Source organism: Typopeltis vanoorti, chromosome 7, assembly GCF_054136105.1.
Source record: "Typopeltis vanoorti isolate ZY-2024b chromosome 7, IOZ_Tvanoo_1.0, whole genome shotgun sequence".
Classification (NCBI taxonomy): Eukaryota; Metazoa; Arthropoda; class Arachnida; order Uropygi; family Thelyphonidae; genus Typopeltis; species Typopeltis vanoorti.
The window spans coordinates 105,471,148-105,543,236 of NC_143555.1; the positions used below are offsets into that span (position 1 = coordinate 105,471,148).

The 72,089-nt window shown below is 33.6% G+C and overlaps 1 protein-coding gene across 2 annotated transcripts; it reads left to right on the forward strand.

Annotated features, from left to right (window-relative positions):
• Window positions 1-16,106: 16,106 nt before the first annotated feature.
• On the forward strand, window positions 16,107-60,332 carry LOC150104940 (uncharacterized). Of its 2 annotated transcripts, none has more exons than XM_090396059.1 (4): window positions 16,107-16,226; window positions 31,499-31,673; window positions 43,282-43,389; window positions 57,736-60,332. In XM_090396059.1, the coding sequence occupies exons 2-4, from the start codon at window positions 31,499-31,501 to the stop codon at window positions 58,179-58,181; spliced, it is 729 nt and encodes a 242-aa protein (XP_090252185.1). In that variant the 5' UTR covers window positions 16,107-16,226; the 3' UTR covers window positions 58,182-60,332. The 2 variants fall into 2 exon arrangements, with proteins under 2 accessions (XP_090252185.1, XP_090252183.1); XM_090396057.1 differs by having other exon boundaries at window positions 16,109-16,226; window positions 31,494-31,673.
• Window positions 60,333-72,089: the final 11,757 nt, after the last annotated feature.

The following is a 72,089-nucleotide window of genomic DNA, read 5'->3' on the forward strand; positions in this document are numbered from 1 at the left end:
TAATAAACATAATCATAAACATAACATAAACAATAAACATAATCTTCGTAGATTATGTTTATTGTGAGTTGCTTTTTTTTTTTAGATCCTCTTCCTGATTCCGTCAAGTTCTTATCATTTTCTCAGTTGGGGTAGCCCGAAATGCCTCTCTGCAATCCTGTTTCCATTTTCTTTAGCATACGTACGCAATCGCACGTAGCGATTGCTACGTGCGAGGATAGAAAAATTTTCTTCAAATTGAAAGAGTCAATTGAAAAATGGTTGCTTGATAGCGAAGATGTCGGGCTAGCACTTTGGGCTCGCGTGCTTAACCAAAAACATTGCCCTGAAGATATTGATGCTCAGCTAACATTCGTAGAGGCGGAAATTAGAAATTTGTCAATCAGACTGCAACTAAATGAAAGAGAAATGATTCGTGGATTTCGTGAATACATTCTCGATAAGGCATACCTAGGAAAACTGTTGCGTTTGGTACATGCTCCGAATACTATTCCCAATCCATCAAGTGAATGTGAACGCGGATTTTCGCAATGAATTTAATTATCATCCAAACAAAAGCTTCGCTGAAGACTAAAACAGTTTCGGCACTTTTATTCATCAAACTCTTTGGACCACCTTTAAGACTTTTCGATCCTTCAACGTATGTTGATCTATGGTTACTTAGAGGACGACATTCGGCCTTAGATACTAAGAGCAAAGAAAGGAGTCGAGACGATTTGTTCGAACTAGAATTGGACAAAACTTTGGAAAACACTATGAACTTCTCTTAAATTATATAAAGTTTTTACAAATTTACTTTTGCTTTTATATTTGGTCTTTGGTTGTATATTTTAATTTGTTTGTTTAATTTTACATTTGATTATGTCTAAAATAAAAAAATACTGAAAATAAATTATATTTAATTCATTTATGCGACTTCGTGACAGCAACAGCTGCTTTATATTTCATTTAAATTAAGATTTGAATATCATTTTCTTTAATAAAAAGCTTAACAAGATGTGAGTTCCGGTACCTTTTTTTTCTAGAAAAAAAAAGCACTGATAATAAGCATTATTTTATAATACTAGTGTTGTCACATACTGAATACTGTGTTGTGCCTGGTGCAGTTTCTGTTACAACAGGTGGTTGCACGTTGGATAATGTAGTGTTTCTAGGTGTAATTTTCAGCGTACCTAGCAACTCTAGTTCCTTCCTGTCTTTTCGTTTTCCGAGAGAAATGAACACTCCATTTAACTAGAAATAATAATACATGAGTACAGTATCAGAACTGAACACTGGATCATATATGATAAGGGACTGTATAAACTCTAGTAGTCTTCATTGTGCTATATTTTAAATATTCATGGTCAGTTGTTTACAGAAGAGTTAAACAGTCTGTACCATGCGGCAAATATCCTAGCATGAAGTATTATTGTTACCAGAAAGTCAGTAACCATAAGATTTTTTTCGTCAAATATATATTGTCGCCTATACAGTAATTATAAATAAAATAAAATCAGGGACATTAACTACATATGTTAATATGTTAATGAACGACTGTTTTAATAATAAGATTATATTAAAGAGAGATAATCCGTGTTTTACAATGATAACTAACAACTCCAGCGCCAAATGTTATCAAATCAGTTTTTGAAAAAGGGTTGCTGTTATTTGCATGTAGCAGTGTTGTTATCAGTGGCGGCTCGTCGCTTGAAATCGTGGGGGTGTGCAACTTTCGAAACATACATACACACTGTAAGTACAGTGTATACGTGTTTGGATAAAACATCAAAATTATGGTAAAAATTAAAAAAAAATGAAACATGAAAAAATATTGTTTATTATCGATAAAATTATATAGTTTGATATAATTCAAAATTACTTAAAAATAAAATATATTCTTCTTGTTTTGTTTCATGAAAAAATATTGTTTATTATCGATAAAATTATACAGTTTGGTATAATTCAAAATTACTTAAAAATAAAATGCGACGGACAGTGCCGCATTACGCTAATAGCTCGCATCTCATCATGACGTGGTCCGCGCGGTTAGCCTAGTGCTTTTGCGCTTCGCAACCATATGCCTGGGGAAGGAGTGTCCTAGGTTCGATTCCCGTCAACGACATGAAGAGCTTAAGGATCTTCCTTAGCCAAGTTAGCCGGTCTTGGGCGTGGAGAGCAGGTTTTTTTTCCGCCAGTTTATCTGGTGTTTTTCATCCCGCAAGCAGGCAAACCGATCTAAGGACACACGAATTGCAGTCAGGAATACTGACCCAGCCATACGTCTGATTCGTCAGCCTATGCCGATTCCGGAGCCCGGATAAAATTTCGGGGGACTAGATGGTACTGTGAACTACCGTAAAAAAGGGGGAACGCAGTATATCACACGAAATTTATTTATTTTACTATGACGTGCACATGCTTGCGCGCCTAGCAATATGACACTGTGGTAAACACAGTGCTGCTAGCGTCCTTCGCCCTCCTAAGTACTACGAGATGGATTTTTATTATTTTTTATACAAAATAAGAGAATTGTATAGGTTTGTTGATGATAAAATTAAATATTACAAGCAAATATAAATAAATTAATAAATATATTTATGTATCGAGAAAAATTGGGGGGGGGGGGTGCTGCAGTTCCGCAGTGCCTATGCACGAGCCGCCCCTGGCTGTTACCATACCTCTTGTATGCTGTTATCGGGCTAGTGTAGTTAAAAATAAATCTAGCGGCCAGCCTTATAATTAGCAATACTCTATTTAAGTTAATTATATAGTCTATACAAAATTTAGTAGAATATTGCTGATTACTCTAACCGGGAAGGTAACTTTACCTCTAACTGGTCAGCCGTAACTTTATAATACAATGAACAGAATGCACCAGGTGAAAATCGAATATAAAAATCGATAAAACGTTGATTTTTATGTTTTGCTAACATGTAAGCGAATGTTAGCAAAGACAATATTTACGGAGGTAATCCCGCCCAATATTGATATTTTTTAGGTGGAGACTCGTTCATTGTATACTACGTGCGGTATACTATGATTCTGGACAATATTTTATTATTTATTTTGTATTTTTTCCCTCTGCTTAATCGTTGCTACCTTGCATATGTATTTAATCACTGTACATTAGTTTGACTTGAGAGTCGATAAAAACTGGGAGAAGATTACACATTCTCACGATATTAGTAAGACATGTGGGGTTGCTTCTAATGTGTAAAGCGAGGTCTAATTTTGAACTGATTTTTTGCTTCATTTATATACTTATTTATAAATAAAAACATGCAATTTGGATTATTCGGATACCTATTATTCGGATTCGTATTATCTTCGATACCGCCAGAACTCAGCGCTCCCTTGGGACCCTTCAGTTTTCTAGTATTTTTTAACATGTATAAAAGAAAATTAAGTGCTCATTTTTGGGCGAATTTCTAAGATTATAATCCCATTTATATAATAGATCAAAATGAAATACATTTCCATTTATCGGCAGTCCTGTCAATCTACTGGATGCTGTTGGAGTTGATTTTAAACGAACGTTTTTAAGTTCCTTGTAAAAATGCTAAACATTATTAATAAATTTTTTATTACATACAGGTTCATACAAAATAATTCTCAGAACTGCATTATCTATGCAATTCTGACAATTATTTAATTTGGCAAAATATTCTTGAAGATTTGTAACATTTATTTCAGATGATAATGCCATCTCTAGAGTTAAAAAAATCCCCTAATTCAATAACAGGTTTAACACTACTTTCTTTAATAACGTGATCCATATAGATTTATAAATAACGGAGTGGGGAGAGCGCATAACCCTCCCTTACTTTGATTTAAAATTAAGCCATTTTCCTGTACATCTTTGAATTCTGTCTCTACAGATTTTCTGCGCCTACCTCGGTAAGGAGCGCGAGCATGATAGGATATATGGCATTTGAGAAAAAAAAAGTTCTTTTCAAAACGAATAAAACGAGGGGGCAAGATATAAACGTAATAGTTGGTAGATCGAAAAAGTATAGCGACGCTCATTATTACTATTATTAGATGACAATCCCTTTTACGTCAAGTTCTAAACTAGAAGCATGCTAGTATCATGAAAGTACCAGTTTAGATCTGTCGTATCACTTCCACTCAAAGGGACTAACTTAGTCTCTTCATTTCGCTAACTGTTGGCATTTAGGAAATGATTTTCATCATCCGAGGTGAGATAGCTTTCTTATTGGAAGTTCGAAGCAGAATGAAACCGATCTTTTTCGATAAAAAACAACCATTTTCACTATACTTCAAACTTCCAAGAAGGAAGATATCTCACCTCGGATGATGAAAATTATTTAACATTTCATCAACTGTTAATATTTAACCTAAATGTTAACAGTTGATGAAATGAAAGAGACTATCACTTCCACTCAAAGGGAGTGGATACGACAGATCTAGACACTGGCTTTATCTTGCCTGAATTGGTACAGTTATCTCTCTTTTCGCTAATGAATATTAGCAAAAGTCCTCGAGTAGTTATGAGTCTACTGGTGTTCATAAAAGCTATGTGTGAAACGACAGCTTTTAATTATGTCGGTAACGGAGATTTCGGGTTGGTGGAATAACACCAGCAGGATAAGTGAAGATTTCTTTAATTCTATAGGTGAGGCATTAAATCAACCTTCATGTTCACCGAGAGTTTTTAGTGAAAATTGAAGTGTTTGTTTGAGACATGGATAGGTTGATGCCGTTTTATGTTTGCAATAACGATTATTAATATTTGTAGTATTTGCGTGATAGACAAAAACCCACACAATTTCCTCCGGGAACTAGAAACCTAAATAAACGATATCACCAAGCGCACGGCTTCAAACTACTGGGAGATATATATCAATACGCTACTTCTTACTTCCGTATCCACGAATACCTACTTACCTTGATATGTTATGTCAATATAACATTAATCTGACTAATAGGCTCTCCAAAAAAAGAGGAAATACCGAGGAATTCACTTACCAAATCCTGCATCGATCACATCAACATATGAGTACATCCAAGCTCATATACATTATCAGTAATAATAATAATAACAGCAAAACTCGCTGATCATTACTTAATAGTTACCACTTTTCACAGCACAAGTGGCAACTACTCCGCAAACAGAGGTAACAGAACTCTACGAAGCAAATCAGACTTGACAACCGTAGTAAAAAACATCGTAGACGACCTCAATAAATAACAGACTAGACGTCTGCTCTGTTTCGATGATCAATAATTTGATATCCAATATATGAAAACTTTCTCCTCAGTTTTGCAAAGATAACAAGTCCACAAAATGTTTTCAAAAAAGTAAGTCAACCGAAATCAACCCATGAATAAATAGAGATATATCAATACGTAAACGCATCGTCTGAACATTCTTTTGGAAGAGATTAAAAAAATAACTGGCATTCCAATTACAAATATTATAAAAATACTTTTTTTCTTACGATAATGAATTTTTATCCTCAGTCATATATATTTCATGTTCTTTGTATGCATCTTATTCAGGGGTGTAGTCATAAAAGAAATTGTACCAGGGCTCTACCTTGGAAACAAAAATCCAGAGCATGAAGTGCGGCATTATTATTATTATTATAAATCTAATAAACGCCGCTGCATTGGATAAAAACAGAATAACATTAGTGGTATTCATTGACCTAACAAAAGCATTTGACACACTAATACACAAAACCTTGTTAACGAAACTAACCCATATCGGAATTGGAGGTCATCTACTCCAGTGGTTTAAAGCATAAACGAAAAACAGAAAGCACATCACACGTATAGGATCAGCATACAGCAAAGAGGTACATGTAACCTGTGGAGTACCACAAGGAGCTGGCCTATCTCCCATTCTATTTAACATATACACACACGACATAAGCCAACTCCCCCTAAAAAGTAAAATCTTCCAGTACGCAGACGACACGGCCATAGTATCCATTCACAACAATGCAAATATCGCTTACACAAATATGCAACACGACATAATTCAAATCATTAATTGGTTAACCGAAAACGGCATATATATAAACCCTAGAAAAACAAAGCTAATGGTATTCAAAAACCCCCAAACCCTGCCCATAGAAACTAAATATCTCACTATCCGACATTCATCCCCCTGTACACAAAGCTCAGAACCTAAAATCACTACCATCACACAGGTGAAAACAACACGCTATCTCGGACTTCACTTCGATGCTGATCAAAGTTGGAATAGCCATACAAATTACCTACATACCAAGCTTAGGATAATAGCAAGCAAACTATACAGATTAAAAGACATTGCCCCAACCCACATAAAAATACTAATCTATAAAGCATTATGTGAAAACATGTTAAGATATGCAATCACATCATACGCATTCTGCACAGACTACAGACTTAACAGGCTACAATGGTTGCAAGATAAAATGGTAAAACTGATATTCTGGGAGAACAACCCACTCTTATGCAGGAAGCACGTACAAAACACAAAATATTTAAGGTGAAACACTTATGCCACTACACAGTTATGTTAAAACATTACTACAGCCCAACATATAGAGTAATCAGAACAACATATGAAATAACAAGACCACAGTCAACAAACTACATAACATATAAGTACAACAATCACCATGGCAAAGCCACCCAAAACTTCTATGTATGTACCTGACATGATAAACAAACTGCCGTTCGACAACAGAAACCTAGGAACATACAGAGAGCTGAAACAGGTGTTATATAAATATTATAGCGAGAATTTAAATTAGAGCAATTTCTGTTTCCCCCCCCACACAAACCTATGACAAAGCCCCTCTCAAAAAACTATCACTACAAGAACACAAAGAAACAAACATGCCATGTCTAAATTCATCCCTATCTGCACAAAACAAAAAAATTAAACTGTAATAGCAGTTGAAGTCTTCCAAGCACGTACCAACAAACAGTAAAATCAACACCCGGCTTGTGACCAGTATAGGAACATAACCAAGAAACTACCACCATCTATCATCTGTTATCTTCCTCAGATAAGCTCTGCTAAGCTTCGAGGAAGAAAATTATTAACTTGCAAGCATTTGTTATTCATAATTGTAATGTGTTGTAAATGTCATATGTATATATAATTATTACAGCATCTATGTATGCAATTTATCTGACACATAAAAAATAATAAATAAATAAAATAAATAAATAAATAATAATAATAATAATAATAATAATAATAATAATAATAATAATTATTATTATTATTATTATTATATTATATTATATTATATATTATTATTATTATTATTATTATTATATTAATATTATATATTATATAACCCAGATTCGAACGGCAAAAAGAAACTATTACAGCAACAAATTAACAACAGCACAGAACGACATAAAGGAAACCTGGCACCTGATTAATGAAATGCTGGACAATATACACAGAACCACTGCCACAGAAACAATAAAACACAGCTTTGCCTGCGACCCCAAATCCCTCAAACAGTTGGCAAACAACTTTAATCAGCACTTCGTGAACTCTGTCCAAAAGCTACAAGAAACAACCTTTCCTCACACACACGAACATTCTCCACTAGGTCCACGAGCAACCCAGTCGATGTGGTTCCCCACAGTAACAAAAGAAGAACTATCACTTGCAATTCAACAAATTAATCCTAACAAAGGACCGGGGATAGACGGAATCAGACCAAAAGACATCAAGAAACACTCAACCGACCTACTCCCAGTTATACAAAAACTGTTAAATAAAATCTTCGAAACGGGACACATACCTGAAACACTGAAGACTGCACTAATCACACCCATACACAAACAGGGAAAAAGAAACATAATAAGTAATTACAGACCTATCGCCACGCTGCCTGTAATCAACCAAATCATGGAGCGCATTGTACATCAGAAACTCTCCACATACGTTGAAAAATTTCAAATCATACCCAAAACACAATATGGCTTTCAAAAAAATAAAGGAACAGCAACACTCCTGGAAGATTTCACAGATCTAATAAACTCTGCATTGGATAAAAACAGAATAACATTAGTGGTATTCATTGACCTAACAAAAGCATTTGACACACTAACACATAAAACCTTGTTAACGAAACTTACCCATATCGGAATTGGAGGTCGTCTACTCCAGTGGTTTAAAGCATACACGAAAAACAGAAAGCACATCACACGTATAGGATCAGCACACAGCAAAGAGGTACAAGTAACCTGTGGAGTACCGCAAGGAGCTGTCCTATCTCCCATTCTATTTAACATATACACACACGACATAAGCCAACTCCCCCTAAAAAGTAAAATCTTCCAGTATGCAGACGACACTGCCATAGTATCCATTCACAACACTGCAAAAATCGCTTACAAAAATATGCAACACGACATCAATCAAATCACTAACTGGTTAACCGAAAACGGCATATATATAAACCCTGGAAAAACAAAGCTAATGATATTCAAAAACCCCCAAACCCTGCCCATAGAAACAAAATATCTCACTATCAAACATTCATCCTCCTATACACAAAGTGCAGAACCTAAAATCACAACCATCACACAGGTGAAAACAACACGCTACCTTGGACTTCACTTCGATGCAGATCAAAGTTGGAATAGCCATACAAACTACCTACATACCAAGCTTAGGATAATAGCAAGCAAACTATACAGATTAAAAGACATTGCCCCAACCCACATAAAAATACTAATCTATAAAGCATTATGTGAAAACATTTTAAGATATGCAATCACATCATACGCATTCTGCGCAGACTACAGACTTAACAGGCTACAATGGTTGCAAGATAAAATGATAAAACTGATATTCTGGGAACAACCCACTCTTATGCACGAAGCACGGACAAAACACAAAATATTTAAGGTGAAACAATTACGCCACTACACAGTCATGTTAAAACACTACTACAGTCCAACATATAGAGTAACCAGAACAACATATCAAATAACAAGACCACAGTCAACAAACTACATAACATATAAGTACAACAATCACCACGGCAAAGCCACCCGAAACTTCTACGTACCTGACATGATAAACAAACTGCCGTTCGACAACAGAAACCTAGGAACATACAGAGAGCTGAAACAGGCACTATATAAATATTATAGTGAGAATGAAAATTAGAGCAATTCCTGTTTCTCTCTCCCCCACCACACACACACACACACACACACACACACACACACACACACACACACACACACACACACACACACACACACACACACACACACACACACACACACACACACACACACACACACACACACACACACACACAAAAAAACCTATGACAACCCCCCCCTCTCCAAAAACTATCACTACAAGAACACAAAGCAACAAACACACCATGTCTAAATCCAACCCTATTTTCACAAAAAAAAAAAAAAAAAAAGTTAAACTGTAATAGCAGTCGAAGTCTTAAGCATGTACCAACAAACAGTAAAATCAACACCTGGCTTGTGACCACTATAGGAACACAACCATAAAACCACCACCCTCTGTCATCTATTATCTTCCTCAGATAAGCTCTGCTAAGCTTCGAGGAAGAAAATTACTAACTTGCAAGTATCTGTTATACACACTTGTAATGCGTTATAAATATTATATACATATAATTACTACAGCAACTATGTATGCAATTCATCTGAGACATAAAAAAAAAAAAAAAAAAAAAAAAAAAATGTATATAATCCATATTGTAAATACTGTAAATATTATTATTGTATGTAACTTATACTGAGACATAATGAAATGTAAAAAAAAAAGTATTATTATTACTATTGAATTGTGAGTGTATGCTGCATTACTGCATTGTATCGTGAATTGAGTGCACATTGATGCCAATCCATATTTAGCTAGTTTAAAAAAAAAATGTATACTCATATTTATAAAATGTACACTGCATTTTGTATATCAAATTTTCGTACTGTACAGAAAAGATAATATGTTTTTCATTGTGTGTGTGCAGATACTCTGTGTGATAGTAAACCTTATCATTTTCATTGTAAAAACAAAAACAAATAAGTCGTTTATAAAAAAAAAAAAAAAAAATTATTATTATTATATTCTAAATTCAAAAATTCTGTATAAACCTTATTTTAAATATTGTAAATATTATTATTGTATGTAATTTATACTGAGACATAATAAAATGTTTAAAAAAAAAAAAAAAAAAAAAAATTATTATTATTATTATTATGTATATTCTATATTCAAAAATTCTCTATAATCTTTATCGTAAATATTAGAACATGTGTTGTAAATACATAATACAGAGGCAAAAAGTATTTTTAAAAACTTTAATTGAAATCCAATGTAGAAAATGTAGCACTTTGTGCTGAATTCTGTAAAACTATAAGTTGCAATGTCACTCAAGATGTTTATTGTATGTGTAAATATTTTAACAGATCAATCAAAAAAAAAATTCTTATTATTATTGCGACGACCATATGGCAGAGTGGTGGGCGTGGTCCTGAGAAGAGAAGGCTTGTGGTACGCCCTAGATGAGAGATCGTAGTTGAGCTGAGATCGAGATGAAGTAATCTGTTTTCTGAAAGCATCGAAGAAGGAACACGCTCGCACTCATTGTTCTTAATTTTAGGCAGAAATTTTACATCGTATTCCGAATTCGTACTGGAATTTTCATTCTTTTTAAGTTTTGAGAAGTAATTGGTTAATTTGTTTTCATTGGTTCTCTTCATATTGTTGATGCACTATTACACTTCTCTTCTTAAAATACTTTCTCCAACACCATATAGCAAACTATAGCGAGGACACAGTTTCACAGAGCACACTACACGTTTTAACTTGTCAGGTCCATTGAACTTGTTAGGGGGTGTAGGGATGACAAACGACCAACTGCGATGTAGCATTGTGTGTGGGGGTGCAATATTGTCAGTTTTCTTTGGTTTTGAAACTTCGAAACCGAACATAGACGCAGGTCATTGTCTTGTTTTCTGAAACGAAAATGACAACAGCGGCAAGCTTTTATTTTTTGACCGAAAGCTGGAAACGCATTATAAGTCTCATTATTATAATTCTTATAATTTATAATAATGAATTTAAAATTTTTGATAGTTTTAAAAAAGTACTAGGGCGTGGCCCTGACTCGACTACACCCCTGATCTTATTATTATTAAATTCAAAGATGTATGAAAAATTATACACATAATTTTTTGCAATTATTAGCTCTTACCCATATCAGAATGGATCCCATTTACAGTTCTTCAAAATGTTCTCTCTCTCTCTCTCATTTAATAAAATTCTACTTCCGTGTACATCTTGAGCTGGCTCTTGTTCTTCTTCCTACCTAATTATTGCGAAGTAGGAAGAAAAGAAGAGCCAGCTTAAGACGTACACGGAGGTAGAATTTTACTAAATGAGAGAGAGAGAGAGAGAGAGAGAGAATTTTGAACTGTAAATTGGATTCATTCTGATATAGGTAAGTGCCTTAATTTCAGAAACTAACTAGCTAATAATTGCCTAATCAAACTAAATAAATATCTACAAGTGAATTATATACTCGTATTTGAAAAGCTAGGTACGAGTAATATTAAGACGCCAGATATCCATGTTATCAGAAAGAGGATGAAGATCTTCTTGTCAGCAAAAGGCTGCAGATGCAACAGGTGATAATTACCTGTTGAATCGAATGACCACATAATTCCGTTTTTCTATCTTCTTTTAAGTATGCCATCATCATTATTAACTACGCTATGACTTAAATTTTTTTGAGTGTCAGTACAATATAAGAAAATAGCTTTCCTCATCTATGTATTCATTTCAATTAACAATCCTGAAAATAAAACACTGATCTTTAACAGATTATGATTAAGCCGAATGAGAAGTTCAGATAATGACTAATACCTTTTTAGTACTTAAACATATGCCATTGCTGAACACAAATAAATCGACTCATATATATATTTTAAGTGTTATTAATTCATTGTATTATTCATGTTTGAACTCAATACTAAGATTAGTATCACAATGATTCGGAGTTAAAATACAACGTTTTTTAACTCCGAATTTAACTCATTAGTTTTTGCATCCATTTTCAGGATACGTGATTTATTTCTTATGTAACTACTGCAGATTTCTCAGAACGACCAAAGTAAGGCGACACACTGTTACAAGGAATCTGATAAACAATAGAAGTGTTTATCAGATCCTTTCACAGAATCTAAAATCCTTTAAAGTAAGATGAAAAAAAGGTTGCAAGAGATCTGAAAAAACTCTACAAGTAATTTATTCATTAGAGATCTAAACTCCTTCATAATAGGAACTTTTCTGTTTACAAGGAGGGGAGACAGCTCCATAGTTGTGTATGACCTTGCTGATGAAAATATCACTGAAACCATTAGAGAGAAAAGTACATTTTACTCTGTTTCTTGTTTTCATAGAGTATCAATGCAACAAGGTGACACCATGGACAAGAAAACTTGCAGGACTAAATTTTTAATAGGAATAATGGTGATAACAGCCTCCGTAGCTCCGTCGGTATCGACGATGCCATTAAGTTAGAAAGACCTGGGTGTGAATCCTGTCTAAAAAGCAATGAACTATTAAGGCTTTTCAAGCGAAAGTGAATTAGCCAGTCTCACACGAAGGTTGAAGGGGTTTTTCCCTTCGGAAAGGCGGGTTTTTCATCTAAACAGGAACCAGCCAGAAGAACACACATACGCAGTATACAGAGAATGTAACGTACATGTAGACAATACAAAGAAGCTTAACCTCCTTGTCGGCATTACGTTGAGAAGCAAAGTTACCTTGGCCGTGAGAGACCATTGAGCCCAGTGGCGGCCGGTGAAAAATTTAAGTGGGGGCGCTGCATATACAAAATAAGAAAAAGAATTCTTTTTTTTTCCCCTAATCAGTACTAATTTATTAACAAGTAAATTTACATATTAAAAATTGCTTTATTAAAAATATTTCATCGTCACCACGAACACACGCACCAATAATAAAAGTTTCGTACACAGAAATAACGCGCGCAAGCATACAATTTACAAGCATACAATATACAGATATTGTCGCTACAGATAAATTGCATGTCGATTTCGAATTCCTTAGATCGCAGTGCTTTTGTTTTGTGTAACGATAATTGAGAAAATATAATTATTTTCTTATTTTCAACAGTGACACTCTTCATAATTCAGCCTTGTATCTATAATAAATAAATAATTATATGTTGAAAGTTTTTTTTTTTTTTTACCTTGGGTATAATATATGTTAATGATACCAAGTTTTTTTTAAAATATAAACCTGTTTTTTTTTTTTTACTCCATTTCCCAAGTAAGCAAACAGACAAGCCAGTCAAGTTTGCGCCTGCATGTGTTGCAAGTCTAGCTGACCCTGCACGTAGTGCAAGTCCAAGGTAACGAGTTGCCTTGGACTTGCACTACGTGCAGGGTCAGCTAGACTTGCAACACTTGCAGGCGCAAACTTGACTCACTTGTCTGTTTGCTTACATTTAAAATAACTTGGTATCTTTAACACAATTATATGTATGTTATTTTAATAGAATAAAATAAGATTTACCAAAAATATTTCACCCTCACCATGAAAACACACACCAATAATAAAAGTTTCGTATCTCAGAGAAATAACGCGCGCAAGCATACAATTTATCTGTAGCGACACTGCTCAACGAGCAGTGTGGGATTCACTTGTTACGTGCAGTGACAAGTGCAAACGAAAATCGGCGAGTCTGGCCGCAACGTGATAATTCGGACACTGAGTTAGATCGCAGCAGTGGTGCACCCAGAGGGGGAGGCACCCCTGCCCCCCCCGGGGAAAAAACACTAGAAATTTTTCCAAAAAAAAAAAATCTTTTCTTAATTAAAATTATTATTATTATTTTATTTATGTTGTGTCGTGTCTTCTATTTCTATAGTATTTATGAATTAGCGATCATTGCAGATGCTCAGTCATAGGTAGTATGCGATGCGTAATATGTATTCTCAAATCGTCTACTGAACTCCCCTCCCCTCCCCCATTCCAAGATTAAATCCTGAGTGCACTACTGGATCGCAGTGCATTTGTTTCGAAATCTAAAGCGTTAATCGAACAATTCCAATGATTAACTATTCAATCAATGTCGAAACATAAGCTGTAACCTTTAACATGTTGTATTACATTTATATAATGTTGTAAGCATTGTTATTATTTATAAACACAAACAAAATTTAATTTTTTCGTTTTTTCCTTGTGGGTTGCTGCAGTGTTGCAATGCTTATGTACAAGCCGCCACTGATCATGGGCATATCTTGTGTGCCTGTCTGTCTTCTTCCGAAAAATTTAAGAACCGAAGACTTTTACTTGGTTGGCGAAGAATAAGGATATATAAAATGAGATGCAATTGTTTTTTTTTTTTATAAAAAATATAAAATATAAAAAAAAATAATAAAACGCATTTTAAATTATATTCGTGGAGGGCAAGATGACAGAATTCTCCAATGGAGTTAGCGTGAAAAAGGATTTCTCATCGTCGTCCTTTCCATTTTTTGTTTGCTTATTTTGACGAAATAAACGAAATTACCCAAGATAATTACAAAATCAAAGAACTTAATAATATCAGGTAGAAAACTTTGTTTAAGTAAATTTAGCCCATTTCCAAATGTATAGAATGCTAATCTACAGGAAACAGAAATTCGTCGATAGCCAGTGCATGCTTATCATGGTATGCGTTTGTTTTTTATCCATCCACATTGTTTACATTATTTGAAAACATTTTGAGTCCGTCCACGTTAGATAGTCGAGAGAGGCAAAATAACCACTTGTACGTGCTAAGAATACATGATTTCTGGAATAGAATCGCTGTACTGATTAGAGTAATATGGATATTATCATATTATATATATTTTCATTCGATTCGTTTTCCCATCTAAAAAAGGAGAAAAATGATCTTTTGAGAAACGTGCTTGCATACACAGAATCGAACCAATTGCCTTTTCCAAGCAGTGCTATTCAAAGTAAATTTAAATAAAAATATTTTTTGTTTAAATAAAATTAAATATTTTATTTAATGAATTAAATATGATATTCCAAATATTAAACAAAATTCGATATAAAAGAGTTTTATTAAATTAAAATTAAAGTAAGTCAATAAAACTATTTAATATTTTTAATAAAGAAAAAAGGAAAAAAAAGCAAGTTCTGGAATGGAATTTTTGACATTGAGAATATCGAAATAACACAAAATTTGACGAAATATAATGTATAATGTAGTTTTAAACGAACCAAACGAAAACAATACTCCTTAAGCGATTATTGTGATGTCAGAACATTAGACAGAATACTAGGTGTCTCTAATGTTCTGTCTGTTTTTATGTTCGAATATTTCTAATACTAAGCGATATTTTAATATTATGTTTCTATAATTAGTAATAATAATAATTAGTTATTTTATTATTAAATAAAATAATACATTTTACTATTATGAAAACAAAGATATTAAAATAACGTTATTTGATTTTTATTGACTTTGCAGTTCAGTCCAGTTATAAATTGTGACAGAAGGCAGAGTAGGGATATAAAAAAAATCTGAAAAAAAAAAAAAAAGCTTCACGAGCTTAATGTACGAGACATGAAATGAAATTTCGCATTAAATTAAATTCCTATTCGTTCATTTGAGTAACCAAACAAGTAGACGAATAATAACAATAGTTCACTGAAAAATATAAAATTTCAGGACATATATTTATGTGCATGTAGGTTAAATCTGCGTGGTCTGCTGTTGGGGTTGGATGACGTCTAAGAACATATATTGAATAGCTATAGTAATGAATAAATAAATAAATAAATTGTATTTAGAACATGATTGACGGTTCTGCTACACATGCACGTCGTATTATTAATCTCATAGCTCTCGTACGGTCACGTGCAATTGTCTCGCTACTAGCAAACAAAAAAGGCGTGGCATATCAAGTACATATTTTCGCACGTGTTTCTGTTTTGACAACCCCCACCTTGTTACTAGCATAAAGTTAGGCTTACGTCACACCGTACATGCAGTTGCTTTAGCAGCATGCCTTCCAGTAGCTCGTAAGCCTTATTTCTTTACTGTAACAGGCCGCGAATGACTCAGGAAGTTAAAAGCTGGTACAAGAGATTTGGCTGATAACATAGCGGGTTGATAACACACCGCAAAGAGATTCCTCTGTCCGAAAAGGTGCGGAGTTTCTATCGGCAAACTGAAATCAAGGTGAGTGGCTATGAGTAGCCGTTTCTATTTTATGCGCACTGTTCTCGCAAAGTGTAACTTTTTTCTTTTAGAATGTCCACATCTTCTAAAGCAGACGAACTTTAATAATACTTTTCCACTGCATTAAAAGTTGATGTTTCATATCGAAATTGGAAAGTTTAAAGAGAATAAATAAAAATTATCGGTGCATGTTTGTATTGATAAAATCGCCTAGAAAAACAAAACAAAACATGGAACCTGTAGCATGCAGTAATATTTTAAAGTGCGAAAAAAATTTAATTTGTTTAAAATAAAAATTAAATATATATCAATTATAATATTTAATACAACATATTAAAATATAAATTAGATGGTCATTTATTTCTATATTTGTTATAATATATTAAAATATAAATTAAATATTTATTTATTTATTTATATAAAGAAATGTTAGGAAGCATTAGGAGATAAAACAATTAGTACAAAAATCTTTCAAAGATGGACATTATGGTATGATGAACATATGAAAAGCTTAGCGAACGGGGGAAAAAAACTCCATTTCACAGCTACAAGACAAATCGAATACCTCAATGTATTATTATTATTATTATTTATTCGTATGGAGTTTCTCCCCCTTTTCTTCCTGGCCATTTTATTTTATTTATTTATTTTTTAGGACGACTTGAGCCCCCTCATGCGGAATTAAGTATTTATGAATGTAGATCCGTGTGTTCATGGGACCAGTTTGCCTGTTCGGAGGGACGAAAACCTGAGTTTCCGGGCGCACAACACACGGTCAACACTGAGATAAGTAAAATTAAACAGAAATACTGTGGAATAAATACTCCCAAGAATTAGAATATGATTTGTTATAGTACTCCAGGAAGGATCTGGTGATACAACTTGAAAGAAAAGATTAAATGAAAGTATAACAGTAACAAATATTGAATTGGATAAATGGAAAAATTGAAGGTAATAATATTAATCAAAATCAGGAACTCACGCATCAGATAATATTGTAAAATACAGCCAATAAATAACTGGATCCAAAAACGGAAAGAAAATGGGAAAAATCATTTTTTTTTTTTTCAATTGGTAAAAGATGGGCAAAGAAAGTAAAAAAAAAAACAAAAAACAAAACTGGATACAAAAGGAAAAGAGAAGTAGGAGAATTAACACAGTATTTAACCCTTAGCTCGTCCACAATACTAAGGTACTATAAGCTAACAACTTTCTTGAGTGGAATTCACATTAATAAATATAAATACACTGTAGTCCACGACTTTCACTTAACCATCCAATATCCCATAAAAGCCTCCGCAGCCCAGTCGGTATAGATGAAGCCCGTTGGTCGGAAACATCTGGGTTCGATTCTCGTCCATGACGTGAGGAATCTTTATCTGGTCTCTTTCGACTGAAGGTGAGTTAGCCGATCTCATACGGTGGTAGAGGGTTTTTTCACCCGGAAACTCTGGTTTTTCGTCCCTCAGAACAGGCAAACTGGTCCGTGAACACACACATGGATTTAGTCATAAAATACACATACTTTTTCCTTAGGAGGAGTCAACCAATAACGGACTGTGGAGGAAGGGGGGAAACCCCATACGAATAAATAAATAAAATCTAATATCCCATCTCTGAAAGGACACTGTGTTGATACATTTAATTATTTTAATTTCGAAGGTATGAGAAATTACTAAACTCTCTCTCTCTCTCTCTCTCTTCGAATAAAATATTCCGCACTATACAGTTGAGCACAAGATAGTGTGAAAGAATGAATCTCAGTTGGCTTCGGAACTTTCAAAAATATATTAATCCTTTCGCTACTTAGCATCATTAGAGTTAGGATCTCTTCAACTGGTGCTTTGAAAAACAAACTAAAATCGATTACTATTAAGAAATAAGTATGGAAACACAAACAACCACACATTTAACAAGTAGAGTAAAACAAACACCTTGCACTAAACTATATAATTGTTGTTTTATGTAGTAATTTATGAACAAAAACGCGTCATTTAAAATTTTATACAATATTGGTTTTAATGGATAAAAATAAATAACAAACAATTTGATTTAGTAGCGATCTTTCTGTTTTTACAGGTGTTACTTTTGTTTGTCCAGATTGGATTTGAGCACAAAAGTATTTAAAGCGCATGCGCGTGTATAGTTCCTAGATAAGAACCAAAATTTACAGTTGTTCTGATGTACAGTACAGAGTTTGCTTGCATGTAAAAATGAGAGGAGATAAAAATTGACGTTTAACCTGAAAAGAATTCCAAAGTAGATGAAGATAATATGATATAGTAAAAGCTTGTGTGTGATATAAATATATAAATTACAGTTGAATAGAAGGAATAAAGCATGCTATCTTGACTCTTTATCTTAATAATCCGTTATATTAAGGATAAGCGTATTTGAAACAGAATGGATAATGCATTGCATTAATAAATGATCTAAAAATTGTACTTTACTACCCATCAGGCAGTTTATAAGCTTTATAACTCCAAGTTAGTGTGTGTGTGTGTGTGTGGTACATTTAGCATGCAGTAATTAATACACAAATGATTATACAACATAATGAAAAAAATGCTTGTTAGGCGCAAAATATAAATATAAATAAAAAATTTATATTAATTTGTATTATTTTTTTTATTTATTTTTTATTTCTTGTGAATCGTATTTTCGAAAATGCTGTTAGCCTAAAATGCATTTCTATTAATATCACAGGTGGACAGAAGGTTAGATAATTCGGAAGTCCTACCGTTTTTTGACCAAACACGGATTTTTTTCAAACCACTTCTGACGTCTAATTAAAAGGACAGTGGTGGTAATCTCACACCGAATAATAAAGTTCATCTCTACCACCTGAAGGCACAATCATCCACTCAACGATGGTATTCGAACCCATAGCCTGTTAGATGGGGAGAGGATACGCCAGCTGCTCGGCAAAGAAGACCAGCTATTTTATTATTTATACTAAACTGTATACGAAAACAAACGTTACATCAGTAGCATAGTGGAAAGGTCTGCAGTGCGAAATATATAATGCGGTCATAGTGGAAAGGAAACAAAACATACGTTATTTATTTATTTATTTTACATTTTTAGATAAACAATGTTGTGTGTCTAAACCTCTTTTTAACTGGAGAGAGATTAGCTGAATGGCCTTCACAGTGGTGTAGCTAGAGCTTTTGCCGCCCCTCTCAATACATAGCAAAAATACTACAAAAAGTCGAAACGACGTATAGGGAAATAAATTAAAACACTATGTTTTTTTTTTTTTTTTTGAAGTAAAACTTTAATTTCAACATTCTAAAATGTTATTTTTCTTGCTTTTCTGTTAGCAAAATCGTCGATGACACTGGCGACGTCTATTTCATAGTAATATAGGTAATTCTTAGTCAATTTTATTTAGAAAAACTCCTCTCACAACTAGCAACATTTACAGCAATTCTGAGGAAAATTCGGAGTAATATACAATATTTGGAAATGAGTTCTCGAGACTGTATTTTAGAATTAACTGCAACAGTTCAAAAAGGTTCAAAGTGCCGCCCAGGCCGGACCCCAACCCCCACCCCCACTAACTACGCCTCAGCTTCCTTCATGACTTTTAAGAACGTTTCATAAAATCTTTATTCAACACCGGCAGTTCTTGTATGGGAAATAGGAATTATTCATTTATTTCAAAAGGCAACAAAAAGAATTCTAAGGATTCTCTACATTCGGGAAAATATTGAACAAGAAAGTAACGTAATAAATAAAACAAGTGTTACAGTAGATAGGAGGATACATGCATATGAAAATTTTCTTTAGACATTCTGCACTTGACCTTCAAGCAATAAAGTTTTTATGGTAATAAATGTGCGATTTACCGCATCAATTATAGAAATGTTTCACTGGATCGGTGACGCAGTTTCCAGCAGATGCTTCTGGAATGATTTGTTCCGCAGTTGATTAATCTCAATATGCAAGATGAATTCTGGGTTTAGCCTTTCCTCATATTTTCCTGGATAGTTTGAAAAACTTCCATGAAACTTTCCAGAAAAACCAAACAGTAAATAAATAAATATATAGAAAACGTATGTTGTATTTCATTGGGTGGTACCTAGCTCGCACATCTTTTCAGTCTGTCACTATGAAATATCATCAAACAGGATGTCCAGTAAACAACAGAAACAACTAGAAGACACAATTTGCAATGCTTTTCAAAAAGCACACTGCACCTGCTACGATGAATCATCCTGTCTGATGGATCATCATTATCTTTTTCTCTGTATATTGTAATATACAGAGAAAGAGAGAATGAAGGAAGGGAGGGAAGAAATGGTGCCCACACAGATGTTTCTGATATGTTAACGTATTATGTTTATGATGGCCACAATACAGCACCTTATGAAATTATAGGGTAAAGGAATTTTTAGGATATATTTTGCTTTGTACGTCAAAGAGCTATTATATTTATTTAAGTTTAATATTTTTTAACTTTAGTTTTTTTCTCAACCTCTAAAATTAATTTCAAGCCGCATCCTTTCCAGTTATCAGAGAATATCGGTAAATATGCAAACTCATTTAGCGCTTCGTTAGTGCAACTTTCCAGGAAGACTAAGCAGAATGCAGTGGCCTGAATGCAAGATGCTGGTTAAGGATAGTCTAATTAAGAAACAAGATTTAGCGTATCTTGAGGATGACACTGGGTTGGACTGTTCTGAACTACGGTCGAAACAACTAGAGCTACGAAATGAGTGTATTGTGTCTGTTAGTTGCGTGTGTTTCTTCTGACTGGTTTGTCTTCAGTTGAAAAACCCTTATAAAGATTCTTCGCATCCTAAACGGGACTCCAATCCTGAAGGGAGAAGATGCGCATATGATTAAAAAACAAACAAACAAAACATGAGCTTTCCTGTTGATTAAGTGAGGCCCATTTCTCTGAAATAAAAATACGTTTTCGAGTGAAGATGAATTAACCTATTTCACAGAAGATTAAGAGTTTTCCTTTCGGTTAAAATTTTCATACTTCAAACAGTCATATTGGCTTGAAATGATACAACAAATGGACATTAGCTGAGCAATAAGCTTGCAACAAGTGGCCTGAATGCAAGATGCTGGTTAAGGATAGTCTAATTAAGAAACTAGATTTGGCGTATCTTGAAATAAGACTTAAAATTATGGAATGATAGAAATATAAGTAAATATGACCTGAGGGAGTACATCAGGAATCTGACTAACGGGCTATAACGATATAGGAAACTTGAAACAAAAAGGGACCAGGGCAACAAACCTTAGACGTGATGTATTCAACCTCAGAACTAAATATTAAAATCGCTATTCAACCGGCACATAATGATTGTATAACTCTTTGTATGAGAAAAAAAATGTGTTTAAAAGCATATTGATATTTTCCAAATATAAAGTTCTCTATTGAATTACAGTAACCTAAAACATTGTCTCCCTTTCTCAACCATGTCTGTATCTGGAGAGGTTCATACATACTTTTTTATACGCATCTACTTTCTTTTTCTTCTTTCTTCATCGCTAACCAAGTAATGGTTGTTGGTCAGCGATACTACTTTATTAGGGGATAATAATAATAGAACAAGTTGCTTTCCGGTCACCTACTTTGCCCAGCCAGCATTTTTAAAAAAATGTCTGTAAATATGTGTGTTCAAAGAAGCTGGTTTGCATACTTTGAGGGACAAAAAACTCTCTACCTAGGTATGAGATCTAACCCGCCTTTAACTGAAAAGTCGTGATAAAAGTTTTTAGCGTCATGGACGGGATTCGAACCCAGGTCTTTCCAACCAAAAGGCTCCGTAAAAACGAACTGAGATAGAATGTTCTACATCTACATTAGTAGGTTCAAATAAAAAGTTGTAATCCAGAGAGTCTGCTCTGCATACCAAACATGAAACGTTCTCAAATAATTTCAAGTCTCCAGTAATTAGGATAGTGGAGGATTCACACCGGATAATAAACTTCATCTATCATCTAAAGATGTACAAGGTAGTATTTATTTTAACATAACATGGCTAGAGAACGCAAATGTAATATAATTGTCCAATCAGGCTGGCAACTGCAGAGCACATCCCCACCTTATTATTATAATTTCTTACATATCGCAGAGCTCAAACAAAACACTGCAGACTTTTAAACATACCTCAAATAGTTTTTCACTGTCCCACTTCAATCATGTGTGTTTCAATGAAGATGGTTATTTCCTAAAGTTCTTGTGATGTGTTATTATTGCTTTAAAAATTTAGTGACTAAAATCTCTAATTTTTGACACACACACACACACACACACACACACACACACACACACACACACACACACACACACACACACACACACACACACACACACACACACACACACACACACACACACACACACACATCATCATCATCATCATCATCATCATTAAATATCAGAAGAAAATGTAGTTGATAATTTGTCAAAGACTTACGTTCATACATATTAATGTATGAACTGCTATTGAATTAATATAATACAGTAAAATATTTTGATTGTACTTGAGAAAAATACAAATGGACAATTTTTATAATAATGACACGAATCACTCTGGCCACAGGCAAAATGCGATTCCCTATCTTTGTTTGCGTGATGATAATGATGAAAGATTCCATCAGACTAGTCACTAATGGTAAATTTAATGACGCAGATAATGATCCAAGGGAGATAAGCTAAACTGTGATTTTTAAATTATTTAAAAATTACATCTCGAACGGGAAACAATAACGACATTCGAAAATACAATCAAACAAAAATGCTGTATATCATTAAAAGAAACATTGCACAGAGTCAATAAAAAGAGAACCATTATTCAGTCAAGCATTTAAAATCGATATAGGTTTGTTTGTATTTAAAATTTTATTCACTTGGTATATAATTAGAGACTAAACGTCGAACTTTCTCGACCCACTTCAGGCTTCCAATAAGTGCAGCTGTGGTCTCACACATAGCGATGAAACTCATCGCCCACCTAAGATATTCAGGATAGCAGCTGGTTAGACAGTTGCTATCCTATCATTCAGACAACTAGGCAGCAAGTAAATATAAAATACAGTATTTGCATTAGTTTTATTTTATGTATTCTGTCTTTTAGACTGTCGTGTTTTTTTAAGTTCTGCGCTTACATATCATAATAAAATAGTTTGTGATAATAATATTTGTTCAACAAATCTATAGATAACGATTATAATTAAAAATATTAAATATGAAATAATGTTCATCTGTTTTCTTTGTAAATAATTTTAAACTAACTTTATAACTTTAATTTTAAATGAACTATTTTAAAATGGTATGCCCAAAATATAGTAAAACAAGGCTTTCGCATTTGGATTCTATTAGCACCAAATTTTTTACAAACAGAATTCACCATTTCCTAAACCATTTTTTGTAAGTATAACTTTCTAGACGGCAAGAACATAAATTGTGACCATTAGCAATTCATTTGCAGGCATATTTGAAAATTATCTTTAATTTACACAGGGAAAGTACATTTTCTTTTTGTCACCAAAATTTCATTTTATAGCATTGTGACATTTTATTTTTATATTTAAGTATTAATTATCTTTCTCGTACCTTTGTAAGACAAAAATTTAAAAAAGTCACCTCATTACAAAGTTTGGCTCTTTACTGATGAAAAAAAAAATGAAATTATATTTAAAATGTATTCGCATTTTGGAAATATCCAAAATGTTTTCGTGATTCTTGGAATTATATAATTACTGATGGAGTAATTATATAAATTCGCTTTTTTTCTAGCCCCACATCCAGTACATATTTGGTACTTATAAAAATACTATGGAGACAAGTGTTAATTTTTATGAGCGTTTTTATAACTCCTAAATATTTTGCCAATTTTTGAATTTCAAAGCCTACTTATTATTGAAAGATTAGTTGTGCAGAGTTAATATGTTTCTACAAATTATATTTCTCTAAAATATTGATGAAACTATTATGTAGGGTTTGTAAAGTGGAAGACCTGAATTAAAATAGACATGTTAAATTCGTTAATTGATTAATGACGCAGTAAATTGAGAAGAATTATTAATAAGCCTCGTGACCTTATTAAGTCAGGCGTCTCAGCCGTGAGGAGATCGAAGAGAGAGAGAGAGAGATTTCACCATAAGTAAAAATCGAACATGATTAACGATCAAAAATATACATTCGTCTGCTCGCTATCGGAGATTTAAAACTTAAGCTGTTTCATCCTGTTTATTCTGAGATCAAAATAACGCTCTGGTTATCAACGTTTTACAAATTGTTCAATCCCTTAACATGGCATCTGGAAGAAATTATTAACCTACCGCTGCTGCAGATTATCTTTAAACATCGTCAGTTGGTATTACAATAATATGCCGGCTAAAAATAAAATGTTTGTCATACGCATAAAATATGCTCCACACATGCGCGTATGTTCCCTCTGGCCATGATTCCTTGGGTTCCATGAAGGTGCCATGTAAATTTAATAATATAATAATAATGATTAAATCTCTCTCTCTTTACACACACACACACGCACATAAATATATATATATGTGTGTATATATATATACTGTATATATATATATATATATATATAAATGTAGAAAGTATTTTTACCTTGGGTATAAATATGTTAAAGATACCAAGTAATTTTAAACCATTTATTTTTAAATTGCAGGCGCAAACTTGACTTTTAGTCTGTTTGCTTACTTGGGAAATGGAGTAAAACCAGGTTTAAAATTACTTGGTATCTTTAACATATTTATACCCAAGGTAAAAATACTTTCTACATTTATATCTCCTCCAGAGATTCTTATTTAATAAGGTTAAAACACCTTATGGTAACTTGTTTTGGCGAAATACTTACAAGCTCTGTACTACTAATTCTTGGTATTTCTAATTCTAGCCTAGCTCCCACTGACGAGACCTCAATAAAGGTCGAAACCGGTCTGGGTAGTGGCCCCTTGCCTTTAATACAAAACATTATACATCCCCTTCTTGGAGATGTGTTTTGGCATTAAGGGTAAATATTAAGATTAGTGATCGGAGCTTGTTCCACCTTTGCCGCGAGTTTCCCTGGTCCTGCACTACCTGTGGGATCAGTTAGACTTGCATCAATTGCAGGCGCAAACTTGACTTTTAGTCTGTTTGCTTACTTGGGAAATGGAGTAAAACCAGGTTTAAAATTACTTGGTATCTTTAACGTGTGTGTGTGTGTGTGTGTGTGTATCTTTATTTATCTTAAATATTTAGTTTTTTATTTAATCTTTATTTATTAATGTTTATTAATATATTTATAAATTAAGAATATATATATATGATATGATATGACATGAAATATCATATTATATTATATTATATCGTTGTCCAGGACGTACGTTATACTTACAAATATTTCTACGTTGTATAAGTTTATATATATATATATATATATATATATATATATATATATATAAGGTTTAATGACTATTACCGAGAGAAAAGATGACAAGATATATTTAAAAAAAAGATACTACTAGTTTACTAGTTTCGTTACATGAACATCCTCAGGTATCACATTCAAATAAGTATATAAAAAATTACAGAGACTTAAACTTGTACTAACAGAACAAGTATAAAAAACAGTAGCGTGTTTGAAAAAAATGCAAGTATGAGTTCCAAACAAACGAATACTACGCGCTGTCGCGAGTGCGCCAGTACTGAACAGAAGCAACGTGTGCGTCAGAGAGATTGTAACTCAGGCTGTTGTTGATATGAGAGGAATCTAGAGAAATTTCCCTAGATTCAACAATCTTTCTTTCGAGTTCATCGTAGCACACATGGATGTTAGCAGTTTGAGTCCAGTTTACAATGTGCTGGCGGCCTTCGTCTGAGTTAGCTGAAAAGAGAACGTGGCTAGAGAAAGCGCTAATAATAATATTAATAATAATTATAATAATATTACGGTAATAGTCATTAAACCTTTTTTATAATATTCCAACCGAGTAAAAATGAATTTTGAAAAAAAAAAAAAAAAAATATATATATATATACACACACACAAATCATCGTCGTCATCATAATTTTCATGGATTTAGTCCTACAATGCCTCAGAAATTATTGTTGAATCTCTTTAGAGGACGTCCTGGTTTTCTTTTTCAAATTGGTTTATAATTTAATACTTGTTTTGGTAATATTTCTGTTTCCATTCTTCCCACGTGAATGAAATTGAAATTCTTCCTATCCATTTATACTTATATATCTTTATTTTTTCTAATACTGATTCCTGGTTTCTTTCGTAATATCTTAATTTCTTTTGTGATCGAATCGAGTATATATAAACTTCATTTCAGCTGTTATTAAACTTCATTTGTCTTTTTGTTTTATTGTACAAATTTCACTTCCATACAATAGGATTGGTAGGACTAATGTATTGTATACTTTTTAATATCGTTTGCTTTTGAACTAGATTAGGTTTAAATACAAAGTTAATTATGCCTGTTATTTTTAAATATTTAACAATTTTTAAGTTTATATATTTTTCATTTTCATATACAATCATACATCCTAGGTAGTTAAATGAATTCACCTGTTCTAAAATCTTGTTATCTATTACTATTTTAGTTCTTATTTGATTTTGTCATTTAAAGGCCATTGTTTTTGATTTTCCTGTTATTATCGTTCCATAATCTTCGGTTATTTCATTTAAATTCAAAATATCTTTCTGTAAGTTATCTTCAGAATTTGTAATTATTATTTGCGCATCAGCAAAAAAGGAGACTGTTTAAATTTACAGTAGGCGAAAGTTTAATACCTTGATGGGAATTTTTATTCCATTTTATTATTATTTCATTTAAATAAATATTAAAAAGTTGCTGAAAGGGGACATCCCTGTCAGACTCCTTGATCTCTCTCTTCGGATATGATAGTTCATAATTTAATCTCATTTGTATTTGATTATGTTCATTATATACTGTACTTTTAGAATATTATTTGGTATTTGTCTTTCTTTTAATATGCTAAGAATACTTCTTTTAACTTTATGAAATGCTTTTTCAAAGACAATAAATGTAATATGTGTTTCTAGATTTGCATTCTCTTCTTTTCTCTATTATCAATTTTAGACAAAAGCTCGTGTCTATACATGATCGTTCTTTTCTAAATACATTTTGTACTTCTAAAGTAAAGCCTTCGAAATATTTTATTAGTTTGTTAGTTAAAATTCTGCTATATATTTTATAACAGGAATTATAATACTTATACCTGCATAGTTTTTAGAGTTATCTCTATTAGCTTAAAAAAATAGGGATCACTATTGCTTTTTTCCCACTCTACTGGTGGGTAACTTGTGGAAGAAATTTTATTTAAAAATAATAAGTCTTTTTTTAAACCTTATTCTCGCATATTTATATAATTCTGAACCTAAATTATCTTCCCCAGGCGATTTTTCATTTCTCGTTTACTTCAGTCAGATTTCTAATTCTTCTTTAGTTATTTTCTTTTCATTTTCATTAAATGTTTGCCAGGTATCTTTTTTAAAATATTTGTCTGTTCAAAATTCTGTATCGAAATTTTAAATTCAGTGTTTAATTTTACGCTTTCTTTAATATCTGTACTTAAATGTTTCAAAATTGTATATACATTGGATCTTATTCTGTATGTCATGTTTTAAATTAGAAACAAATTTGTTCCAAGATTCTCTTGTCTTTTTCTGACTTCTTTTTTTAACTATAGCTCTTATTCTTTTATACTCTATTTCATCTTCTAATCTTTTACTGCTTACCATTTATGATAGGCTTCAGTTTTCATTTCAATTATTTCTTTGATTTTATATATATATATATATATATATATATATAAAATCAAATATATATATATATATATATATATATATATATATATATATATATATATATATATTTGATTATTTATATATTTATATTTACCCTTAATGCACAGCCCATCTATTTGAGGAGATGTATGATGCTATGTATTAAAGGCAAAGGGCCACTACCCAGACCGGTTTCGACCTTATGTGTAAGTAAAGCCGGCTCTAAAAATTTGGACGATCCATAGACCACTCAATAGTGGGCGAAAGACCGTCCATCTCAGCGTTGGCTCCACTCAGTGATGGCCTTCTATCGACCACCGAACAGAACCGCTCATATTCCGAAGAAAAGCATTCACCGACAAAGCCCTTCACCGGGCCGTGCCGGAAAACACTCTCCCCGGAGACTCAAATTTCTCCCTTAATGCAAAAACCTTAAGAGAGCGAACTCATATTAGCCCCCACCGGTTTCGACCTTTATTGAGGTCTCATCAGTGGGAGCCAAGCTAGAAATACCAAGATTTTAGTAATACAGAGCTTATAAGTATTTTACCAGAAGAACAAGTTACCATAAGGCGTTTTTAACCTTATTAAATAAAAATCTCTGGATGAGATATAAATGTAGAAAATATTTTACCTTGGGTATAATAAATGTTAAAGATACCAAGCTATTTTAAACCTGGTTTTACTCCATTTCCCAAGTAAGCAAACAGACAAACAAGTCAAGTTTGCGCCTGCACGTATTGGGAGTCTAGCTGACCCTCAAAGTAGTGCAAGTCAAGGTAACTCATGGTAATATTTATTTTACCCAAGGTAAAATATTTTCTACATTTACAGTATATCTCATCCAGAGGTTTTTTATTTAATAAGGTTAAAACACCTTATGGTAACTTGTTCTGGCAAACTACTTATAAGCTTTGTATTACTAAAATCTTGGTATTTCTAGCCTGGCTCCCACTGATGAGACCTCAATAAAGGTCGAAACCGGTCTGGGTAGTGGCCCCTTGCCTTTAATACATAGCATCATACATCTCCTCAAGGAGATGGGCTGTGCATTAAGGGTAAATATTAAGAATAGTGATCAGAGCTTATTCTACTTTTACCATGCCTTGACTTCCATTACTTTGAGGGTCAGCTTGACTCCCAATACGTGTAGGCGCAAACTTGACTTGTTTGTCTGTTTGCTTACTTGGGAAATGGAGAAAAACCAGGTTTAAAATAGCTTATATATATATATATATATTGCATAAAACGATTAATGGTGTTTTTAAAAATGAGTTTCTTTATTAATATTCTTAATTCAAAGTTCAGGAAGCGACAATAGCTTGAATTAAGTTTTAGTTACCAAAATTTTAAATTAAAGAAATATAAATTAATTCTGAAATTAAAGTTTAAAGCAAATTTATACAATATGTTTTATCACCTGATCTCCTCACGCTACATTCCGTCTCTCATCTCGAAGGGGATTGGCTTGAATTCCATTATTCCTGTTCTGAGTATTTTCTTACACTTACTGACAGCAGCAAGCATACCATCTTGTTACAGTTAGTAACATCGCATATCAGATAATAAATATGAATACAAATAACTTTCAGATTCGTAATAAATGCCCAGGACGCATTTCTTGGTTATCTGTAATTTCCTAGTGATTATTTTCGCATTCAGTAAAGGAAGTCAATCCCTTCATATTCAAATACACAGTACACTATACACTCGCAGTGGTCGGTCGTTAAATGCATTTTATTATAAGATATACACAGAAATCTCAAGTTCGATTGCCGATAATTTGAAAGACTATAACGTGACTTTCATCAGTGATCCAGTTCGAGCAACAGAACTACGATTGATTTTCCTCTGTGTTGTAGTTGTTGTTGGTCCTGAGTGCTTTTGTAGGAATCTTCCTCTCCAGTTTGTGCGATTTGATAGTATGATAGTTCCTCCTTTTGTATATTTAACAACTACAAAACTGAATAATCTTGGTATGACTTATTTAATTGCTGTTAAGCCAAAATAAACTAGATTCAGTTATGAAACTTTACATATTGACTGGGGGAAAAAGAAAGTTTTTTTCCTCCCAATATTAAATGCTACTATTAGAAATTAAAAATAAGAGACTCAAAAATAATTCTACAGTTTTGTAGAATTATGTATGGATTATAATTAATACTTATCAACTTTGGATCATTGTACAAAAGCAGATTCTTTGGTTATCATTTTCGCCAGTTTGTCTTTCTATAAAACAGAAAGCGAATCACAATTTTAAAACTCATTTAAAAAGCATTTAATACAATTATTAATTAATATTAATAATTCAATATTGTTTCTCGTATAAGTAATAATGTCACTTATATTTTATTTTTTAAACATTTCACTCGTTTAATAATATAATTTAATTAAAATATAATTTAACTGTAATACTTATAATTTAATATTTAAAATAACAAATATTTTTAAAATTTTAAAAACAAAACTACACTTTTAATTATTTTGTATCAGTTTGTTTCAATTATATTATAAGAGTCTCCGTAGCTCAGTTGGTATAGACGAAGCCCTTTGGGCTGAAAGGCCTGGGTTCGACCTCCGTCCATGACGTGAGGAACCTTTATTTGGTCTCTTTCGATTAAATCTAAGTTAGCCAGTCTAATACGGAGGCAGGTTTTTCTCCCTGAAACTCGAGTTTTTCGTCCCTCAGAACAGGCAAACCAGCCCTGTGAACACACGCTGCTACAGTCAAAAATACATATCTAATCCCTCATTATGAGGACTGAACCAGTCCTAAGGGATGGTCGAGGATCGGGTGGACCCCACACGAATAAAATAAATAAAAGTTACATTATGACAAGAACGATTTTGCTATCTTGCGAAGTGGTCTATTCTGATTAACAGAGATGAACGATCTATATATAACTGTATTGATATATTCATATTGTAGAGTTTAGCATTTTTACAAAATGAATGAAAAATAGCGATAAATAAATACAGTCCTTTACGATAATTGCAGTGAGTTGCATAGTTGGCTCAAAGCTACAGCTTTGAACAAGGACATGCAGAGTGCCTTTTGGAAATGGTACTAGAATACTCTTTGGGATTATTATAGTGCTCATATAATGTAATGCAAATGTTGTTCTTACTTTCCAAATTCTTCGGCTTGCCTCTCTACCAAAAACATCCACCTATTTAACAATTATTACGAATGCTCCTAAACATGCGCTAAAACAACGATTTCCAAAGTATCTCTAAATCCCATTAATCGTTTAAATATTTATTTTATTTTTGAACTGTGTGTATAAAAGTATTCAGTAGTAATTATCGTCTTACGTTTATGGTATTAAAAGTATGTAATAATCTCAAGGAATGTAGTTTATATTATACTGATCATATGCTAAATGCCATCCTAAGTGAACCATAGCAACTCTACAAACCTTCAATTTCCTCGATTCAGTCAATCTGAAGCTAAGTATCTTTTGAATAGGAAAGATGGGAGACGGACCCAGTAAAAGGCCGCGGAAAGCAGTATTTTCCATCATTACTCCTTCAAAGCATGCAACCAATCGTATGTTAATAGAATCACAAAGGAAAAATTTATCTAAAGCCCTTCAACGACACAGATGGTTCCAAGATGGTGAAATGCTTGAAACAATGGAGAAAATGGGTAAGTCCAAATGATTCAATCAATATTCGTCATAGAAATTGCGAATTTCGATAATGAAGATTGATTACAATCCAAAGAAATCTGCAATATCATAACAACACCTCTTAGAATTTACTTTCGCAAAATTTTAAAAGATAATCTCGAACTACTTATTTTTTTATCTTATAATTCTGAAATCATCTTTGCAAATCTTTCATTCGTGATGCAATTTCTATATCAGTCACCAGGTCTCGGAAACTCCTCCTTAAAAGCCGGTCTTGTCTATTAGGGTAGCTTAACAAACATCATGAAATATTTGGCAGCTTTCGCGTGCTGAAAAAGAAGATTTAGTTCTTCCTCAAATAAAATGACAGCTGAGGGACTTCTCTGGCCGTAGGCAAGGACAACTCACTTAACATCCATGCACTCCTGCGTTCTCTTTATAGTGTGATGTAATACTCCGATATGCTAGTAGAGACCTAATCGTTCACATAATTATATATTTCATCATGTCCCTGCTTTGTAATTAACTTTTATCTACTAGATATATCGTCATCATCCGCATTCCAACTTCCCCACCCTCGACTTTTCTTCCTTGTTCAGAGAGTAACTTGAATAAAAACAAGTTTTTATGTGGACAAGTCGACAGAATAACAAATGTGAGAGGCGGTCTTCCATTAAGAGTTATAAGACTTTGCTTTCTATTTTTTTCTTCGTTATTATCCACTCTCTCTCTCTCTCTCTCTCTCAACTATACTGCGTTTCATTCTTTAATAATTCCATATAAATACAAAAAAATTCGATATCAGTACAGTGTATTTAATACAATTATTACTCCAATGGAAATGAATTTATGTATATTTTTCATTTTAATAGAGAATTTAGGGTTATTTATGGTGATTATTCTTTTTTTATATATATGAGTCTATGGTTTCAGTTTTTCAACGCATTCGGTTTTGAATGCGTAATTTGAACATCAAAAGAGTCTTGCTGCAAACTTGATAAGATGGAAACAAAAAAGTATAAAATGATAACCATTCGAAGAAACAAGATCGAGTTAATCCAAAACAGCTGAGTGCTCGCATCACTTAAACATTTGGTAAAGATGATGACATCTTGACCAAACGATCTGATCTAGCTGTATTATCCACAGCCACGTTTTCCTTAATCTCAACATGGCTTGGTATTCAACAGAGGCACACATCCATATGTAGCCTTCATAACTGAGAACAAATGTTGGATGCGAGAGAGTGATGGATGTTACTGTTGTTCCAGAAGTATTTCCTGTAGAGAGCTTCGTGAGTCTGCATAGATAATGCATTTTGGTAGCATTTCAAGTCAGCGATAAGGCTGCTACTTTCCAGTGGAATCTCTGTTAGATATCCTGCTTGCAAGATAGTCGCAGACCCCTCTAGAACCTCTCATTTTGAACTGTCTGTGTAGACAGAGCCAAAATCAGCATTTTGTTCCATGAGGAAAGAGTTGCTGTAGACAGCGGGAGAAGTGGAATATTTGGTTAACCTGCATAAGAAAAGCTACATGAAAGCTACCACAGAGTTGCTGTTTTTGTTGGAGCCTGTGTAATGTTGTCTACCCTGATATCTAGAACTTCTAAGGAAGTTTTTATTCGCAACCAAAGGGACGTATGACAGGCTGATGAATATGGTACAAATTCTCCTACCGTGTACAAAAAATAAAAAAATAATAAAAATAATTGATCACAGAGGATGGTCTGACAGGGATTTTAGTTTAATCGTATATAATAGGGCAGCTGGTGATATCGAAGTAAAAGGTCGTTCATTTGCTTCAACGTAAAGTCTAGGAATCAGTGAAATTTGAAATGCTCCAGTATAGGATCTTTGTTTTAGAACCAATAATATAATAAAGGTCAGCCTTAGCAACACAAATCTGAATTCATTTGGAATTGGAAAGTATACCTTTTACTAAGGGAATTTCACTAAGTTGAAAAGTATTAGAATTTCAATTGCCTTTTTATGTCGTATGGGATTACATTCTTCAACCATAATGACATTTGTACTGAGCTAGAGAGTCCACATTTGTAAGAAAGGGCTCGGTTTTGCTTTGAATGTAAAGCGCACCAATGAGTGAAGGGTTCTCCTGACCTATGCATTATAATTCTCTATATCTTTTATATGCAATCAACTCTTTGTTAATTAATATAACCAAACAGGTTAGCGACAGTGTAATAGAAAGAGGATAAAAGGAATGATTTGGAAGGTTTTTATACAGGAAAACAGTTGCTTAAAATAGCACAAGTGAAATAAATAAACTACATTAATTAACTATTAAACACACATACGAAAATGGATAGTCAACGAAGATTTCGGTTCTCTTCCGTGAAAATATAGTACAGCAGCGATTAACCAACAGAAATTAATCACGTGATGGTCGGATAACCAAATAGCAGTTATGGAAAAAAAAAGTTAACGTATGAACACAGCTCAGCATTTTATTATAAAGCTCATTAAAATCAGACTATTGACATATTAAATAAGACATCGTTATTTAATTTTGTGCGACACAAGCTTTTGGTATAAGTACGTTCTTAAAAATAAAAATTCAAATAACATTTCAATTTTTCTTCCTCCTTTTGATTTTTTTGAAGTATTTTAATTTTCAGTTTATGATTTTATTTTTGACATCTTAATTCAGGGAATTATTTAAATCTTTCACTATTCTTTACTTGTCATGAAAATTATCAACTCTACCAAGCCGCTTCTTATTCAGGTAAGTCTCACTTTTATTTTCTATTTCATTTTTTTTCCCTTTATGTTTTCATTTTCATATTAATTTACTCTACTATAGTATTTCAATTTTTATCACATCTAAATGCGTACTGATATAAATGAATAGCTTTTTTTTAAATTTTTATCGTAAAAGGGATGAAGAAAACTAATACTAAGTTTAATGTAAACTACATTAAAGTCTTAAAAGTTAAATGGAAAAAAAAATAATGCTTGAACCCATTCTTTGCTAATCATGGTGAAAAAATACTGATTTTATATATTTGATCGGTTTAAAATGAGCCTCAGCTAAAAGCGGTAATGAGAGATTTTTTTAATATGAAATCTAAATTAAGTACTAATGAAAAACGAACATACGGGCTCCTGAGAAGAGTCATGTGTTTTAAGTAGTGTACAAAACCAAGACAACTACCCTTGCCGAAGGTTATATTTTATAATCTCTCTGGTAAATTTCAACACTTTTAAGTTTCTTTCTATATTTCGCTATATGGATGGATTAATAGTATTCTTCATTTTATTATCTGCTATATTATTATACTATATTATATAATTTTGGTATAGACTGGAAAGACAGAAGACTAATTATTTCACTATATATGGGAACAAACTGCCATGGTGAGAGACATATATGGTACAGCAGAACCAGGTATCATTGGACGAGGAGTAAGACAAGGCTGTTCTCTGTCACTAATTTTGTTGAACATGTATTCCGAAGCAATGTTAAAAGAAGCACTGGAGAATTCAGAAGAAGGAATAAAGATTGGAGGTAGAGAAATATTTGCAATACGCTACGCAGATGACAAGGCATTATTATCAAGTACTGAAACAGAACTACAACATCTGTTGAGCAGATAACTAGAAACCTGCATCAATTATGGAATGAAAATTAACAAAAAAAAAACAAACAAAGGTAATGAAAATAGTAAGGAAAGAGACAAATATGGATATCAGAATAAATGGGGAAAAACTGAATCAAGTAAAGACATTTAAATATCTAGGAAGTGTGATTAGCAGTGATGGAAGATGTAAAAGTGACATAAAAGCAAGAATAGCGATGGGAAGAGATGCCTTTAATAGAAAATGGAATTTATTCAGAAGTAAAATGGATAGAAACCTAAAGAAAAGACTAATAAAATGTTAAGTGTGAAGTGTTGCCTCTATGCAGCTGAAACTTGGACATTGAAGAAAGAATAAATTAAGATTTTGGAAAGCTTTGAGATGTGGATTTGGAGAGGATGGAAAAAATCAAATGGACAGACAAAATAACTAATGAAGAGGTCTTAAAAAGAGTAGAAGAAGAACGAAGTCTGTTAAGGAGGATAAAAAGAAGAAAGGGAAACTGGATCGGACATATTCTGAGAGAGAATAGAATCATCAGAGATGCCATCGAAGGAAAAATGGACGGAAAAAGACCCCGAGGAAGAGTAAGGAAAACAATGCTAGATGACATGATGAATGGAGACAGGTACATAACCTTGAAAGAGAAGGCTCAGAACAGAAGAGAGTGGAAAGAAAGTTTTTGCTACTAAGAGAAGAACCTGCTCAATTGCAGAATACTTAAGAAGAAGATATAATTTTTCAAGATTGTAATGAACTGTATGCGCACATATCCTTGAAGCTAATATCGCAATATGCTCCCGAGAAAGATACAGGGATATTTATTAGGCAAGAATGGTATAAAAATAAAAAGTAAGCATTTTACAAAGGCTTGCGGTTAATTTCCTTCGAAGTTAAGTTCTGTGTACATACTTGTTTCGACTATTGCTGGACGCAACATTAAAAATGGTATTTAAAAAATGGTATATTAAAAAAGTATTCGCTAAAGATAACAAAGATATATAAAGTATACCAAAAAGAACTCTGTCCTCCTTTAACTTTGGATTACCATTATTAATACAATCGGTTGAAAGTGAGGAATTTATTAATCACTTTAACACTGTGACCCACACAAACGATTTCTATATTTTGTTATCAAACCTCTCATAAATTCTTAAGATTGTGCATTGTAATATAGTAGGAAAATAGATTTATTAAAATAAAAAGTATAATGATAAGTATAAGAATTATATGGAATTTTTTTATACCAAAATTGATATCGCATGTACATTCAATATGATTGTAGTTTATTATCATCTGTTCATAACAAATCTCTATTGGCAGTTACTATTATTATTATTATACTTGTTTTTCTTTGCGTATGTCAGAATATATCATATCCTCATTTTGAAAATGAGTTAACAGACATAGTTGTTTTTATTCTGAGAATAGTTTATTTTAGTAAAAAATAAAATAAAATGAATACATAAAATAAAATATAAATAAAGGCTCTTCTAATCAAACCAAAAAAAAAAAAACTTTAGGTAGCAAAACGTTTAATTGTGATGCAAATATGAAAAAATATATGAAATGTCTTATGAAAAATACACTGCTTAGAAAGTCAACGGACATCCCCATGGGCAGGGTGGTATCGTACCAGGTAACGATATTTTACCTGGCACGATATAGAGTCACGTCTTTGTAACTGATATAAATGGGAGGAATATGATGCTTCCAAGTCAGTGCAACTGTATCCGGGTGAAATCGCTGCAAGGGGAACTAAACGGAGTTTGAAAGCGGCGTTGTGATGGGATACCATGTTGCAGGCCTATCTTTTGGCAAATTGTTCACAAATTGGGCCATCCCAGGTCAGCAGTCAGTGATACCATACTGAGATGGAAGCACAGGAAGTCAGCTACAAGTGCTACCTCGTAGTGGACGACCCACCACACTCACCGAACTTGACCGTAGGGCGCTATGATGGGTAATATGTAAAACCGTGTTCTTCCGGGAATCGACTAGAACACGAATCTGCATAAAAACATCCAGAACCGAGGCGCACAACATGGGTTTCCATGGTACGACCGCAATATGCAAGCCGAACCAACATGCAGCGACGTCTTCAGTGGTGAAAGGAGTGTGTACAGTGAGACGTGGAAGCTTGCAAAACTGTGTTGTGGAGCGACGAATCCTGCTACACCCTCTACCGAGCAGATGGACCGGTGTGGATGGCCGGTGAACGTCTCTGACCAGAGTGCGTAACCTCAACTATGAAATCAGAGGTGGCGATGTGATGGTATGGTGTTTTTCCTGGTTTGGCCTCGGAACTCTGTAGCGCCACGAACATTGAATTCCGAAAGATATCCGAACATTCTGGACTGCAATGCTTCGTACTTTGTGGGGTTTCTACAGGTGTAACTTATGTTAATGACCATACTCTCTTTCAGTAAGACAATGCAGAGTATCATAAGGCTGCGCTGTAACTGCGCGGTTTTTGGACATTAACGTCACCACACTTGCCTGGCCTCCACGGAACACTGATCTCAACCCTATTGAATATCTGTGGGATGAACTGGAGCGTTGGGTGAAGTCAAGGGATGTCCGCTTCACAACAGTCCGAGACATCATTACATGCCTACAGGAAGTATGGTCCAAAATTCCCATTGATCACTATCATACGCTTGCGGAACGTATACCCGGCAGGATCGCTGCGAAACGAGTTCCTTCATCTTATTAAGGTCGGAGCCATGGCTGTTTGTTCCTCACACTATGGTGTCCGCTGATTTCTTTCCAAGCAGTGTGTATCTCTCTCTCTCTGTCTCTGCGCGCGCACGCACGCACACGCACACGCGCGCGCGCGCGCACACACACACACACACACACACACACACACACACACACACACACACACACACACACACACACACACACACACACACACACACACACACACACACACACACACACAGCTTGGAAACAAATGGTATATATATATATAGTTATGGGATGTTATGGGTCTTCAAAGCCTGTAAGTGGTGGGAATTATTATTATTACATTTATTTACTGTATTTACAAGAATAGAATTTGCTAGCTTTGAACAATAACTGTATTCTTTCGAAATTACCAGTAAAACCTATTAGCATTTTTATTAAGAGTTAAGAGCTTATATTAATTCATGATAAAGTATATTAAAAAATAAATTTGAGATTGAATGGCGTATTTAGAAGAGCTAAGAATAGAGACTTCACTATATAAAATCAATGAAATGGCTTAATCTCATTCAATTTAGCTCCAGAATAGTATGAAAATCTAAATGTTCTTTCTTTCTTAAGAACATCATTCGTTATCCAAAGAAACTAATACTGGACACTGGAACGCCTTTAATGTGTTTGTAACTCCAAAGAAACAGTATCTTAATGGAGAAAGAATTGAAATTAGCAAGTTCGAGTACCTGGATCCACTATTAATGTGATTTGCTGTTCAGAAGACGTCAGAAGAGTTGGAACGGCTAAAATAACAAGCGACTTGTCTAAAATCTGGAAGGATGGATCTGTCTCCAGAGGAACAAAGTTGAGGATTCTGGATATAGCTGTTTTTCCAACAGCGACGTATGGATGCGAGACTTGGAACCTAAAGACGTCTGATAGGAATAGGATTGCTGACAATTTTAGACAAGCGACTTGTCTAAAATCTGGAAGGATGGATCTGTCTCCAGAGGAACAAAGTTGAGGATTCTGGATATAGCTGTTTTTCCAACAGCGACGTATGGATGCGAGACTTGGAACCTAAAGACGTCTGATAGGAATAGGATTGCTGCTTTTGAGATGTCGTGTTATAGAAGGCTACTGATGATATCATATATACTGAAAGGCAGACAAACGAACAGGTCCTAGAAAGGATCGATAAAACTTTAAGGCCCCTTCTTAAATATTATTATTATTATTATTATTATTATTATTATTATTATTACATGACACCTCCAGGGAGTCAAAAGACTCATTCAGGGAGGACACCTACTCCACAACTCTCCGTCTCCACCACTCAATCCACCAACTACAACGAACCGCAACTACTTTCATCAACTACAGCAACGCCATCTACCACCGACCACCACCACTACTAGTATTTTCACAGACAATCACAAACATCCATGTCCACGGCGCGATTCGGGACTTCAAACAGCAACGTTTGTGTCAAAAATGTGACTTTTGATGTGAATTAATTTTTAATTATGGATTGTTCATGAATAAATACATTTTCTTTTATAATTATCAATAAAATAATTTTATGGATAGAAAGAAAATAAGAAACTGGAAGCACGAATGGTCTCTTACATATGGAAAGGTAGTTCCACATATGTCTCATGGAAGAAGTTGACAAGGAAATTTGAAGATGGATTTTACATGCCAAGATTATACGAAGCTTAGTCACATGTCGATGAAACGTACACCGTGAACGTACTCACAGACCACGATTATACATACTCTTACAATATGCTGGCTTTGCACTATTAGTACGAAGTATAGTACTTACCTGGACAAAGTTTTTACAGGATTAAAAAAGCAGAAGCGCTGTCTCATTTTTACAAATACGTTTCACAAATTGTGAGATAATTATTTACTAAGTGAATTTATAAAATATATTCTCTCCAAAGCCACCTAGTTTAACAGAGTATTTCTTTAAGAAAAACCATGTGAGTATTTCAGCAGTGAAAAAAAAAGTAACATTGCCTTTTACGTTTTTTTTATTTGTTCACACAGATCAAACATCGTGGGTCCTGTGTGAACAAGTTAAGAAACGAGAGGGAATCTATTAACAAGTTTCTTGAAAAACTGAGAATTGTATTCATTGGGAAAAACACAAATGTGGAGAAGACTCTTCTATAGAAGTAGATGTAATGAAGGAATATGAAAAAATGATTCGATATGTTTGAAGTGAACTGTGTAAGGATGTTGACCAATGGCTGGCTTACAAGATTAGAGGAAAGCAGAGGAACGGCAGTAGCTAATACAGAGGAGCAACGCTAAAGAAAGTACCTATAAAAAGGCATAATACAAAAACATTGAGATATATCTATAAGATACATATCTTGTTACAACTTCAGGATAGACCTATAGATCTTGATTTTCAACTTAATCTTACAAATAGCAAAGTGGAAGAAGGATGTAAGTGGTCGGTGAAAAACATATGGCGCAATCACAACAATTTTTGCCTTTTGTATTGCTTGTTTAGCGTAGCTACGAAGCAAAGTAGCAGCAACCTTTAGCTCTAGCTCCAGAGCTCTAGTAGCAAATTACTAGATAAATTACCCTATTCTCAACAAATAAAAAAGTTTAAGGTTGTTGTTATTTACTATTGTTTTTGCTTACATTTCATGTATGGAAGATCAAGAATGAAATTGTTCAAACATCAATAGAAAGATCTTCATGATGTACTCAAATAGTGCTCGCTTTCTTGTTTTATTACTTAAAGTGTAATTAACGACACTTGAAAGTCTTTCATTCACAGATGTCCTTTTTTTTTAATGCAAAACTCATCATTTTAATGCGCCAGAGCCTCCGTAGCTCAGTCGGTATCGATGATGCCCTTCGGTTTGAATGACTTGGGGTTAGATTCCGTTTAGGACGCGAAGAAAATCTTTATCTGGGCTTTGCAACCGAAGGTCAGTTAGTCGGTCTCATACGGTGATTGAAGGAATTTTTTCTTTTGGAAACTAGGGTTTCTCATCCGCAAAACAGACAAGCCCGCCAAAAGAACGCACACAGTTTACAGGCAGTACACAATGCAGATAGCAATAACCACTCTATCATAAGCATTATGTAGGTTTCAGGCCAGGTTACCTAGTCGTGACAGGCCATTGCACCTGACACGAAAGGGAAGATCAAGTGAAATTTTGGAAATGTAATTTTGGAAAAGCCAGCACAGACTCTGGCCTAAAATGTCTGATGAATGCTTAGTCTGTAAGATAATTCCCTCTTTTCATAATTTAATTAAGATGTGAAGCTACCCTTTCATTTTCAAATTAAAATAAAAAACCGAAGACCAATATCATTAAATAAGCTAATAACTTATTTTATTCGATGAGAAACGATTCATGCATTTCCAGATTCATTTGAGCTTACCTTTATGCAAATTACGCGTGAACAATGTATTTATTGCGCAGTATCCACACTCTAATTGAGAGACTTTTAAATAAAGTCAGTTTCTTTGGACCATCGTGTTAAAAACATAAAAATAATAATAAAGATGTAAACGTCATTTTAAGTTGATAATAACATAAGTCTCATAAAGTCATATGTATACACATACACAACATACAAAACAAACAAGCTTGTGGAATAAGAAGTTTCCGGCATGAAAAATATATTCCATTTAATACAGCAAAAGTTTCCAGAATAAAAAAAAATCTTTGTTTAGTGAACGGATCTGTGAAGTTTTTTTTATGTAGCAAAATCATTCTCGCATTCTCATTTTAAGAACAAGTTCATCCCATCCCATCTCTCTCTCTCTCTCTCTCTTCTTTTTCATTCAATATCCTTTTAAAATAATTACTGTAATAAGTATTTATTCTATTTATCTAGAATATATTGAAACTTTTAAGACTTAGGTTGAATCTATCACTTAGCAGATGTAGTTGGCCGATTGAAAAGTGTATCTGCTCTCTCCAATAAATGTGTTCGACTTCGCTGTGCGGGCATGGATGTTTGTAAATATCTTTATATATTAGTTAATTTTCATCGACTAGTGTGAGACCATCACCCAACCTGCTTATTGGAGTCCTGAAATTAGCTTGAAAAAATTCTATGCTAGAGTGGGATTTAGAGATTGTTTAAACCTTGACTATGGAGAATTATGAGCATTAATTCGCAGCATAGTATTGGGTGTTAGTTCGCACAACTACAATGGCAACCGTTAGTAATATTATGTTGAAAGTAGAAAACGTAGCATCTGTATTTTCTTAGTGTCTAAAATTTTAATTATTATACATGGTAGATGGCTAAATTTACATAAACAATAATCTGCACTTTAGAATAATTTGTAGAGGAAAACAAAAACTGCGTCCAAAGTAATATGTTACAATTTGCAACTGATCGTACTTGATTTATGCATTTATAGTTTAGGAATTGAGGCTTCGGATTCCTATTGTATATTTTCTGCAAAAAGGAAATTTCAAGTTAAATACTTGTTTATTTTAAATGACATTAATGACTAAATAAATGGCAGGGAGATCCTAGAAGTAATCAACATAGGACAGCACTGTAAAGCATGCGACTGAAGTTATTTGAACATTACTTTCCATCTCCTCATCCTCCACTTTGACATAGACTCGATCTCCACAATTGGAAAACTGGATTAGTTTAAAAAATCTACTTTCAAACCACTTCAGGCATCCAATAAGCGGGAACGTGCGCTCACAGTGGGGGAGGGGGATTTCACCCATTCACCCACCTAAACATAATGAAGAATGTCCATGCCCACGGTAGGATTCTAATCCGCAGCCTGCTGGTTGAGGGCGGATACGCTAACCACTCAGAAAACCAAGCCAGTAATGTTAGGACCATAATAGGACAAGGTGTCAAGAAACAGTCCAATATAAGATTTCGGAAGTTCTAAGAAGTTCATCTGAATAGTGGGAAAAAAAAGAAAGAAAAAAAAATGTATTAAAGCAAATGTTTTCAACAAAAAGACATTTCTGTTATTTATTTTTTATTGAAAGCATTTGCTTTAATACAAGTTTTCTTGGAAACATTCAAATCTATGAATAAATACCTGAAACTAACAGTGATGAAATGAGACTTCTTGAGAACTGCCATTTAAAAAAAAAAAATCTTGGGAAATTGGAAAGCTCTAAACTACAAACAATAAATAATATTATGGATGTCATTTGCCATTAAAATCATTTTATCTATTTTCAGTTATATTTCAGTTATTAAATATTTAAAAATGCTTCGTTAAAACAGCATATTCTTAATTTTGTTATCCTAATTTTACTTGATTATGCAGTTTTAAATGCTCTGCTCCAAAATGATCTTGTTCTTTCTTTTAGCTATCCACCCAATTATTCATTATGCAGAGCTTAGTTCTGGTAGTAGCAAACCTCCAATGTCTTTATTAGATCCAGGGTGCCTTGGTAATGACTTTGTCCTACAACAAGGTAACTTCATAATAAAATGTTATAAATTTATTGTTCTGTTGTTTAAATTCATCTATTTGAAACTGTGCATAATTTTTTGATTATCAGTAATCATAATGCAGATATGGTAAATAAATTTAGAAATATATTTAATAAATTCTCTTGGGTCCACATTTCTAAATTTATTTATAAAGAAATAAATTATATTGAAATAAAACCAAATACGGAATTAGTTTTTCTGTTTCCCACTCATAAAAGATTGTAAATCTATAGTACGAGTGGCGCTACGAAAGTAATGCCTCCTATTCCCCCCGCCCTCTCAGGAAATATAATTTAACAATTGCTTTCACATATCCTCTATCTTTCGCGAGCATCAATTTTTGAACAGTCTCCATCATTCTCTATACACTTTTGCTTGCTGACTCCGTAAAAGTCTACTCTGACGTCGGAGCTCTTCACGAACAGCTTGTTTCAATTCCTAGTGGTATACAAAATAGCATCCTCAGAGTGCATCCTTCAGAGGGACAAACAGGTGACAGTGAGAGGGTAGCAGATTTGGCCTATGGGCACGATGAAGAAAAGTTAGACCACTAAGGCGACGTAAAAAGACAACACAATTTGATTATGAACATGAAAATGAAAATATAGTAGATCCTGAAATTTCATTTAAAGTAATTTTTTTCTCTGCATAATAGATCAAACATTACAATCTTTGCAGGAAAGATTTACTTTATTAAAAGAACATATGAATTCATTTCAGTTTTTGTATTTGTTAAGTACTTCACAAAATAAAGAATATTTATTATCTTGTTGTAAAAAGTTACGACAAAAATAAACACATGAGAATCATTCAGATATTGACGCAGAATTTATGCGAAGAAATTTTACACTGTCAACCATTTATTTCTAATTTTAAAAATGATATATATATCAGATAATTCAGTATATTTATTCATACGACTTAATCACAGTTTATCCAAACTTTACAATTGCTCTTCGGATTCTTTTGTCATTAACAGTATCTGTAGCATCTGCGGAAAACGTTCCTTTTCTAAACTTAAAAATTATTAAAAACTACTTGCGCTCCACAATGGTACAAGACAGACTTTCAAATCTTGCCATTATATCAATAGAGTCAGATATTTTGGATCAACTTGATATACATATTATTCGAGAATTTTCATTAATGAAAACTAGAAAAGTTCAAATTCACTGAGTGAATTTTCTTTCTGTTTAAATATTTATTTAACTATTTCTTTACCCAATAATGTTTAATATGTTCCTATTTTATATACTTGTAAATTACTCTTATTTATTTATTTTATTATTTATTTTTTTCCAAATTATTTTTGTTGTTTTTGTACCCTTCTTGTATGTTTATTGTTTTTTATACAATTTTGTTTTTTGTAATTACTGCTTTTTTTTCACTAAACTTATAATTAATATATTTCTTATTTCATTTTTACTCACTGATACGTTTTTATAAAGTGATTTTTTATTGGAGGAGGGGGTATAGGGGCGTCAACTAAAGTTTTGCACACAGGCGCCGGACACTACTAGCGCGCCCCCCTGACTCAGTGACGTGCAAAGCTTTCTGCAGCATTCGAAACAAAAACAAAAATAAATAAGTAATAAGCATTACTTTTGTACCGCTTCTCGCATATTAGTATTTATTTTATCTTTTACATAATATTGAAATCTTTTACATAATACTGAAATGCCGTTCTAGAAAGACAAACATTAAACTTTTTTTCGAGGTCCAGTAAGCGGGAAGGTGATCTCATACTTAAAGACCTTCACAAGCATCCGTGCTTATGGTGTAATTCGAATCCCCAGTCTGTAGGCGGGAGGAGAATATGCTGTCCATTCGGCAAACCATGCTGTGAAAATATTTAATACATATCTATAGTTTTGGTTTTTTTTAAAAAAAAATAGCTTGTGACTGGGATCATTGCTATCTGTAAAATTTAAAATTTTTCTTTACAACTGATTTTCACTACTGATTTAGTGAAAATTATCATTATTAAATAAAACCACCAGTTATATATTATAAAAGATAATTACAAAAATTTTTATATTACAGTGACATAATAGGTAATTTGCCGTCCAGGAGAATGACTGTTATTACGTCATCTCCCTTACTCTCCTTCCCAGAAACTTATTACTTTTACCATGCGTAAGAACCTCTTTGAGTTCAGTTGTTAATGGCACTGTCCTTTGGCCTAGAAAAGACCTAGATTTGAATCGCATGTAGGAGGCGAAGAACCTTTATATATATTTTTTCTTTTTTTTCCATCTTTTTTTTATCCCGCGAAAAAACAGACAAATCAACCAGAAGAACACAAACGCAATTAACAGACAAATTACATTATAACTAACAATGATATATTGATTTGATAAGATGGTACCATACCGGCCCGTATAGTGTATGGATCTCACCGGGTGTTTCTCTCACTCACTCACTCACATATACAGTGCCGTAACTAGGCGGGTGTAGAGGCACAGGATCTAGAACGGAGGGAACCCTGAAATGGGGTATCAAAAATAATCAGTATTATATTCTCATTTTCAAATTTGAAATATTGCCGCCGTGGAGGCAGCTTCCGTTTCTGGTTCAAGTTAAAAATTAACCAACCAATAAGAAACAACTATTAAATAGGACTCGTAGGGTTTTTCTTATTGGTGCAGTAAAATTTTAACTGTAATCTAAAACGATACAGAATGTCTATTTCTATCGTATTTTTTTTAAATTTTTATTTTTGCAAAAAAGGGGAAGGGCAAAAATAAAATCTTGCACAGGGCCCATGAAAAGCTAGTTACGACACTGCACACACACACACACACACACACACGTCCTTTGTGGGGAGGGGGTAGCACACTTGGCTTCCTCTGATTACGCCAATGTACATTACAGGAACATTACGTTCAAAACTAAATTTCAAAAGGATTTTAGAAATACTTGAATAATAAACAAAAAAAAAGTTACGGCAAATAAATTAGCCCACAAAAAAAAAAATTAGTATTAATATAAATCATAAGCACTTTCTTTTCTAGAGTACTTCATTTTTTTATTTAGAGGATTAATCTGAAATTATACAAAATATCTTGCGAAATATGACATTTTAGTTTGTTTTGTTTTTTTTTAGTAGTTTTTTTGCTACTATGTTGCTGACACTACGCTAATTTGGTTCACTAGCCGGTATATAACATTTGTGTTGGCTGCAGAACTTAACATAAACGCAAGTGTCACCTTGGAGACAGAAATAAACTTCGTGAAATAAAGTACTTTCCATAACAAATCAATAGCTGTATCCTATCTTCTTTTTCTAAATGACCAAAGCACAGCTAAATAATGCAGTAGCACATATGTATTGTATTTATTCGTTAGGTGAAAAGGTTTTAAGAGAGTTGCCTTGTATAATAAATGCACGAAAAATATGCTACGTAAACTCTGTACACGAAGTTGGGATTTTCAATGTTTTCCTTTGAAATAGCGTAGTTTTCTACCGAAAGAAAGATTAAAACAATAAAAAATTACTGTGAATAAAATTATTTCATCAACAATAATTACTTTATTCATAACTATGAATCATTTTCTTATAATTTAGAAAAATTACAGTAAATTAAGTCCTTGTTATGATACAGAAATTACTGTGAATAAAACAATTCACAACAATCAAAGAATTCCTACATCATTAATTCCTTAATTATGAATTTGATTCCACAGTTTTATTATTATTATTTATTATTTTGCGATACCCCCCAAGCAGTCCAAAGATTCATCGATGGAGAGCACCTACTTTACAACTCTCCGTATCCACTACGTAATCCACCACATAACTACACCAAACCACCATCCACTGCCCATTAACCACTAGTATTTTTGTCTGTAAATTCCATGTGTTCTGAAGGCCGATTTGTCTATATGTGCAATAAAAAACCGTGCTACCTCCGTATGAGATCGGCTAACTAACCACAATTCAACACAGACGTTGTTGATTGTCAATAGTTTATTAAAAATGTATATATCTAGTTGAGAATTGTATTTAAAATTTAAATTTCACAATTCCTTAAAATAATAAAGAAAGCTTAACGGTAAAAACTAAAATAACTCAAAAACGTATTTTTCTTTTATATATATATATATATATATATATATATATATATATATATATATATATATATATATATATATATATATATAAAGAATAGACGCGAAATGTATTTTTTGTCACTTAAAATGTTCTTATAAGCTTCTTTTTATACCACAATTATACGAAACATATTCCACAATGTCATCGTATAATTATGGAAGAATAAATATGGAAAATTACGAAAATTCTGAAATTATATTTAACTGAATTATGGGATATCTATATCTGTCTATCCATAAAAATATTTGTATAATTATGAAATATCTATCTATCTATCTAGTCTAGTGAATAGATAAGTAGATTGATATTCCATAATTATAGAAAACGTTTTCTGGATAAACAGATATAGATATCCCATAATTCAGCTAAATATCATTTCAGAATTTTCGGAAATATGTCAGCACTTGAATTAACTCTAGAGCAGAGTTTCCGGATTAAGTAAAAATAAATAAAACGGTTACAAAAATATAAAATTGATAAAAGTGGCAAAAAAATCCTTATTCCAACTACAGTACAAAATGTACTATAGGTCTATAATAACATTTCATGCTGGGAACCATACATTAAAAAAAAAAACTGAACGTATCACAAAGTGTCTTTTATTACTTTATTAAAATGGATTCAAATTCGTAATCAGAATCTGAACGATCACATAATCTACATAATGATAAATTGGTTTATTAATGTATTCAACTGTGCTTTAAGCGAGGCTGAACTGAACTATTTTATAGATGTCACGGATTTGTTGCGAAACTTGAAACATTTTCTGTACCTTACTCGTACAGTAAATACACAAGTAATACTAGTAACCGTTCTAGTAATAAAGCTAACAAGTTGCCAAATCCATTGATCACTCCAATATACCAAGGACAATCATTCCAGTTTCTTTTCATACTCAGAAGTTTTCCATACAGTTGTGACTGCTGCTTATAAATTTCTGATATCATCCTTATGCACACAGTATTCCTTCCACATCAACTATTTTTTCTTCAAATTGCATAATTTAAGTATTTTAAACAGTTCTTATGCATTGTCGTTATCCTTCCAATCCATCAACTCACACCATGGCGCAGAACCCAACATACTCCACAATCATGTGGCCATAATTTCCTGATTTTAGTTAAGCATGTAACCTTTTCTCAATGGAACATTCATAAATTTAGTCACTTCCCAAGTGAATACTATTGATCACTTTCACCAACCGGAGGCAGAATAGGTACATCTTTAACTAAAATCCCCTGACACTATAATCAGATCTAACACTCTTTGATCTCAAGTTCCTTCTGTCACATGCTACTTGAGGAATTTGTCTCGCAACAGCTCAATAAATTCAGTTTCATTCTTCTTGTGCGATTTCATAGCTACCCAATCAATGTTCAGATAATTCAAGTCCCCATTATGATCACTCTTTTCGCACCCGTCGTAATTTTTGATGATGCATTTCTTCGTCACTAGCAACCGATTCACCAGGTCTGTAACAACATCCTACAATGTATTTGATCTTATTAGACTCTCACACCAGATGTGAGAGTCGATTACTTCCAGCTCATTGCCACATGAAAAACTGTTACTAGTACAGTAATCCCTCGATTAATGCGCCCCCGATTGGTGCATTTTCGATTAGTGCGCCTATATACATCTTAAAAATAAACGTTACAGGTTTTAAAGGTTTTCTATCTATGCATTTTTTATGGCTAACTATTTTAAAAAATCACTCACCAGAATGAAATAATTTAGTTACTGATTTAAAACATTTTACAAAGTTATTTTTAATGGCATACTTTCCATGTACGATATGTATACTATGTTCCCAATTTTTACCGCCAAAATTTATGTCGTCTGCTAATTACATAGCATTTTCCTTATCATATCTCATACCTCCTTTGCAATTCTTTTCCTTACATTTTTTATTTTATTTTAAAGTATTTTCCCAACCTTTCATCATGAGTAAAATAATTAGTGAGCAAAAAAGTGAAAGTGTGAAAATGATTCGAAAAGTAATCTCATTGGAAGAAAAACTTGAAATAATAAAGAGCAAAGATAAGACAAGAACACAAAAAAAGGGTGAATCAACTATAAGAGCAGTTTTAAGCAAAGCTGCTGAATACAAAGTATTATAATGATTGAATTAGAACGATTTCTTTGTACACGAATCGAATTGTAACCAAAAACGGATCCTGCTAAGAACTGACCTTATTAAATCAAAAGCATTAAGTCTCTTTGCAACCTTGAAAGCAAGGGTTATCAATGATGGAAAAGAAGAATTCCACGTTAGTGCTGGGTGGTTTGAGAAATAGCCAACATAATGTTCTGATCACAGGCGAAGCTGCAAGTGCCGATAAGGAGGTGGCCGCAAATTATCCAGAGATTTGAAGAAAATTGTACAAGAATGGGGCTATTGTGACCAACAAATATTTAATGTCTATGAAACTGGCCTTTTTTTTTTGGAAGCCAATGCCTTCCAAGACTTTTCTGGCTAAATCAGATAAATTTCAGCCTGGTTATAAAGTCGCAAAGTCGAATGAACTTACTGCTAGCAATATGCGATCCATTTGGAAGCACATTCTTCCACATTGTGCAAATGATTTTAGAGGCTTTTCAAATGAATCTAAGTTAATTATATCTCATTCTGAGAAACTGAGTGATTCCGACCTGCTGAATTTAGATGCACAGCGGGAAGATCCTGAAGAATATGAAGAAAATTTAATCACTGACAAGCCCAAAGAGATTTCACAGAAACAAATTTAAAATATTTTTCGCGCAACCGAAACTTTTAAGTAGCAATGTTTAGAGACTGGCCCTTGTGAAGAGAGAAGCAGGAAAATTTGCAGAAGAGGCAGTTGTATGAAAAAAAGAAACATAATGTCCGCCAGAATAATAGATTTATATTTTGAATATGTTTTATTGTCTTTCAGCTTCATAGTTTTCCTTTAACTAGGCCCTGAGACATACCCTAATTCTTTTATTAAAAAAAATCAAGGGTAAAAAAAAGAAATTTGAGGAACGAATTATACTTTTTATCCATAAGTTATTATACTCGATTAGTGCGCCTGTTTTAAAGAACGCACTAGGCGCACTAATCGAGGGATTGCTGTATTGCAGTCATAGGTCTCAACTCTAACTGAATTCAAGTCATCTAATAACATTAGCAACACTCCCCCCCCCCTCCTATCTTGTCTATCCTTCCTATGTCTGCTTCTGATAGCCAGGTCTCACAAATGCTTACAAATATGAGGTTCCAACGTATTGAAGGCAAAAAAAAATAAATCTACCCCTTTGTTTCTGATCCTCCTAGCGTTTGTGCACAGACACAATAAGTTATCTGCATTCTTTTTTGTATACTCTTGTCTGTAGTTAGTTGGACAACTTATAGATGATAAGAACAGAAATCTGTTCTTATCTGGTGCCTTACTTATGCAGACAATTACAAAAGTTTGGTAGGTCTGAACCGGACGAACACAAAATCATTCTTTCCTCAATGATTTCCATAATATTCATTCTCGTCATTAACAGTTACATAACATTGTCGCTCTTACAAGCAGATTCTCGCCATTCCTTCCATCATAATTTATTTTCTCTGACTCTCTGTGTTGTCTCATACAGTTTAATTTTTCGAAACTCCAGATACCAAACGCATTCTAGTGTAGCCCGTCCCTCTTATACAAATCCATTCTTTTCTCAAACTAGTTCCACCCATCCGAAAATTCGTATCCATTCCATCTACACAGCCTACAAATGAATCGTTTGCTATCATTTCCCTTCTTCTTAATTCACTTCTATCATACCTAAGTAATATACTTACGATTTGCATTTTATCACTCTTCACTCTCGCTTCTTCCAACAATCTTTTCATATCCTCTCTCATATTGAATTTATCGCTAGTTAAGTCGTTTGTACATACTTGAATTGCGATCTATTTTGCTTTATTTTCTGTCTTTCAACTGCATATACTATATTTTTAATTTTTCTCCAGGAAAACTTGAAGTTATAATCCACTAATCAATGGCATGTTTTATGATAAGAGTTGCCATACCAAATAACATACTTCTTTTTATAATCAATCTTACTTACCTGATTTTCGTTACGCATTAAATTACCTGATTCTGTGCTTTGTTGTTTTCCATTTTACTGCTTAACTTTCTTATTTCTCCCTATGTTCCTCCGAATTCCGCTAACTTTCTGTAAGTCCCGCATCGTCCATCTAATAATCTACTTTAACCTTGCGATTTCGGAGTTATGTTCAGTATCCTGTTAAATAGCGTCCTTAGCGGGAAAAGCTTTCGAGTTCCAAAATAATTTTGTAAACACGAAAATTATACTATAAAACACTAATTTTCTAAAGAAAAAAACACCACACAGCAGATAAAAATCACCAATTTTAAATACACTGAGCAATGCAGCTCATCATCAAATTCCTGATATGTACAGGATATTATGGTCGTACAACATGAAAAACTTGCATGATTACTAACTTCCTATCAACAATTTTCCTCCAAATCAAACTGTTATCTGTCAGGACTTCAACATTATTAGATATCATATTTCTGTCTTCTAAGGGACTTTTTATTGTATCCATCCACCTATATCTTGGTCTTCATCTGGGTCTTTTTCCTGTCAACCTGGCGGAGAAAACTTGGTTTGCTAATCTTTCCTCTCTTTGCTAATTAATAAAAGAAAAGCCATGCAGCTCATCTTTTATTAATTAGCAAGCAGTATGGGTCACACACATTGTACAGGTCCTTCTAGTCTATTTTCCATTTTATGTTCTTTATTCCTAAGTAGTTTTTTAACTTAATCTCTGTATTACCACTTGAACCATAATTGCGGGATATTTTTATAACATATGCGCACTTGTATTGTTCTAAATACTTGTTGCATCATCATTGTATTGTATTTTCATTTGTATTATTCCTCAAGGTTAATAAATTTTCAATTTTAATTTTTGATTGCGTGTGTTCTCTTGGTCTATTTGTCTATATAGTAAATCATTTTGCTTTCCCTGTCCTTTGAATCTTTAGCCAGCCGGAAAAAACCAACTGTTAAGCAATTTGATATGGCTTTCATACTTACGTTGAATCATGTATTTAATAACTCATTCTTACATTTATTTTACAGTAATACCTCAATTTCTTTTTACGAGATGCATTCCCGTTTTAAAATAACACGTTGCCGTCCACTGATTCGAAAAGAAAGAAAGAAAGTTTAAATACCATCAAGAGCGCTAAAAAACATTTCCTAGAGCTTTTAAATGGAAGCTGAGTTAGTGGGTCACAGATGGCAGTAAAGGCTTTTATTATTATCTTGAAGACTCGTTTTTTTCCCCAACTAAACAAACAAACCGTCCAGAGAATACGTATGACTTTTTAAATTACGTTAAAACCATTTAAGTGACGTAAATGTCAACGAGTCAAGTGCGCTGTTGGTAAATTGCTTCTTTTTTTTTTTTGCCGGTGGGTTTATCAGGATGGGCAAATAGAACATTTCTATCTCCGAATGAGACCGGCTAATATGCCTTGAAGAAAAAAGCTTTTATATTTCTCGTATCCTAAGGGAGATTCGAGTCCAGATGTCAAACAGTCGCAGTTTCCAACTGCGCTGAGTCTATTTCTGAACAAGAAATAGATTATAGGTTCCCATAATACAAAAGTATTGTCACCCATTTTGCCTAATTGGATAATTGTTCTACCAAAAAATAGGGTCGAAAATAATTTTGACTGAAGCAAATTATCCCTGGCCATGAATTGCAATGCTTAAAAAATAATAAAATAATAAAAAGAAATGACTAAGTAGCAAGACACGGAAATAGTGGCAGATCCAGAAGTGGAGGTAAAGATGACAGGGAAGATCGTTCCTCTCCTCGAAAAACCAGAGTAAAATAATAGAATTTTCAGTTAAATAATAACAAAAATTAAAATTGCCGTATATAGGGTGAAGTAATATGCACATATTTTTAAAACTTCATATGAGTATGGAAAGAATACGAATGATTAGGTAATTATGGCTATTTGAATTTTTTTTAATATCTATGGAACTTTAATGGTAAAAAATTAGAATAGCAAGCATAACATGAGCAGATCCCCCGAGCTCAGTGTATCGCGCGTGTAGTTTGAAACCTGGGAACGAACTAAAAGTTGCTTCTTAAATGTAACGAGTCTGTAGGTTACTGCACGTGTCCCACAACATACAGGTAACGTTTTATATGCCTTATACATTTTTGTAATATCGAATATATCAATATGGTGTATGTTTATGGATTTTAATATGAAAACAAAAGTTCTCACTGTCGCTGAATACCATTAACACCTTTTCTAAATAGAATTTAGAAAATTCTTTAAATAAAATTTAGAAAGCCCTTTAAAACACACGCAATTTATAGACAAAAAATATTAGTTGTGGTAGTGGTGGAGGTAGGCGGTAGATGGCGTTGATGGAGATGATTGTAGTATAGATTTGGTGTAGTGGTTGAGACAGTTGTAGGTGTCCTCCCGCGATGAGTCTTCGGACTCCTTGGAGGTGTCACGAATAATAATAATAATCTATAGCAGTGCTAAATAATAATAATAATAATAATAATAATTCTTTAGAAGAGCTGTCCAGAAATTACAAGAAAGCTAAACATTCCGTAGCGATTTTATTTCATCCGAGGTTGCAGTCGAACAAGAAGTATCTTATCTAAGCATATAGAAACGTTAAAATGATGCTTCTATCCATACTCGTTACAACATATCCAAAGGTTGAAGTTTTGTAGTTAGCAACTCATTGCTTCAATATTTTATTGGTGTTTGTTTTAGCTATTTTGTTTCGGTTTGTTTCCTTAGTAGGGAAAGACTTTAAAATTCAAATGTAAACTGCAATGTAGTAAGCTTAATCTCAAATACTCTGTGACTAAGTTACCCAACTGAATACTTGAAACATTGGGAGTTTCACATAATGATGTAGTAGCAAGAAGAACGCTTTAAATGTCCTAACAGTTCGGTTGTTTTTCTGTAAAACTTAGCGGCTATTTATTCGCTTGTTTTCTGGTGCAATCAGAATTCTGAGTTTTTCCCCCCTTTCAATTATATTACTATGATGCATGAAGAAGCAACCACAGATAATGAAACGCATGTAGGGCCTCTGTGTTCAGCACATGTATATTTACATATTTCGGAAATCCTATGTCCTGAATTTGCGACAGAAAACACGAAGAAACAAACACACATCAGATAACACTAAATTCAAAAGGAAAATTAATTTAGAATTCTTTATGCAGCCATTTTGCATTTCAATTACCTCCATTAAACGCTTAAACTGTTTGCGAGAATGGAAAAGTTTAGAAGTTATGGATATACAACGCATTTATTCTGAGAACTTTGATGGACTTCTATTGTTGCACTCTTGTTCCGTGACTAGTATAACGTTATTTTATTTTATTTTTGTTGTTTTTGGTTCTGACTGCTATAGTAATTTACATGAGAATATATGCAAACGGCATCAAGAGCATTAAGCTAGTCGTTTGGAACGCAACATGAAATAACAATGATGTAGAATAGTAAATATTTCTTTTGCTTCTCACGATATATCCCTATTAGGCTATGCATTCAAGTTTATTTTATGCTTCATGGAAACTTATTCTTCTTCAAGGATTTAATAATTTGTTATATGATTCTACATTAACATGAACTGGAGTTTGCTTCTGTATTTGTTAATCTAATTGTTTAACGGTGAGACGGAAAAGAGGAGGACAATAGATAAGACATTTATTTTGTGTTCTATCTTTATGTATAGACAGTGTCACAGAGAGAACTTAAAGAGTAGGATAAGGCTTGCAATATTCTCCCGTTATCAAAGAAATAGAATATCTATCTCCAAAGAAATTATACTTATGTACTATTTTTCCGAAACACAAATATATCTCGCGCTTACAAACATAATTACGTCCATAAATTAAAGATACCAAGAAATTATATACTTGGTTTAATCCTTTATCCAAATGTAAGCAAAAAAAGTTTGCGCCTGAACTATTTTCAGGACTGAGGCAACTCGTAATATCCTATAATGCAAAGCATCTCCTTGCGGACATGTATAATGCTATGCATTATGGGAAGGGCGACTACCCAGACCGGTTTCGATCTTTATTGAGGTCTCATCAGTGGATATTTCATCCAGCCACTGCGATTTAGCGTAATCATATTTCTCCAGTCATAGCCTTCCGTTTATAAGAAACAATGCCAAATATTCTTCTTTTAATTCCTTAATTGAGAAAGATAAAATGACTTGAACCCAAAGTCCTTGGCCAACTTAACCTTTAAATTTTGTCAAGTTTGTCTAGTCTTTTAAGTTAAGAATTCTCGAACTCTGGGTGGTGATCGTAACTTTATTGCTTCAACAATGAAATTTATTCAGAAAAAAAAAAAAAAAACGAAAGAAACTGAGTAATTATTTCCCCCCCCCCACACACGTCCAAATGTTTTCTGTAATAAACCTGCATCGCTTCCCTGACGTGTTGAGCGGGTATTGTTGAGTCGCAAAGCTAGCGCGATTTCAAATTTTGAGTCATATTCAGAAAACTTTGAAAACTAACACTTATAACTCAACGGTTTTGAAGGACTGTTTGTTAGCGTGGAAAGCAGATTCTAAACATCTCAAGAAATGATTACTGGCGTTATTGGCGAGAAACAATCAGTTTCCCACCAGTAAGAAACAATACTGTCTTTGTAAAATAGCCAATATTCTTTCTTACTGGAAACTATTGCGTGCACGGACTAACACACTAAAGCTGAATAAACTACCTGATAACTGCGAAATGTAGTGATCCACTATATAACATTTAACTGTGACATATCGCTTCTGAGCTGACGTGAATCAATTTGCTCCCTTAACTGTAGGTCCTTCATTCCAGCAGAATAGACTCAAGTTTTATTGCAAACGAAAGTACGTATCTAAGTATGCGTTGAAGAATTTATTCAATAAACAGATATGTAAATACTGTGATATAAAAGCACTTTTTTTTGAAGGTTATACAGTTACCGTACCGTACTGTATCTCTTTTATTTAAATTAAATACTAAAGGATAAAAGAGACAAAATCATGGAGAAAGGGGACTGGATGGGTTGACTTGGAGAAAAACTGATATAGACAGGCAGTGTATAGAAATTTTTTCATTTAATAGAAGGAAACAAGCATGTCATTTTGCTATAAACTGGAAACACAAGTCTAGAGAATATAGAGCAAAGCTGATAGGTTTCACATAATAAAATGAGAAACTAAACAAAGAATATGAAAATATAAAAAAATGAAGAACAAATATAACAATAAAATGAAAATAAAGTCAGCCTTCAGTTCTAATTCACTTTTTAGCTGAAAATTCCTTATGAAAGATTCCAATTATTTAGACAGGAGTCGAATTTGGATCTTTTCAAACCAAGAGCGCCGTTGCTACAAACTGAGGTAGTAAGCAGGTGCTTTTCATTGTTATAATTTATTAAAATAATTACATAGAAAGTCAATTATTATAATTTCCAAGTAAAATGAGTCTGGAAAGTCGAAGTTAATGTTGCTTATGTTTGAGAAAAAGAAAATATAGTAGAATTATGGCAAACCTATTACTACTCAACCTTTTCTCAGTTATATTTTATTATTTTTTCCATAAGCGGTGAGGAAATGATTATTGCGATAGTTTATCAATAATAAATAATATGAAACTTGCTAGCAATCTACATACCAATCAGGCTTGATTGACGGAGGGGATAGAGTATCCATTCTCCAACCAACAAGCTGGGTTTAAACTCGATTGTAAACATGGATATTTGTGAATGTCTTTAGTTAGTAGATGAGTATAACCGTCCTGCGTGAGACCATCAACTTTCAAGCCTGAAATAGTTTGAAAAATTGCATACTGAACCGACACTCCTACTTATAGCACGCTTCTCGGATTATCTTACCCTGAGCTAAAGATTTACAATCTTTCTTGGTAAGATTGTCAAAAAATAAAAATAAAAATACTTATTGATTATATTTACTTGTATATATTTCTAAGTCCGCAGATCCTGCCTATTTCTACATTTTTTTTTTAAATGATACCTTTAATTTCCATGCTGGCTATTGACATTCGTTTATATTTTTAATATTACCACACACTAATTTTATTTATTTCAATATCAATATCTTTAGAATGAATAATATTAATAAATATATAAACACATAAATAATATGTTGGTATTGATATTTTCAGGTGTGTATACCGAGCTGAAGTGTTTTAATCCGGGCAATTCTCCATCGTATGTCAACGACAGTACCACTCAAAAAGCATTCATTTTCATGGGTTTCAAGAAGTTGGATTCAACATTTAGCGAAACATTGGAAGATACTTGGAAAGACTGGACTGGAGCTCGTTTAATCTATGTTCATCTTTCTGGTGAATTTGGACTCTCTCGCCTATCCTTTTTCCGCCGTCTGGCACCGAAAGATCCAAATTTGTTCATGTACATAGTATTTATTGAATGCCACGTTAATTATAGGAACCGAGTTTTTCTTTTAGATTTTGTACAAAGGTTACGAGTAGACAGGATGATGGGCTATCTGTCAGTTTATCGCAATGAAATTTCCTACCTGAGTACGTCTGCTGTTATTAATGGACTACTGACAGAACATCCAGAAACTGAAAAAGCGGATATTTGACAATTAGAGAAACTTTTATCTCTCATTACCGTCATGACGGATTCAAAATAGGCATACAAATAACTTTACCAACGCTTCAAAGACTACAAGAAACTTTACAAAAAATAAAAATAAATAATAAAAAGAAGAACCTGGCAAAAATATCACATTGATATATTTTGTAAATCCTTAATTAGCCTGAAGACACTCGTATGCTTCAGGATAATTTAACCTTCAGATAATTTTGTACCTTGACCATATGACGCAAAATATAATAAGTATATAGCATGAAGGTAGTGTTGGAGCGCAGGATAAAATAGGCCATTTTTTTTTTTTTACTGTGAATTCTATCCATCCCTCTAGAATGTTATAAAACTATTGTATTTCAGTTTCATAGAGGATTATAGATTAAATAGCCCGGAATTTTTTTCAAACCCATTCAAGACTGCAGTAAGTAGGGCTGATGATATCACACTAGATGATGAAAATCATATATTACCTACAAATCTTCAGAAACATCAATGCCACAGTGAAATTCGAATACATGGCCTGAAGAGCGGAAATCATATCGATAGCACTAGGCCAAAATTCTTCTCACTGTAATGACCGACCAGTTAATGTAAATTCGATAAAAATAGAATATTAATTTACCAATAATTGCTCTCTCTATATATATAATAAACTACTTTTGTTTGACGTATAAGACAAGATATGACAATGAGTGACAGAGGCTCCTCTTGCGTAGTAAAATAGCGTATGTTAAATCGTCAACAAGAGAGTTGTACGACTACGGTGCAATGGTGATATTTTAGCGCGGGCGCGAAAAGCTGGTCTTTTAAATAATTTTAATCAAGATTTTAAATGCATATTGATCAGGCGTTTTTGTATGTTGAAATGAAAGCTGTGTAGCCAAGGGGAAAAATCACTCAGCAATATGGAAAAACAGGCTAACGTCACCAGCTTTACGATCGTCTAAAAACCAATGCAAAGGATTCTGGACAATCATAAGAAAGTATGCTTCGCAATAGCTTCCTTGTATACAGGGACATCATTCATTATCAGAGCAGCTGTAACTAGAGACATTTCTGGCTTACATATTATTAATAGGTTATTTTTTCTTGTTGTAGCATATACTGTACATCTGTATCGTTTCTAATATGCCTATTTTTGTTGCATTGTTAGTTTCGGCACACTGTCCAACTAAAATACTGAAATAATTAAATAAATAAATAAAATAGCTCGACACATTTTTGAAAATATTCCATATACCAAAGTACATTAAAATGCGTCCAGCAGAACAGAATTTTAATATACGTAGAGATGGATGGCCGTGAAAAAATAATCTAATAAGTGTTTCCATATATCATAGAGAAGAATAGAAGCACTAATCAGATTTTGTGAAACGCATCTAAGAACGCTTAAGTTTATTTAAGATCTAAAAATGATAACATCGTATGCAATTATAAGCAATCCCATGATATTTAAATATTTTAAATTGCAAATGCTGTATGTATAATCATGATATGTTTAGAATTAGCGCTTTAAAAAAATAATAAATTTAAAAAAAAAACATTTTTTCTACTTTTTTCTTTTAGAAAATTAAGTATTGGCAGTCTTTATATGGCAGATGATACAGTACTAAATTGCTCGCTATATCGTACAGTGCGGTAGAATACAACAGAACAGTACTATATAAAAATACAAAAGTGTGTTTTAGAGGACGAATTTGTAGATTTTACTGTAGAAAAAAAGAAAACAGCTTCGAAGCAAGTGAACTCTCAGGACAGGTTTCTTCCTTTCTATTTTTATTTACTCACTGCTGTCACTTCTTAAAATATACAGCAACCAATGAAATATTCAATGACAACGAAATCGGAAATTTTGATTTCGAGTTCTCGATGACAACGCCCTCAAACGAACAAAGCCTATAGCAAGAAATGAAAAAGAATAACATAAGAATATCACTCGTCAAGTTTCTCCCAAAAGCCATATCGAATTTTTACATGCATGAAGCAGTGCTGAAGCAAAAGTGTGTTCTAGGTTTTTTTTAAGTGCGCCTCTGGGAGAGGGAAGGTGATAGATTATTATTATTATTGTTATTATTATTATTATTATTCTGCACTACTAATATTTTATTGTTTGCATTTCCAACTATGTCAAACTAATACTATGATTTTGTGACCTTTTAAGAACTATGCAAACTCAAACTTAAAAATATATATATATATGTAGATTGAATATAATATTTAAATAAATATATTGATTTTTTTCCCACGAAGTGCTTTTTTTTTAATGAAGACAGCATTGTAATGGTGCATGTAAAAAGATGAAGATTCCTTTTATAATTGAATCTCCTAAACATGCTTTAATATTTAGTTAAAAATGCTGTTATATATATGTTAAGCGTAAATTGTGAAATCGCACAATTCACGGAATGCGCAACACATTTGCTCATTCCGTGAATTGTGTAGAATTTTGCAATTTTGCAAAATTCATGAAATTATCAGTAAACGTAATGCTCAATTCATGAATTGGGTGCATCTTGTGATAAACTGGTGTAGAACATTTCTTATAGGTTGTTGCTGAAAGTTGACTCGCGGCTTATATAATATGTGACGATTAGGTTTAAAAGAGCATTTCTTATTTGTTGTTGCTGCAAGTTGCTGGGTTTTTAGAAGATTTTTTGTAATAATATTAATCAAGTGTTACAGTAAATTTGTACCTAACATCAGAATTCCTTTCGTCGTATATAGTAAAGTTAGTTTCTCATTGGCGTGAGTTGCACGACCCGCGGCTTATATAATATGTGACGATTAGGTTTAAAACATCCATATTTGTTAAATTTTAGATCCCTACATTCAAAATGGAACCTAACTCGACCAAACCTAACCAGTTAGTCAAGTGTTACAGTAAATTTGCACCTAACATTAGAATTCCTTTCGCCGTATTTAGTAAGGTTAGTAATATGTGACGATTAGGTTTAAAAACATCCATATTTGTTAAATTTTAGATCCCTACATCCAAAATGGAACCTAACCTAACCTTAGGTTAAGTTAGGTTAGAGCTCAATTCATGAAATAAGCAGAAAACATAATGCTCATTTCTCGAATTGTGCAAAATTCTACACATTCCACGAACTGTACAAGTGCGTTATACAGTTCAGGGAATGTGCAAAAGTGTTGCGCATTCCGTGAATTGTTCGATTTCACAATTTGCGCGTAACATATATACAGGGTGTTCGGGATAAATTTGACATATTTATAATTAATTATATTTTTCCGTAAGTTACATGTATTAACACACACTTCTCTTCATTTAAAAGTTTGGACCCTTCTTCATTCATATACAAGATGTCAGAAAGGATGGATAGCTGGAACCCACCTGAATCATGGAAGAGAATAACTTGTATCATGATGATTCGTGCCCGCCATCAAAATAAGGATATTACGACTGCTGCCCAATGCTCCCTGAATACAGTAAAAACAATCAGGCATGAACTAGAGACTTGCAATGGTGACTACGAGGATGTAGCAAGATCCCTAGCAGACGATCTGATTGCGTTCGTACAGCAGAATTCCTCGCAAATCTGCAGGAACAGGTGTTGAAGAACCCTGGCATTGGAATTCGGGCTTTGTTCGTGGAGTTGCTAACTGTAGTCAAGCCCTGGATAACAAGGGTAGCCAATGGTAGGCCGTATGTATGGCAGCAGGATTCGGCCCCTTGCCACACCTCTGGGAAAAGTCAAAAATGGTTGTCTGAAAATTTCTACGACTTCACCAGTCCAAATGTTTGGCCTCCAAACTCCCCAGACCTTAACCCCATGGATTATTTTGTATGGGGCGCAGTTGAAAAAGACACCAATCGCACTTCCAGTAATACAAAAGCCCAGTTAATGGATAAAATTAAAACAGTTTTTGCGGCCCTTCCCAGGGAGACTATAGCATCAGCTTGTTCGAGGTTCCGAAGCAGAATTGAAGCTGTGATCGATGCTAATGGTGGTTATTTTGAGTAAATCTTGTTGATAGTATTGTAATTAACTCTGCCTGTAATGTTTTTTGTCAATTCATTAAATTTAATAGATACAAAGAAGATTTTCTTTTTCCTTACGAAACTGTCAAATTTATCCCGAACACCCTGTATATATAATTTCATCTCTCTCTCTTGTGATTATCCCGAATATGGGGTGTTATTTAGACTCTCCTCCTATGCAGTAACGTGCGCTGTGGTAATTCACACAATTATTTTTTGCGAAAGGGATATATGATAATAGTAATAATGTATATAAACGTGTTTGCTCTGTATGTCATTTGAACTACGCAGAGAATAAATTTGTTTACTGAACTGTAAGTAACAATTTCTTTTCTGAACTGTAAGTAACAATTTCTTTTTTCTCTCTCTCTCTCTCTCTCTCTCACACACACACACACACACACACACACACACACACACACACACACACACACACACACACACACACACACACACACACACACAGAAAGAAGCCAAGGGACACCGCCATTGTAAGGTGTATCCTGACATGTAACGAGTCACGTTTGTGTCCGGGTGAAATGGCTGTGAGAAGGGAGCTGACGTAGCTTGAAAGAGGAGTTGTGATAGTATAACATATTGTACGCTTATCTGTCGGGCAAACCGTTGAAAAATTGGGCCATCCCAGGTCAACAATCAGTGATACCATACTATGGAAGCGAAGGGAATCAACTCCAGTACTTCCCGCAGTGGACGATCCACTACACGTACTGAAAGCGACCGAGGGTGCTATACAAGAATAATATGTAAAAACCGCCATTCGTCCACCGACACGTTAAATACGGAGTTCCGGACATCTAGTGGATCAAGAATATGCACATTTAGAACATTTAGAACAGACTGCAATACGCAATCCCGCAGCATCGTCTTCAGTGGTGTACAGCCAGACGTGAACGCTTACAAATTTGTTATGAAGTGAGGAATCATCCTCTACTGGGCAGATGAATGTGTGTAGATGTGGCGTATGCACGGTGATTCTCTTACCAGAGTGCATAACCCAAATTATGAAATTCTGAGATGGCGGTGTGATAGTATAGTCCTGTTTTTCTTTTCTTGGCCTCGGACCGCTGTTTGTGGTGCCATGAACACTAAACTCTGAGAGATATCTAAACATTCTGGACAATGCAATGCTTCTGCCTTTGTGGCATTTCTACGAAACTGACCATTGTCACTTTCAACCTAATGACAATGCACATTGTCATGAGGTTCGTGTTGTACCTGCGTGGATTGTGGACATGAACATCTCCACACTTACTGGCCTTCATAGAGCACTGATTGAGCATCTGGGATGAACTGGAGCATCGTGTGAGATCAAGGGATATCTGCCCCACAACAGTCCAGTACCTTATTACATGCCTACAGGAAGAATGGTCCAAAATTCCCACTGATCGCTATAGCACGCTTGTGAGGCCTTATATCTTATTAAGGTGGCACGGCTGTTTGTTCCTCATCCTATAGTGTCTGTTGACTTCTTTTCAAGCAGTGTATTTAATTTAGTTAGTAAAATATCTATTTTATTCCTGTTTCTACGTTGTTGTTTTTTCATCAGAAATTTTAAAATGAATGGTAGATAGGAACTGAAGTTCGAGGGTCGCATACCAAAAATTGCAAGTACAACTTCGAGAATAATTGTGATGTTGATTTATGGATAAGGTGGTCATTTTGCGTTGTAACGGTTAACGATTAATTGCTATTTATAAGCCTAACGGTGACTATTATTAACTGCTATTTATATATTCCTTTCTTATTATTCCATCTTACTATAGCGTACTTAGTTTGTCTACCTTTCGCACTACAAGTCCTATGCTTATGAATACTAGAAATTTATTTGTTAAGACTGTGCCACAAGTATCTTTTAATTGGCGTAAAACTCAGTATTACGGCAGGTTGATTTCTCTCTCTCTCCCTCTCTTTCTAACACAAATTCCTTTAGCAAAATCTTACACAAACAGTCGTGGTCTATTTTGCACTTAACTATACGCTTCGACTATCTTACATGGTTTCCCGCTCTTAGGTTCGCTTTTATTTAGGAACAGTGCATTGTAATTAGAAAGATCAGGTGGCACTCTATTGACATATAAACAAAACACATTTTATTTAAATTAGTATGAAAAGTACATGAATAAAAAAGATAGGGAGGTTTCCTTCTCTATCAATCTATTAAATCTTTAGCATAAAAAATAGAACTTTTTCACTTTAACACTAAATAATTCTTTAGAACAAATACTTACTCTCTGCTTACAAATTCAACTTATTAAAACTCCAGTTTACTCGCAAAGAGGTCAGCTGACTATATTGAGTTATTTCACAAATTTCATACAAATTTCTAGCATGCCAATTGACTGTCTTATAGACACATGTTATTACTCAGAGCCGGCACTAGGGTTTTTGCTGTCCGCATGCAATGTCTATCTAAGCGCCCCTGTAACGATCCAGACGTGTGTGGTTCTTTTACGATAATAAAAATTTTAATTATTTGAAATTTCTTAAATAAATTTTGACAGAACAGCCACACGTTGGCTCGCTAAATGTAACGAACCGGGGGTGTTGACTAGGCAGGATAATCATTAAAAACCAGAATATTCAAAAAATTCTCAAAAGTTATTCTCAAAAGTTAAAGCAAATTTTGATAAAGCCACTTCACTTTAATCGTTGAATATAATGATACAGGGGTTATAGCCTTCTCACCGACCCGAATCGCTAACAAAATTAAAATGAATTTTAATTAAAGTTAAAATTTATTTGAACTAAAGTTTAAAAAATTCTTGCATTTTACTAAATTCTTAGTAAGTTATAAAATTTTTTTAATAATTTTTATAAGTGGAACTGTCTTTTAGGAAAATATAAGGAACTCAAGATAGATGAGAAAATACGAAAAGAATTCAGAAATAATAATTAGAACATTTTATTAATATTATAAGTATTCAAAAAATAAAATCTTTACAGAACAACAGAAAATAAATTAAATTACATAAATTTACTTGAAATTTCTTTATTAAAATTTTAGGGTTCTTGATTTCATATTCACCAAATTAGAAATAATGGCTTAAGTCTAATTCTGCACATACATCGTTTTCAATAGCTATTAACGCCACTAACAAGCCTTTTTTGTGATATACTTGTTCTTTAGTAGGTTTTAATCAATTTCAACTTGGAAAAGGAACGTTCACCGCTCGCTACACTAACAGGTAAGGTTAATAGTATTCTTAAAGCAATTGAAAAGTTAGGAAAGATAAATTATTGGACACAAGAAAATTAAGAATATCGAAAGGGTTTTGAATATTTAAATTATCCTTCCGAAAAATATCCCGGAAAGCACATAACTCGCCATATAGTTCCATTGCATTTACGTCTTTATTGTCGCCGTCCTACAAGAGAATCTCTAAATCGTCACAATTTTTTCGTAAATCTTCGTTATTAATTTGTAGTAATCTATACAATATACAATAAATTGAAATTATCATAATATATGTTTTTAGTTGTTCAAAACGTTCTATTAACGAACACATTGCAACGTCTAGAAGTGTATAAAACACATTCACTCTAAATTTATCTTCTGGTGATTGTGGCGTTTCGTCATGATGCTCGTTGTCAAATTGTCGTGTCTTCTTTCGTCGTACCAGTTTTAAATTCTTGTTCTCCGTCCACCTCTTCACTCAGTTCTTTTGCCGTTTTAGAACTTTAAAATTTGTGTCTGAACGATACTCTTGTAAGAATATTTTTAAGTTTTCGATAGATTCTAAAGCAAGTATAATGTTCATATTTTTGTCTTGAAGCATTTTACTCACAGGGTTTATTCTGTTAAGTAAATCATGCCCAGTTAAAAGAGAGCAAATAAATTTGTAGTCCTTTATTTTAGCACATAATGTTTGTGCTTCATGCTGAGTTTCTTTATTAAAATTTTCATTATTTAAAATTTTAAAAAGTGCATCGTAAATTTCTCCTAACTGATATCGTAGAGGGCGGACTGCATTAATTTTACTTTCCCATCGCGTTTCTAATGGCTGTTTCAATGTTAAATTTTTTACGAACTTTAAAAGGATTGCCCAACGTTTGTAAGAGAATGAAAAGAAATTATATATTTCTTGAATAATTGCAAAGAAACTAATTGTATCTGCATTCACTTTGGCTGCATCGTTAATGATTAAATTTAGAGTATGAGCAGCACATGGCACGTAAAAAGCTCGAGGATTTTGTTCAAAAGCAAATTTTGGAGCCCATATTTTTTCCCTTTCATATTTGCCCCATTGTCATACCCTTGACCTTGCATGTCTTCAATGGGAATAATCCATTTTTCCAGTTGTTCCGTTATTGTTGCACATAAACCACGTCCTGTGGAATCTGATATATCTGCAAAACCTAAAAGGTTTTCCCTGATCTTGACAATTCCATTGTCACAGGAAACAAAGCAAATAATAATGGTTATTTGTTCTGTTTTACTTGCATCAGGTGTGCAGTCTAAAATTATGGAATAATATTTCGATTTGATAATAAAATTGTATCCCTGATTGTATTATTTAAAGCTTCCAATATTTCATTTTGACTGTCTTTACTCAATTAGTGTTCACTATTGTTTCCTTGTAGGGCCCTTTCAACATGATTTTCCATAACGGATCAAACTTCGCAAACAGTTCGACTAATTTTAAAAAATTGCTGTTATTCCTTTCACATAATTTATCAGATGATCCGCGAAAAGCTAAATTTTGGCTACCAAGGAATTTTATAATTTCAATCAAGCGTTCTAAAACACTCGTCCAATGTTTCTTTTTCATTTCATACATGCTTTGAGTCTGGCAATCAATAGTAGTTTTGTTTTTTAAATTTTTATCAAGTTCCTTCCATTTTAAGAAATTTTTCATGTGAGCTAAAGTAGTCTCATGCCTGTGTAAAGTTGTACTTACATTTCTCCAATCGTTATAACCTTCTACAAGACTACTTGATTCAGTAGGTGGGAAAAGTTTGCAACAAAAGCAAAAAACAGAATTTAAAGTTTCGGAATAAATGAGCCATGTTGTTGGCACGAGCTCCCCGTTTTCCATTTTTCTTATAATGCGTGTCGTCAAATTTATGACCATATGTATCTCTGGGATATATTATATTTTTCTTTTGAACAGGCCCCATTTCAAAAAACAATTCGTAATTTTTCATCAATATTTCCCCATTCACCTGGATCTTCTAAATTTACAGAGACTAACAATGTGTTAGTTTCGTGGTCAACTACAACTAAATCTTCTCCTAACTCTTTTTCATTTAAATCCTGCGTCTTGTTATCTTGTAATAGTACTTTCATTCAAACTGGATGATGTGCACAGTTCGTCAACTCTGATTTCTGATGTATCGAGTTGGTTACAATCTGCATCAGAATATTTTAATATTTTAACAAATTTATTAAGAGCCCCAGTTTGTTTCTTAATATCTGCTTCTTTCGCAGCATGACGCTTACAATTTTGTGCACCAGATAACGTTTTTAATTTTTGATTCCATTTCTATTTTATACCCATAAGAAATTATTACACAACAAACAATTTAACAACAAACACATTAAACAATAGTCCACTGCGCTATTGTCAGTAGCCTATTGAGATGCGTACTGTTATAAATCTACTGTTTCTATCCTGTCATTACTGCGACATTGTAAAATTTTATTATTATTTTAACTTTGTATACTTGTAATTTCTATTAATTACTTGTGATGTCTTTTTTCTTTACTTTATATTTTATTCTCCGTTATTCTAATGTAGCTGTGCGCGCTTTCTCTCTCTCAGAATCTCTCTTGTTTATATTATTACGTGCTATGTTTACAAGAAAGTCAAATAACATTTATTTACATTACTATGAAATGTACAGTAATTTAAACATTAGGGAGATTGCTTTCTCTATCCTTCTATAAAAACTCTTTAGCAAAATTTAGAACCTTTTTTCTTCAACTTTAAAATACTTTCTTTAACACCAAACGTTATATACTCTCAGTTTACAAATTTTACTTATTAAACTCCAAGCTTACTCGCAAAGAGGTTACCTAAATCTCTCTGTTAAGTTATCTTTACAAATTTGAATCAACTTCTAACATGCCAATTGATTCTCTTAAGGACACTTCTTAACCTTATTAAACATTAAACATATATCTTAAAAGTCTTTCTAATACAACTATAAGAGGAATTATATAAAAGTTTTGAACTTACAAAGGTTCTGTATCTCACAATTAGTCAACAGTCTTTCACTAAAGTTCTATGGCAATTCTTTCATCTCAGATTTTCATCTGGAATTTTGGCTTCGGCTATATCAATTGGGAATGTAGCAGGACTCTAGCATGCCACTATATTCCCAATTGACTTCTAGCATGAATTGGCTGTCTTATAGACACATCTTATTACTATTAAGTTAATTCTTAATCAATCCATCTATAACATATCTCCTAGGTTATAAAAGGGAATGCATAAAAGTAAATGGAACAAACTTACAGAAGTCCTGCGTCATACACTCATCAAAAGGCCTTGCACTAAAGTCGTTATGATTTTCCTTCATCTCGGGACTTAGACTTCCGTCTTGAGATTCATCCATCCGGGGGTGTTCTGTCAGGATGACAGCAGGCTTTGGACTGCAATTTTCCGGTACTCGAAAAGCTCAGGCAAGAGCACATGGGCAAATTCTCCTCTGGCATTGCTTGCCGTATCGTTCTGTCCTCTGGATCCTACTCGCGGAATTTCTGCCTTTAATTGCAGACTCCGATAACTGCCACTTCCAATAACTCTAACTGTCGCTGACTTCCGCTAACTGTAACTGCCGCTTCCGATGACTGTATCTGCCACCGGATGACTGTAACTACCGCCTTCTCTGCCTCTGACTGCCGATATCTCTGGTTCTAGCTGCTGACTCTTCTGTCTCTAATTGCAGACGATGATAACTCCCGATGTTCGGCTCAGTCCCTTTTTATTTCCTGTTCTCTGGGATCGTGCACGAAGGGTTGTAACTCCCGAAGAGTTTGGCACGACTCCTTGATCTTCTGTTAAGACCGACATGTTCTTTCTTCTCCTCCGTGCACTCTTTCAATCCTATCTTGACGGGCAGCGGAAACTTGCCGATCTCTTTGGCACTAACTTTGAAGGTGTTTATGCGCAGAACTCGTAAGCAACTTTCTCATACACTAAAATCGTAAACAACTTCCTTATGCCCTTACATAGAGCTATTATACAAAGTTCCGGTAGAAAAGCATTGCCTTTGTTTTTGACATGCTAGAAATTTCTGTTAAAGCAGTAAGTACAGTCAAATCCCATAGGGTTATTTATAATAATATTTAGCATTAAACATATAGAGACAAACAAGGTTATTTTTGTAACATTCTCATGAGACTTGACCTCTGTAAAAATCGATGTAAACCGCTTTGGTATTTCCAAGCTACATCGAGTTTTACAGCGTCTTTACTAGGTCTTGATACGCAGATTTGATCTCTATTCAGAGGGAATGAAGAAGCAGTAGAAAAAGAGCAACGAATTATAAAAAGGAAGATATCGGGATTATGGAATATACATTATGAGGATAGACTGAAAGAATGTGTACTGCGGACACTGATAAACAGAACAAAGAGGGGGTAATATGATAGAAGTCTATAAACTTCTGAAGGGCGTAATAATACAAACGAGACATCGGTAGAAATTACGTTTATGTGTTGTTTAGAAAGGGATGAGAGCTAAGTAAAGTTTTTCTCTTTCTCAGAGCGTTGAGTGAATCGAACAGTTTGTCTGTCGAAGCAGTGAGTGTATCTGTCCAGTGTGAATGAGTTTAAGAGGAAGGTATGACAGCTGATGCGGGTAATCTACGGTCTCCCTCGATGAGTGTTGTTTCCTGGAGGTTTCGGAAAATCATAATATATTGGTGATGTTCTCTGAATTTGAATTCATGGCCTAGTAACATTAGTCACATTCCTCTTTCACCTTAACATGTCACATCCAAGAATGTGTATTACTGTAGAAAAAGATTAACAATTATCCTAGTGTTTCTAAAGACCTTAATAAGGCATGCTCCGATTATCTTTAATTTACTGGATACAGGAAACCTATTCACACTGGTAGATATATTGACAAACTTTCTCATAATTCTTCCCCCCCCCAACACACCTCTCCACAATACGTTATTAAAATTCTAACTATGAACATCGAAAAGTAAGTAAGCAGGTCTCATAGATGGTAGAAGAGTTTTTTTCACCTGGAAACATATATTTATCCTGCAAAACAGGCACACCTGCGAGGAAAACATATACAGTTCACAAGCATAAATACCCTGTTATGATATCCTTAGTTGGTTTGCCTGTAATCCCAATTCCATACACGGTACTAATGTACTATACTATAGATTGACCAACCTTATCTTGATGGACCTGTGTTTCACTCAGGGTTTCTCCATGAGTGCAGGTCACAAAGATGCCTCCAGCGATCTCGATCTTCTCTTCCATGTTATACCCATAGATTTCACTAGTGGATCTTTTCATCTCGTGGGTGGTCTTCCTGGTTTTCTCTTTATTCTTGGTTGCCAGTTGAGTATTCTATATGTGCATCTGTTATCCGTGAGTCGGGTTATGTGAACTGCCCATCTCATCTTGATTTCATATACTGCAGTTACCAGATCTTTTATGCCTGTCTCTTTCTTAGTTCTGTTTCTAACATGTTCCATTTTGCTGATGTTACAAATCCTACGTTCTATTGCACGTTCAGTTATTCTGAGTCTCTTCTTCTTTTCTTATCGTGTTATATGTTTCTGATCCATATATAAGTGATGGAAGAATGTCACTATTAAATAGTTTTGCCTTCACAGAGATGTCAAGATTTGGATCAGTAAATGTTTCTTTTAGTCTGTTGAATGATAGCCATATCACAATAAGATCAAAGAAAGAACTAGAGCAGAATACATAAGACGACTAAGAAAACTCCTTAAGTCAATGCTTAATGCTGGAAATTTGATAAAAGCAATTAATACTTGGGCCATACCTGTTCTGAGATATTCAGCAGGTATTGTTGAATGAACCCAGCTAGAGGTGGAAGATTTTAGACCGAAAAACTCGAAAATTAATGACAATGCACCATGCCCTCAATCCTCGCAGTGACATTGATAGGCTCTATATCACGCAAAAAAGGAGGAAGAGGATTATTACAAGCAAAGCAAGTTATTGAAGAAGAAAAACGAAAGTTGAATGATTATCTGCAGCAAAGAACGGGGAAAAGTTTCTAATTGAGGTAAGGAAAGAGGGTTTATTTAAACCCATGGAGACAAAATTGGAATACAAAACCAGCCAAGTAAAAGTGAGAGCTGAAAGATGGAAAAATAAGGCATTGCATGGAAAATACCTTCACAGCATAGAGGACAGCGCTGACAGCAACTTGACCTAGCAATGGTTGAGAAATGGAGCACTAAGGAAAGAAACAGAATCGGTAATTTTTGCAGCGCAAGAACAGGCCATTAAAACCAACGTTATGAAGGCAAAAATAAAATTAAGAACACAGTAAATGTAGATTGGGCAAAGAAAAGGAAGAAACGGTAGACCACATTATAAGTGGATGCAGCAAAATCGCATAAACTGAGTAAAAGGTATGATAACGTAGCTAAGATAATTCACTGGCATTTATGTAAAAAGTTTGGGTTTAAAGTATCTAAAGACTATTGGAAGCATAAAATTCACCAGAAAGTGGTTGAGAAAAAGCTAAAATACTCTGGGATTTCAAAATCCAGACTGACAAAAGCTTGGAATGTAATATCCGATATAACAGTGGTTGAAAAAAGTGAAAACAAGGGTGTTAAGTTTATCGAAATATCAGTACCAGGAGATAGTCGGATTGACGACAAAGAAAATGAAAAAATTACAAAGTATCGCGACTTGCAAGTCGAAGTTGA

What these genes read in the sequence shown, in the direction of transcription:
- LOC150104940 (XM_090396059.1), top strand. Translation starts at nt 31,499, where the DNA reads ATGGGAGACGGACCCAGTAAAAGGCCGCGGAAAGCAGTATTTTCCATC. An exon ending in TGAAACAATGGAGAAAATGG is followed by an intron (nt 31,674 to 43,281) that starts GTAAGTCCAAAT and finishes TCTTTCTTTTAG; the next exon opens with CTATCCACCCAATTATTCAT. An exon ending in TGACTTTGTCCTACAACAAG is followed by an intron (nt 43,390 to 57,735) that starts GTAACTTCATAA and finishes TGATATTTTCAG; the next exon opens with GTGTGTATACCGAGCTGAAG.